The sequence below is a fragment of the Taudactylus pleione genome, unplaced genomic scaffold (genome assembly GCF_031769625.1).
Source record: "Taudactylus pleione unplaced genomic scaffold, aTauple2 ptg000201l, whole genome shotgun sequence".
In the NCBI taxonomy this organism is placed as follows: Eukaryota; Metazoa; Chordata; class Amphibia; order Anura; family Myobatrachidae; genus Taudactylus; species Taudactylus pleione.
Genome location: NW_028284603.1, coordinates 6,158,486 through 6,230,574, shown reverse-complemented (window position 1 = coordinate 6,230,574; position 72,089 = coordinate 6,158,486).

Below are 72,089 nucleotides of genomic sequence, written 5' to 3'. Positions count from 1 at the left end.
GAGGGAGGGATTACTACTGGGGGCGCTACAAAAGGGAGACCACTACTGGGGGCACTACAAGGGGAGGGGACAACTAATAGGGGCTAGGGGCACTGCATAGAGGGGAGGGGACTACTACTGGGGGCACTGCATCTAAGGACCACTGCTGGGGGCTCTATAAAAAGGGCAATACTGGGGGTACTGCATAGGGGGGAGACTACAACTGGGGCCACTATTTAAGAGGCACTGCATGGGGGGTGGACTGCTACTGGGGGCACTATATAAGGGGCACTGCATAGGGGGTACCACTACTGGGGGCACTAGATAAGGGGCTTACTACTGGGGGCATAAGGGGCACTGCACAGGGGGGATCACTACTGGGGGCACTGTTTAAGGGGCACTGCATAGGGGGATCACTACTGGAGGCCTGCATAAGGGGGTCCTCTCGGGCACAGGGGGGCACTGCATATGGGCACCACGACGGGGCTGCCCCTAATCTTTATTTTTACTTTACATTAATCCCATATGGACCCGCCTCCTCCCTGGAACACTTGAGGGGGGGGTCGCCGTAGCACGCACGTTCTTCGGGCACCCTGGCTACACGCTACTCTTCTGCCAGGGCCGCCTGCATGCATTTGCCCCCCAGGCTAAAAGTTGCCAGCCAGCCCCTGATGGTAAGGGTATGAGAGAGAGCATCCGAAGACAAATCTCCACCCCTCCAATGGGCTCTGCAGCTTTTAATCTGTTGTGGGAATACAGTAAGTGTAAATGGTGAAGTCTGGCATACGTGACAAGGCTAGGGAGAGCTGAGTGGGTTGACTACGCGTCAAGGGAAAAGTGTGGTGTATGTACAACTCGGTGGTCAAGACCTCCTTCATCTTTCCCAATCAGGCTGCAGGAGACACTCCTGGACAATTGCATTACATCATACAGTTTGGTTAAAGATTACCGTACATCCTCTTTAAATGTTGCATAAGAAATGTTTGCTCTTTCTTCACTAACTAAAACTTGGACCTTATTTTTCCATGATAATATTTGGCTCCCCAAGCAGGATTCACTGTGTTCTGCTGCGTCAATAATGTTTTCTAAAATGGACCTTCTTCCGCCAACTCTGTAGGATCACTCCTTCTTCTTGTTGCACAGTAGATACATTCCTCTATTACTTCTAAACATTTCTGGTGTTATATACAGCATTGCTAACACTGTGTAACAGGAATAAGTATGCAGATCGGGATGCGGTCTCAAAATGCCAACGGCCGGGAAGCCGTCTGATTAAATCCCGGCGTCTAAATCCTGATGCGGGACTGACGTCCGTCTACATCCTGACGCCGGAATCTACACAGATGGCTTCCCTAACGAAGGTAAGCTGGGTACTGTTAGCGCTTAGAGGTGGGGGGGGCAGTTAGGCTTAGGCACCCCCGGGGGGACTCAGGGTTTGACATCACCCCAGGAGGGTTTGGGTGTGGGGAGGCACCAGTGGGGGGAGGATATGGTTAGGCATCACCCTTGGGAGGGTTAGGTTTAGGGTGCGGAGAGGCTGTATACAATCGGGAAACCGGCTGCCTTAATACCGACAGCCGGCTTCCCGACTGTCATATCCCGGCGAGGGTGAAATGCCGGGCGTCTATATCTAAACGCCTGACATTTTCCCAACGCTGGGAGACGGCGCCCGGCATCCTGATCAAAGGGATGCCCGGCGCCGCGAGCCGCGGAGGGGGAGGGTTAGGTTTAGGGCACCGGGGGGGACTTAGGGTTAGGCACCCCCCCGGGAGGGTTAGGCTAGGGGGATGGAGGGTTAGGGTTAGGCACCCCCGGGGGGGACTTAAGGTTAGGCCCTCCCACCCGGTTTAGGCAGCGGGGAAGGGGGGGGTTAGGGTTAGGCACTTAGAGGAGGGATTAGGGTTAGGCACTTGGGGGGGAGGTTAGGGTTAGGCATCCCTAAGGAGGGTTAGGAGGGTTAGGTTAGTTTATACTTACCTTAGTGACGATCGGGATTTCCAGTGCTGTCGGGCTTCCGCTGCCGGGAACTCTGCTTTTGTCGGCCATGCGCTGCCGGGAATCGAACCGGCGGGATTTCATACCGATTCCGGGGAGGGGGGTTTAGGTTTAGGCACCTCCGGAGGGAGGTTAGGGTTAGGCACCACTAAGGGGGGGGAAAGGGGAGGGTTAGGGTACTTACCAGTCCCAGTCGGGATCTTCAGCATTTGGGCTTGCGAAAGCGGAATTTAGTCAGACGGCTTCCTTGCCGTCGGCATTTCATACCCAACCCCTACAGATCACCCAGCAAATGAAAAGTAAATGGCAAGTTTTCTGCAGCTCGAACAGGCAGCACTCTTAGGGAACATTCCAAAATTCATAAATGTTTTCATCCTTAGGTTCTACCCAGCTAAACTAATTACAAATCCAATGCTGACCAGAATACGTCTTCTAATAAAGATATGAATTCCAAGGTTCAGTTTCCTCTTATAAAACACATATTGATGCGCAGAACAGGTCTTGTTAAAGGAAAGGAATTCACTTTGTTAATACTTTATGAAAAAGCCCCACCATCCATTCATAACAACCAGCAAACTGCATTCAGAAAACTATACAAAATGGATAACTATTTCCAGCTGTTAGTGTTAAATTAGAATTGTCTCAAAATGCTAATAGAAAAAATATAATTCTATTTTTATTTTTTTTTTGGTATCTGTCATATAACCTTTTAAACACTGTTTCATATGGATACATTTCTTCACTCCAGTTTGTAAGGTCTTTAATGTCTCAGCCCTGAAATGTCATTACTAACAACAATGTGTATTTAGTGTGTATATTCTGTACCGAAGGCAGGAGCAATAATTCACTTGGAAAGTGACTGGATTTTTTTTTTATATATAGAGCATATGAGGTTATGCTTTAGGATTAAAGAGCAACCAATCGCAATAGCTTCTAGAAGGCTAGTGTGAACAAACGAATGACTACTGAGATCATATTGGTTGATATAACTTACAACAATGAGGACTGCTTGCAGACATCTATTAAATAAGGCCATTTCCTCCTATGTGCTCTCATTTATCCTCACAGGGCCTGATTCACAGTTGTACTGTATGCAATGTGAATAAAAAATAATAAATAACTAAGTTCACTAGTGATTATTATCCACACTACCTAAGAAAGTATAAAATTAGTGTAAGACTATATAGTAGTATAAATTAATTACCTAGGGAAATTAAGCAGCATAAGCATTATCCTAAGTGGCATACATTATAGAGTAACAGTCTGTTTAAGAATAATAATAATAATATAGTGATACATCATGCCTAATACTTATTAGATTATATAAAACTCTACCACCTATTGAATAGGGGGGCCTAGTAAGAAGAGAATAGGTCATATGATAGTATATACCAGAAATGACCTTTCAGATCGTAGTTTTTATAAGATTACTATATCATAGACAAACACTATAATTTACTTTGCTGGATCTGCCCAATCTCGTCTGATCTTGGAAGCGATACAGCAATAGGCCTGGCCAGAACTTGGATGGGAGACCACCTAGGAATACCAGGTGCCGTAGGTCAGTCTACACTGGAGGAGAATTGGGACAGCACAAGGGATGATAACTAATGGATTGTATACACTTAAATACCATTACTTTATGGAATGGAGACAATAGGATACCCATACCATGTGTGTTGTGTGTAATGCAGAATTGTTGTAATATTTTCGCCGTCTAGCTCGGTAATATATTTAAATCCGAGTATCAACATAGTAGTAAGACTACAATGTTTTAAACATGGTCAATGCTAAATTTCACTTAATTATGCATAAAAGTACCTCATAATTTTATATGAATACAATAAAAGTTACATTTTAAACTCATTTTCTATATGAAATTTTGTCCAAAGTGTGCCCCAGCTAAGAGCCTTTCTTTTTTCTGTGTGTCGTTGTATATTATCTTATAGGCTTTGGGAGCACCACCAACACTATAAATTCTGATATTTTGAGAAATGTATAATGGTTGGTCTATTTGCACTAGTTATTAATATATCATTTTTCACATTCTGGCTCTGTGCGGAATCTTCTCTCCTTCTTGTTCGAAAGTGATATGTATGTGCACTGCACCTACAGGAGAGAGGAGGGCCGGGAACTGGGCTGGTAAGTATGGTATGGTGGGGTGGTAAGTATAATGGGTTGGGAGGAGACGTGTGGGACAGGAGTGGCCGGGAAGAGAGGAAGCGGGACAGAGCTTCTGAGGGGCCGGGCGGCTGAAATGACTCGGCAGATGACAGGTCCATTTATTTACAAGTTTCAAAAAAATGAGCATCCTCCTACTAATAATGGCTCTGTCTACTATAGGACGCAGAGTCTAAGCTGGTAAAATTATTCAGCAGAGCCCGCTGTGAAGCTGGATGGACTTGGCTGCTATAGTGACCAGGTTGTATTTTATATAGTTAGTTAGTCACAAGGGGTAACATAACAATGCAAGATGATAACAGCCATTTTTCAAACACAGCCTGTAAAATTACAGAAGCTGATTGGTTGGTACTTTATCTCTCTCCAAGCTTTGATAAATCTCCCTCAAAGTGCGGTACCCAACAGTTGTGAGGTATCACTTAACCTTTGTCCCAGTGCAGCTGCTGCTATTGCAGGTACGATGGCCACCGCGCCTGTTGGATACTGCGCACCCCAGGGACAAGTGCATAGAGGGGCACATGTGCAGTGTACAGGCAGGAAAAAGGAAGAGAGGAGGAATGATCATGGAATAGTGAGCCAACAGCGGGTGACATGACATAGAAGCTTCTGGAAGCAGCAGCACATGGCTCAGGTGTGACAGTTTTGGTCAGTTACACGGAGTCTGAGGTAACCAACATGAGAGACAGACCTGGAGTGACAAAGAAGTAAAAGCCAGAGAGACAGAGCATTAGGTAAGACAGGAAGGATAGAGTGCCCCTCCATACAGAACCAAAGAAGTCAGAAAGATAAGCCTAAAAACAAATCCAGAGAGTCAAGCTTCAGTTAACAGAGTCTGGGACTTATAGTGCCACAGTCAGTTACAGTATCACAGTGTATTATGTACCTACCTTCCTGGATTGCCATGATCCAAAACAAATGACGTTTTAGTTAGGTTAAATGGACCTTTATTTATTCCAGAATCATACTGAACAGCGGTACTATAGATAGGACTGTAGGATTTTTTTTTTTTACTTAGTAGACTGTGGGGTCTATGTACTAAGCAGTGTTAGGAGACAGAGTGAAAAGTGATAAGGTGCCAGCCAATCAGCTCCCAACTGCCATCTCACAGGCTGTGTTTGAAAAATGACAGTTGGGAGCTGACTGGCTGGCACCTTATCACAGACTTATCACTTTTCACTCTGTCTCTTATCACTGCTTAGTACATAGACACCTGTAAGATTTTGCAGATATAGATTTGTAGAGTAATTGTGAGATCTAGTTATTGTTGTATTTAGTGTAAAGTGTTATTTATATAATTGTAATATTACGTTACTGAATGGAGGTTTGCTGTTTTAGATAGATTGTGCTGGAACAAACTACCCATTGTTTGCTGCATTATAATTTGAATCCCGATAAACCATTTTCAGTACCACTTTAAGTAAGTGACCCATTCTAACGTACCTCTGGGTATAAAAATACTTGTCTACATTTTATCTGACATTGTCTGTGTATGGTTGGAGAACCCTTGCCTCTCTGCCAGGATGTGGACTGAACCTAGAGTTGCCACTGAAGGAAGAAGTGAGTAGATGGCTTAACTCTAGAGCTAACTACAGCTTACACCCATACTGCACCATCTATTTTCTCACCTACTCAGTGTATCACACTAGCAAAACATTGTTTCATATTTCCAACCAAATGTAGTCACCCGCGCATGCAGGGGGGTTTCCGAGTACCTAGAAACCCCCCTGCCCGCCACTCCATCGCAGCCCAGCTTAACAATATATTTTTTTTGTGTAAAGACGTGAGCCGGCAATTGTCCCTGGCTGAGCTGCCTGTAGGGAGAGCTGAAGCGCTTGCGCACAGCTCCTCCCGGGCAGTTCCCATAGGGCACCGCGCACCAGCATTGTGGGAGGCTGAGACATCGGATCCTGCTGCGTGACAGTGACTGACGCTCTCTCCCAGAGCCTCAGCACAGGTGGGTGTAATGTTTTACATGTGGGGGGAGCCGGTGGTGGTGGTGGGGGGAGGGTGATCTTTGTCAGTGTTCCAGTCTGTGTGTGTATAGGCTTTGTCAGTGTGTGTGTGTGTGTGTGAGTAGGCTTTGTCAGTGTGTGTGTCAGTCTCTCTGTGTGTGTATAGGTTTTGTCAGTGTGTGAGTGTGTATAGGCTTTGTCAATTCAATTTAAGGCAAAATCATTAGTCATTTCTGCAGATCACTGTTGCTTGTTTCTTTGTAGTGTGTATGTATTGTATAGGCTTTGTCAGTGTGTGTGTGTATATAGGCTTTGTCAGTGCAGTGTCTGTCTGTCAGTGTGTGTGTGTGTGTATAGGTTTTGTCAGTGTGTGTGTTTATGCTTTTGTCAGTGAAGTGTCTATCAGTGTGTGTGTATGTCAGTCTGTGTGTGTGTGTGTGTGTGTAGGCTTTGTCAGTGTGTGTGTGTATAGGCTTTGTCAGTGCAGTGTCTGTCAGTGTGTGTGTATAGGCTTTGTCAGTGCAGTGTCTGTCAGTGTGTGTGTATAAGCTTTGTCAGTGTGTGTGTGTATAGGCTTTGTCAGTGCAGTGTCTGTCAGTGTGTGTGTTTAGGCTTTGTCAGTGTACGTGTGTATATGCTTTGTTAGTGCAGTGTGTGTGTTAGTGTGTCTGTCAGTGCAGTCTGTGTCAGTGTGTGCGTCTGTGTGCGTGTATATGTCACTGTGTATGTTTGCGGTGCCGCCTTTTTATTTCTTCAAGGAGCTGAAAAGCTCCATATAAATAAAGGGCCTGATTGAGAGCCAGACGCTCTGACAAGAGTGCTCGCTCTGAATCAGGGCCCTCCTACCTAATATTGGAGCGGCCTCCTGGCCGCTCGCATAGCTATGGGTGACCACCCACAGCTTATTCGAGCGGCCAAAAAGATGGTCGCGATGGTCAAGACCATCGCGACCATCGGGCTTGCGACAAGACACTGTGGTAGGGTCTCGCTGCTGCAAGCCCAGGAGTGCTTTTGGCTCTATCAGAGCCAAAAGCACTCCCACTGACATCACTAGTGATGTCAGTGGGGCCGGCCCCAGACGGTAGGTGTTCCCATGGGAACGCCTCTGTCTGGGCAGCAACGCCCCGGCACGCCCACCAAAGGGGGCGTGCTGTCACTCACCATCGACAGCACGCCCCCTTTGGTGCGAGACCCATAGCGACGGCCTGGCCGTCGCTATTCGGGTCTCGCGCATGCGCACGATGGAGCTCCCTCCGTCGTGCGCTTGCACACTAGGGCACCATCGACCCGCTTGTGAACGCTCAGCGCTCGCGAGCGGGTCTGAATCAGGCCCATAGTCAAGTAGACTCCAAATAAAAAAGTTCAACACCCGGGGTGCAGATCCTAAGAACTAAGCAGACCGCTCAGTCTTGAACATACAATTACATACAGGCAGCGCTCCTCAGGTACTCAATAATCCAAGCTTGTTAATCCATTACTGTGCAATGTTTCAGATGCAATTATTACATATTTCTTCAAGGCATTGACGAAATATGTAATAAATTCGTGTGTGAGCATTCTTTGAGCAGCGGCATAATACATTTATCCTCTGGGATAAAGCTGTGAGGTATAGTATATGTATATATATTATGGTATTTTATGGTCCCTTTTATGGTGTATTTATGGTGGTGGCGGTTCAGTAGGCTTTGGGACAGGACACTCAGGTTTTTCACAGCAGACACTTTCTGAACTTTTTCTTGCAAAGCAGGTAAACTGTGTTTGCCATTCACTTCTGTTTGACAATTGTAATTAGATTCAAATAGTTGGCTAATAATAATTACCGGGGCAGCGAGAGATTTGGCGGGTTCATGGCCCAAGCAGTCACCCACCCTTCGCTACATCTCTTTACACCTAAAAATCACAATTGAGCATAGCAGTGCCTCCCTAAGATTTGTCATAGCCTGACACTGCTAATCAAACGTTTTTCATTCTCTGTACAGGAGACTCTATTTATTACATATACTTTATCACTGGTAGGGTTAATGCAGGGCGTAACTAGGTTTGTAAGGGCCCCTACCGATGTGTCCACATACATTTTACCTCCGTCCGTTGCAAGTCGTGTTAAACATAACGCGCGAGTGCCGTGTCAAGGTGCGAGAATCTTTTCGTGCTACTTTTTACTTTCAAATGCATCTTATTCGCAAAGCAATGCAAATAGGAAGCATAATGGTATGCGGCATGCCTATATTCTATGTGCGACTGCGGGTGTATCTGCATGCGAAACACTACATTACAGTGTCAGCGGCTGTGACACTGTAAAGTAGCATTTCGCATGCAGATACACCCGCAGTTGCACACAGAATGCAGGCATGCCACATATCATTTTAATCAGCAGAAGCTGCTTTTGCGTCCTATTTGCAAAGCACATTTGATGGTAAAAAGTAGCACGAAAAGATGTTGACACTACCGAGTCATGGCATGGCGGGACTAGAAGGGCTGTTTAACGCGCAAGGAAGTAAGATGTATGTGGACACATCTATATGTACAGTAAAACCCAATGGTGCAAAATTTATATAACACATGTAACTTTGACAAAGAAGATGGGGCCCCTCTCAGCTCTGGGCCCCAGAGCTGTAACTATCCTGGCACCTATGGTAGTTACGGCCATGGGTTAATTTGGTTATCAATTTGAAATGCGAGCGGACCAGCTAGGAGCAGTAGTTCTCCAGACAGCAAGTTAATACAAGGTATAAGGCACATTGGCCAAGGTACATGTGGTGTTAAATATGTAGCACAATTGTGGGTGCTGGTGGCGGTTAGTCCATACGTGGTGCAGCTTAACCAGTTCTTAGATTTATTGGATCAGGCAGAACACCAAGTAGCATATGCAGGCCCGGCGACAGGGGGGTACAAAGTGCACCCCCATCCATCGAGGTTCAGAGGGGCCGCGACTGCTAAATTTAATTACATGTGCAAACAGACTCCGCCAGCCGTCTGGGCCAGCACAGTGCGGTACAACTGGACACATAAACAAAAAAAGCCGCCCAGGTAATCTCCCTGGTGGTGATGGCTTGGCAGCATCCTTCACCGGCAGATGGAGCGTGGCCAGGTGTGCAGTGCACATATGCTAAGGTAATGGACGCCGCCTCATCATAACGTATGACGTTGCGCCCGCACTGGTACTTCTGTACCTGCCTGCCTCCCTCCTTACCCTGACCGCAGCAGCCAACGAACTGGAGGAGGCAGTCCCAAGCGGACATCATGGCCCAGATGACATTGACTGCAGACACCATCCCCAGCCCAGGGGCAGCCGCAGCCCTGTCAATATAGTTTTGTGGTAAGTGACTTTTTACTTTATTTTCATATAAATCAGTTAATATATATATATATATATATATAGAGCGAGATAGAGATATATATATATATATATATATATATATATATATATGTGGTATGTATATATATATATATATATATATATGTGTGTATGTATATATATAGTAACTGCCCCGGGAGTTTTAAGGCTAGGCATCACCAAGGGAGGGTAGGGTTAGGGGAGGAGAAGGGTAGGGTTAGCCTACTTACCTGCCCCATTGGGCTTCTGCGGCTTCGGGATTCCAGTGTCTACATTTCATATATACAGCCGCCAGGATTTCATACCCAACCCATATATATATATATATATATATATATATATATATATATGTGTAGGGGGGTTTCATGGGCGCATCAGTGTACCGGGCCCCAAGGTTTCTGTTGCCGGCCCTGAGCATATGACACAGGGTTATCACAGGTGTAACAGCGGTATGCAGAATATGTAAGAAACAGCAGCCTGGAGTTTAGGGCGTTGCTGAGCATTGTAGCGTGCCAGGATTGCGGTAAATACATCGTAGGATGGCAGCAGTGGTGTCCTACACACTAGCAGTGGTGATACAGTGCATTTGCTGTTTGATATTGTGGCTTTGTATGCTGCGAGTATCCTGGGTCTAATCATGGAACACCAGGGAGTAAAAATGTGCAGAGACGCCGCCATGCGCATTAGAACACCTCAGACATTGGACCTGTCTGACTCTGGGAGGTCCTAGTGACCGCCAAGTCAACCTATCTTGTCAGGGTACTGGGAGGAGACCGCGCAGGAGCGCACTACTTCCAGCAATGTAGCCATGATTGTATTGTTATTTGTCACTGCCCATTTGTCACATTGTACTGTTGTTTTTTCTGTTGATCCATGTTGTCCATATCCGGGGAACTAGTAACAGGACAGGAAAGTACAGGAACAGTGTTCTCTACTGCATAAGTTAGTCTATATGGATTTTACAACACTGAACATACTTGAAATTCCAGTCTTATTTATCGTTGAAGTTGTGAGCATAGAACAGGAAATTCCTTTCACAGACTTTGTCAGGATGATTAATTTATCTCTGCAAATGATAGCTCTACAGACCCATAACAGTGCATGCTACTGGATACAGCACTTTACACACTGACATCTAAGTTACTTGCCTACTGATTCATGTAATCCTGCTGCCATTTACTACTGAAAGAACGTTATTGTCTCTGAGTACTACAAAGATGCTGAGATTCAATTCCAATAATATGAAACTCAAGTGTCAATATTCTACAGAAAACAATGACAGTATACTGCAGAAAATAGCAGCCCTGGGAATGGTATAGTATTGTATTTGGGATAAAAGGAACTGCTCTCTGTGTTCTATGTACTGTATGTTGTTTATATTATGTCTGTCTGTCTGTCTATCTATGCGATTAACAGCCCCTTTTTTGCACAAGAATGCAGCTTCTCCCGTACTAAGTGCCAGGCGTGCTGCAGTATGGGGCGCCCAGCACATGTGACCAGCCCCGAGGCCCTACTTTGAGCGGATTTCTGTTCCCACCTCAGGAAGGTGTGAACAGAAATCCACGATAAGTGCAGCTTAAACTGAATAACTCCGCGGGACATTAAATGGGAGATAAATTCCCACAAACAATTTAATCACCCCCTATCTATCCATCTATTTATTGCAAAAACATTGAACCTCACTCTTTTTTTGTGAAATAAAAATATAGAATTGTAATTAATATTATTAACTAATAATAATAAATGCCACGTGCCAAAAAGCTGCTCCTAATTTGTGCTTGTTGGAAAATCAGACGAGGAGGAGACTCATCTCCCACTCTCCTTTCAGCTTCATGGGATCCAGGATACTCCAGACTCTGAAGGTGAACATTAAAGCGGTGAGGCAAGAGGTCTAAAAGACATGTTTAGGAGGTTTTGTGCCATCTAAGTGACGTGTGTGGGGCTGAGGCTTGATTTATGATCAGCATTTTATTGGACATATGGAATCTGAGGACATGTAGTGGAATTTGATGGACATATAACAGACATGTGGAGAGACCTGATGGGCATAGAAAATACATGTAGGGATGTCTGAGGGCAAGTTGGAGGATGTGATTGGCATATTAAACATGGGAAGGTCTGAGAGTATGTGAGGGGATCTGATGGCCCTTGAAATGGCAATTGTGTTGTTCAGGTGACATATATGAAGGTCTAAGGGGCATGTGGGATGGTCTGATGGCATATTGGGAGAATGGAAAAACATTTAAGTTGTATGTACTTCCCCTCCTCTAGACTACCTGCCTTCCAGTTCAGTGACTCAGAATTAGGGATGTGCAGGCTCGGATAGGTTCGAGTTTGCACGTGGAGTTCGGATTTTTCCCTCCAAAAAAAAGGAACTCAGAAAGAGGCAAAACGTCATCTTGCACAGACGAACATCATCATTCCTGGACTTTTGTCCAGGAATGATGATGTTCGTCCATGCAAGATGACGTTTTGCCTCTTTCTGAGTTCCGTTTTTTTGGAGGGAAAAATCCGAACTCCACATGCAAACTCGAACCTATCCGAGCCTGCACATCCCTACTCAGAATAAGCTTACATCCGACTGAGTTTCAATCAAGTTTGACTCTGTAGACTTCTTTTATTTATAGAGAGAAGAGTAACATTCTCCTACTCACAGGACAGCAGTATTCATGTAGAGGTTTTTATAAATCGCATTTGAGTGCATTGCTGCTCGGGGTTCTACAGAATTAGGATTCAGATTACTTCTCATTTACCACTCCCCCCTTGAGATGGAAAGATATTTCTACAAGAATTTGCAGTTAATGTTGCTGGACAAGTTCTGGAGCATCAAAAACAGCTGATCCTTGGGGATTTCAATGCATGGGTTAAAGATTAGCTCTCATACCTTGGCCAAGACCTCCTGTGCACAATGAATGCTCTAGGCCTCACACAAGTCATTCCTTCTGCCACACATAAAAGTGGTCACACTCTTGAACTTGTATTCCAGATTGCATTAGAAGTATCTGAACTAAAAATAAATCCAGTCACATGTTCAGACCACCACTCAATTCGGTTCTCAGTCATAACCCCTTGAAATAGAACTTTATCCATGGTGTTGACCAGGTATCGTCCAAGGAGGGGTATGACTCCCCAAACCTGGATCTCTCTGCGGTAATGGGGGCTTGTGAACATCCTTGTTCCCTAGTCCATTACTATAACAGGGATGTGACAGCTGCAATGGATATTATCGCCCCTGTGCATATACGACCCCGCATACCACACCGTCAAGCCCCTTGGTTTGACAACAGTGTTGGTGAACTGAAGAAAAGGGGACGTAGACTTGAAAGGCAATGGGGGAATACGAACCTGGTAGAGGATAAGTTAAAACTAATCAAACATATTGGAGAATATCATTCAACAATCACCCGTAAGAAAACAGAGTTCCTTTCAAATGAGATCATGACAGCAAACAATAGGCCAGCTGAGCTTTTCAAACTAGCATATCTGCAGCCTGATGAATCCCACTCCCAGTCAAGATGCAATGAGTTTTGCAAAATTCTCTGCAGATAAAGTATCTTCCATCTGGGCTGGAATCCCTACAGTGTCATCAGTGGAGTGCCAAACTACCAAGGCCTGCCAAGGCAAGCCATCTTTCTCCGTGGAACAGCTTTGACATAATGGATGTAAAAAGACATCGCTAAAATTACCTGAATGTTGCGTCCCACCACCTGTGATCTGGACCCTGCCTCAACAAAGCTTGTAATAAGGTGTATGGACATGATTGGCCCTGTATTTGCAAAAATAGTTCAATGCACTTTGCAGACAGGCATTTTTCCTGAACCGGGCAATTGTTAGACTACTTCTTAAAAAAACATAATTTAGACCCTGACTGCATGACCAACTATAGACCAGTATCAAACCTTCCTTTTCTAGGAAAGGTTATTGAGAAAGTGGTGGCATCTCAACTAGAAACCCGCCTGTCAACCCATGATATTTATGATCCATTCCAGTCAGGATTCAGTAGAAGACATAGCACTGAAACAGCCCTGGTATGTGTGCTTAATGATATTATTATGGCAAAAGACAGAGGTGACTATTCAATCTTAATCCTTCTGGATCTCTCTGCAGCATTTGGTACCGTGGACCACAGGATTCTAATTGAGCGCCTGAAAATTTACTGTGGACTGAATGGCACAGTCCTTAGCTGGTTCAAATAATTTCTCACTGGCAGGTTGCAGAGATTTTCTTCTGGAGTATACTCAGCATCACCAGTGCCACTGCCCTGTGTTGTCCCACGGGGATCAATACTATCTCCAATGCTTTTTGCAGTATACATGCTACCACAGGGTGAAATAATCAGACATCTTGGCCTGGTCTACCACTGCTATGCAGATGATAATCAACTGTATTTGTCCTTTGCTCCAGGTACTGAGTACCCAATACCAACCCTAAATGGCTGTCTTGCCGAGCTCCAGGAGCGGATGAGTGCCAGTTGGCTGCGACCGAACCCTGATAAAACAGAGGTCCTTATGATAGGCCACAGGACAAGGCTGCAGCATAGCCAAACAACAGGACTTACTCTTGGGGATTCAGAACTAAAAGACACTGAACATGTGCAGAAACTTGGTGTTGTCCTGGATAGTGACTTGAAACTTAAACATCAGGTATCAGCCACAATCAAATCCTCATTCCTTTATGTGAGGAACATAGCCATAATCAAGCACTTAATTCCTCCAGAAGATCTGGATAAAGTCATACATACATTTATATCATCATGCATTGACTACTGCAACATTCTCTACCTGGGTCTCCCAGCAAAAGAATTGCACTGCTTGCAAATGGTACATATTGCAGCTGCCAGGCTGTTAACCAACCAGCCCTGTTCCATCCACATAACACCCATTCTCTACTCCCTTCACTAGTTGCCTGTAAGATGGCGAATTGTTTTCAAGATTGGCTTACTGACTTTCAAACCCTACATGACCAAGGCCCAAGGTACTTGAAACAGCTTTTGATCCCTTACTGTCCCACTCGAATACTGCGTTACGTTTATTAACAGTACCTAGAGTCTCTCGGAGTTCATTTGGTGGTCGAGCTTTCAGCTATGTGGCTCCAACTACTTCCCCGCACAGTTCGAGAAGCCTCCAGTCTAGAATCCTTCAAAAATAAACTCAATACTTTCCTGTTCATCCAGCATTTCACTAATGTCTCTTGTTAAGCTTGTTTTGTATTTTGTGCTGTAAAAGCAAATGTAAAGCACTTTGAGTCCTCTTAGGTGAGAAGTGCTATATAAATAACATTATTATTATTATTATTAATAATAATAATAATAAGTATTACATTTGTATTTGATTTTCCTCACAAAATGATGCAAGTTTTCTGCATTTAAGTATTTTGGCAGAAATTGGGGTTTAGAGTTTAAGTGTACAAGTATTTTCCTAAATTTCTTTTGTTTCCATCTAAAACAAGCAGAATGAAAATTTGTGGACAGACAAGTAAACTAGGGAAGCTGGCAAATAATAGAGAACTGGCACCACAGACTGCCTTTATTTGAAGAGAGAAGATAGTGAGGACAGCATTATTCACATCCAGAAATCCTTAAATCGTGTTTCTAATTCTATTTCTCTCACAAATTATGAAATTCTTCTTCTATTATGTATTTAGGGATACATTGGGGATGATAGGTTATGGGGTGTACAGTGCACACCGACATAGTATTGGGCACAACTCCTTTGCTTTTCACAAAATGCCTTCATCGTTCTAGCTTAGGGATGGCTATCAACCAACAATGGTTAGCAACCATAAATAGTTTTCCACTGATAATCAATAGTTTTGCCATTGATGGTGGAGAGGTCCGATGGTCCTCTGACATCGATGGGTGAGAATGCGGTAACGTTTTTTTTTTACCAGGTACATAGTTCTGACCACTCAATGTGTCACATATGTCTGCATTCCCTGATTGGTCCAATATCTGCAGTGTGCCACCTCCCACTAAGTCAGAACCGCTGCCTGCTACCGTGTGTGTGTGTGAGAGAGTAGTGATGTCCGTTGATGGTGTAAACCATCAATGGTTTCCTATTGATGGTTACCTACCACCGATGTAAACCACCAGTGAACCATTTGATGACCAGCTCTAGGTGCAGGACCATGTGTACATAAATCTGACGATTGGTTAATTCATTAATGGTGTGTGCATACTTCTCTGCAACTTTTATGAAATACATTCGTTATCTAGATTCCATCTGTGCCTTTTGGCCACAAATCTATATAATTTGGCTTGTGAAATTCTGTTGCCCAAAGATATGATTCTAAAGCAGTTTTCTGAATTAAGCTGTATACAATACGGAGATCACAGCAGATGTATGTTGTCTCTCTGGGCAGAGGAAATAAATAACTTTGGCTGGTATATCACTGAGGGGTCTATTTACTAAGCTGTGTTAGGAGATAAAGTGAACAGTGATAAGGTACCAGCCAATCAGCTCCTAACTGCCATTTTTCAAACACAGCCTGTGACATTACAGTTAGGAGCTGATTGGCTGGTACCTTATCACAGTTCACTTTATCTCCTAACACAGCTTAGTAAATAGACCCCTGAATTTCTAAGGAGAAATGTAACAGAGCGCACAGCTGGTGAAGTTTCTCATAGCAACCAATCAGCTTCTGTCTGTCCTTTTATAGATGTACTTGATAAATGATAGCTAAAAGCTGGTCGGTTGCAATTTCTCCACCTGTCCTCTTTAGAAGGTTTGATACATTTCCTCCCCCCCAAAAAAATCACAGACGGAAGCCTGTAAGAAAGCCCTGGATTTGGTAAGGGTTCAAGGAGGGGGCATACTCGATAGCTATCTGAAGATGAAATGCCTTTAGTATCATTAGAGGACTTTGTTTACATCAAAGAAAAGATAATTGTGTGTGCTACCTAGCTCCTAGTTCTAGAGAAGTGTGAAGAGCTTACAATGAGGGTAAAGATTCGAGCTGAGATATATCAAGCCTTGGAGAGAAGTAAAGTGGATAGAGATAAAGGCCCTCATTCAGACCCGGACGCAAGTGCCCGTTTGTACGTTCGGCGTACGTAAAAAATATGTAAATTCAAGCACTCGCTCGTATTTTCGAACGCAGACAAACATCCTCCCCAAACTCTACCGACCCCTCCTCTAACTAACGAGCGTGCCAAATAGCGAGCGTACATCCCCGAAATGGCTTGAAGGGAACGCACGCACTAGTACTACCCGGAAGTGGGCCTGTCAGATTTCGATTAACTGCTCGTTTATTCTGCCTACTTCCCTCAATCGTATCATGCCAATCAATATATCAATTAGCTTAATTGTTTTTTTTTTTTTTTTAACACAATGCAATAAACTTTAAACTTGTCCGTGTTTGTGTTTACCCGCAGAATACGTACGGCTTAAACATTCGCTTTTATTTGTCAAAATACATGTTAGCCCCAATTAAACAATTGTTTTATTTGTTTTTATCCCCGCATATTTCCCGGGGTTCATGTCTTTATTTAAATTTGCTTACGCATGTCACTGCATCAAGCCTATCATAACTCTCAAGAGATTTCTGGCTCTGTCGAACACATGACTCATACACTAACCAATAGAATTGGTCCTGTTAATTACCCAAATACATTAGCCAATCAAAATAATTTTCGGGTCTTTATTAAAAATGATTTTTAACAAATACACCATTGCCATCATGAGAGCCTCGGCATTCACCAGGCGCGAGCTGCTGGTGCTAACGGAGGTGATGGATAGGCGGATCACCAGCCAGCCTCCACCCATCACCAATCGCGAGAAGCGTTCCGCATATGCGGAGGTACGTGGCCGCCTGCGCTCCTTCGGCTCACGCCGCCAGATCGGCCAGCTGGAGCGCAGGTGGTCGGACCTGCAACGGCGGACGCCCGTTGCTGGCATGCTTTCGCATGCAGATCGCTGAAAGTAAGTTTTAGGGACTGTGGTTTTCATGTTTATCTTTGTGGCCCTAACTGCGTGTGCATGTTTTCATGTATGTCCTATTTATTCATTGTACTCATCTCTGCATGGCCATGTTTTCATGTATGTCCTATTTATTCATTGTACTCATATCTGCATGGCCATGTTTTCATGTATGTCCTATTTATTCATTGTACTCATCTTTGCATGGCCATGTTTTCATGTATGTCCTATTTATTCATTGTACTCATATCTGCATGGCCATGTTTTCATGTATGTCCTATTTATTCATTGTATTCATAACTGCATGGCCATGTTTTCCGATTTGTGTTGTCATAACATAGTGTTTTTCTCGGATTTAGGTTGAAAATAACCACAATTTGTTTGACATATTTTAGGGGCACAGCGAAGACTACGGCGTCATCGTCATCCAAGACGGCTCTCTCAGCCACTCTCCCCAACCCCAAGCCAACCCTCCACAACCCCAAATTCTCATATTTCCCCCTCCTCCCCAGCCTGCCAAGACCCTGTGGCGGATATTTCGGGGCTCCTTCCCCTCCATCCCAATTCCCCCTCTCCTCCAACCACCCCTCTTCGAACTACCCCCTCCCCGGAATCAGAAATCACCCCGACAAGATCTTTGGGGAATGGAGGCACCTCCGAGGAGGACGAGGGAGTGCCTTCTGGAGCTGCCGTTTTTTCGAACGGTATGTTTTTTATTTTGTTTTTTTTGCGCCACAAACTGTATGTAATCATGTGTCGTTCCCTTTTTTAGTGTTTTTTGGTAGACTTTTTGGGAATTTTCGGGTTGTCTTTACCTGTTACTGCTGATTTCACCATACACATATCACACCTGTCGGAATCTATTTTTTGGACTTGTATTTTTGGGCTAGACCATTTTTGGGGGCTGGGTTTTATCGGTGTAATTATGCTTTGTGCCCCAATATTTTCATTTTTGGTTTGCTTGTTTTGGCTTGTTTTTTAATGTGGTTTCATTATTGATGTATTAATCCCCACACTTTTCTAACCCACAGAGGAACAGAGGCGTAGGGCTGAATTAGCCGGCTGTGAGGGCCGTATGCGGGAACACATCATCGGTCTGCTGGTGGTCCTTGACCATATGTCGGTCCTCCTTAGGAACTAGTTTTTTGTTTTATTTTTTCAAAATGTAAATAAATTAATATTTTCAACTTAACGTTCTGTCTCATTCCTTGTTTCAAAATCAGAGATTGTTTACACTGACATAAGTAGACTCTTCTAGCAAGGATTTGCAATTATTGTCACTAAGATTGTGTGTTGTATTTTTAAGGAAAACAGGCACAAGAAACACCTAACAGTAACAATCTCATTTCCCTTTTTTGGTGTTGTCAAAATTATATATTACTACATTTTACAGGTTCCTATTTGGGGGGCAAGCTGCTTAGGCCGATATTACGAAGCCAACTGATTGTACAGGATTCCTTTGGGTGTTGGTTTGGACCCAGAAAACATATTACATTTTAGCTCAACTTGCGTCATTACTGGATTACCCCTTAGGCAAATGTAACGTGTGTGAACCTGGTTACACTTGCTTGTAACGTGCAAAAAAAGGAACAAAATTACACTCTCCAGACATTTATTCACAACATAACTAAAAAACAAAGTGGTCACTCAGAAACAAAACACACAGTGATAATCATAAATACAACACATACCAAAAACTATAAAAAAACACACAACAAATCAAGAACTGGTTGACGAAGGACCATGCCAACATGATTCCACAAATGTGGCGTTGCAATATGGGTTCCATAATATATTCCCAAAGTTTCCACATGAAGGTTTTTTAAGGGTAGCAGGAAGTAGTCATCGTTGGAGTGCCAAAGATTATGCAAACAAACAGAAGATGGAGAAAAAAAAACCCAATTAATTAGATGTTCTCAAAGAAACCGTACCACATTGGGTATAAACACTGTTGTTTTGACAATAATTACCTAAAATATCTGGCCACCACATCATCGCGTATGGCCCCCCCACATACTGACCTCCGACCAACCTCGGGGGGGCCATCCTCAGGTAAGGCATCCTCTGGCTGCATTGGGACACCACTCCTTATGGCGATGTTGTGAAATATCCCACACAGGACCACAATTTTCGAAACCATATCCGGCAAATACATGAGCTCGCCACCAGAGCGGTGGAGGCATCTGAATCGGCCTTTTAAAAGGCCGATACAGCGCTCCACCACTTGCCTGGTGGCTGTAAGTGCAGCATTAAACTCACTTTGTGGCCCTGGTGTGGGAGCCAAATAAGGAGTGAGCAGCCAGGGAGTGCAAGGGTAGCCACTGTCTCCTGTGAAAAAGAAGTGACAACATCAGGATCACTGTGTATCAAGCTTAACATTGTTATGTACTAAAGGTCTCCACTTACCCAGATGCCACGCATCACCAGCTTGTAGGTTGTTGAATTTGTGCCATATCCCTGATTGCCGGATGACGAATGAGTCATGTGCACTTCCTGGTAATTTTGCATTCAGGGACAGAATCTGGAAGGAGGCATCACATACCACCATTACATTCAGGGAGTGATAGTGTTTCCTGTTTCGAAATATGGCCTCCAGCCGTGCTGGAGGCTGAAGTGGTATGTGAGTACCATCCACAAACCCTATGATGTGTGGGAAGCCAGCTATTTGGTAAAAATTGGCCTTGGCCACACTAAGGGCACCCATATCCAAAGGCATTTGAATAAAATGATGGAGGTGCTTGAAAAGTGCCTCCATCACTGCCCTCAGGATCCAGGAAAAGGAGGATTGGGAGATGCCTGCCACTATTCCCACCATTGTTGAAACGATCCTGAGGCACAGAAATGTAACACCGCCATAAATTGCGTAAGTGGTGGTATTGCTGTAGGACTGTCAATTTGCCGCTCAAGATCACTCTCTATTAATGAGAGAGTGTCTATGATGATTTTGGGAGGAAGACGGTAGCATCTTAAAACCTCATCATCGGGCATTCCAAAAAGGGTGACACGTGTTCGAAATATCTGGGGCCTTGCACGCCTACGATGCCTACGCCTGGGACGAGATTGAGGTTGGTCGGCTTCCGGGAGCATGGCCAGAACAATCCGACCCAGATCAACCTGAAATGGCAAGATTTGAATGTAAGGCTTTGTAACCGCCCCCCCAAAAAAGAAATTAACTTAGCTTGATGATACCATCCATTGATGCTTACATGCCGGGGTATTGTCATGATACGTGCAAACTGTAAATAATCACAATATAAAAATACATCAATTTATGCTGGGCATTTCTGTTTCAAAATTTTGTGCAAGACAAAACATAAAAGGGGAGAAACACACATTTGCCCAAAGAGCAAAACGACATTGCGCACACTACGTCAAATTGGGGCCAAATGTAAGCAACAAATGCTAAAGGGAAAACACAAACAATTTAACGGGATGAATAAGCATTTAAAAATGTGCTAATTAGTTCGCAAATACAAGTCACAATAGAAACAGATAAAAATGCGCTAATTCGTTCGCAAATACAAGTCACAATAGAAACAGATAAAAATGCGCTAATTAGTTCGCAAATACAAGTTAAAAAATACGCAGCTAGAAAAACACAACATTTTAGAAACATTTCTGAATAAGAAAAACAAAGGTTACAAGTGTAAGGTCCAACAAAGTTGCGTAAAGACAAACATGAACATTTACTAACCAAGTGAAAAAATGAACTTACCAAGAGATAATATATAAGATTCCGGATCAAAAGGTCTTTGGGGCAGAGCCAAAAAAACCTAACAGAGATGAAATTACGCCAAAAAAACGTTAGAAAAATCAGAAAAAGAAGGAGACACAAATTGAACAAAAGTTAGACTGCCAAAACTTACCAAATAAAGAAACGCCAAAAAGAAAATCAACAGAAAAAATGCGAACGGAAAAACAAAAAGCAAATATAGCAAACAAAAACTACTCCCACCAACGCCAACTCCAAAACCCGCCAACAATCAACTCCGACCAACGTAACCTCCAACAATCCAAAAACGCCACCTCGACTCGAGACGCCCCAAGCCATAAATAGTGTTTAGTTTCCTGCACAAATTAAGGAGGGATCATAGGAACGCACAATCAATGATGCGGTCGAAAAATAAGGACGCATGTATAAATACGTCACGAGCCAAACCAAAAAATCTGGTGTATTTCTTGTTTTGAGCTAAGACATGGCTACAGACCAGGGAAACAATGGGCAACAGTCTGGCGGTAAGTATTTCAGGCATTTGTAAACAATGATTAATTTGAAACATAATATAGTGCAAGTTGTGAAGTTTACAATTCTCAACATTTAAAAAAATAGGTGAGGAGGATGACATGGAAGAGGCTGCTGGGCCTAGTATTCCGGCCAAAGCTGGCAAAAAGAAAAGGCAGCCACAATTCACAAGAAAGGAGATGGAGGTTTTGGTTCAGAAGTGTGTGGACATCCTGCCACAGGCAGACAGGAATATGAGTGCAAGCCAGAAGTGGAGAATGTGGGAGGAGGTAGCCGTTGCGGTCAATCGGGTGGGTGATTTTGTCCGTCTAGCCCGGGATGTCAAACGGCGGTAAGTTAAAACTTGACCACCCACAAAAACTGGGGGAAAGAATGCATTAATAATGGCTACTTTTTCACCAACAGATGGCAAGACTTCAATTATCGCCTGAAACAAAAAATGGCTGACAGGGCTAGGCATGCAAGGGGGACAGGTGGGGGTCCCACCCCTGTGTCATTGGAGTTGAATGATTTAGAAGAGCTGGCACAGGGGTGTGTGCAGGCTGTGGAGGTGTTTGGCGTGTCCAACATGGATACGGACATGCCAGACTTTGCGGCTCCTCATGTTGTCCAAGGTAAATATTGTGATGTCACCAACTCTGAAATGTTATTGGGCCAATATGTAGATTCTAATGTGAGTCTTTTCTCATTTTTCCAACAGAGACACAGGCGGATGAGTCTGCTCCAGAGGGGAGCCTTGGCCGCAGAATTTCTGCTGGCTCTGCAGGGGAGGAACCAGTACATCCGGCTGAGGACCCTGCAGAAGCCAGTCCAGGGCAATCCCCCTCGCAGGCAGTGTCCCTCCTCACAGAACTCAATTTTAAATCGGATTTCCATACGGAGATTCTGCAGAGGATGGACGCCAGTCTGGTACGGGTGGCTGAGGCCCTGGAGCAAAATGCTGCGGCCAACGTGACCATTGGTCAGGCCCTGGCGGAAAATACTGTCGAAGCTGAATAATTGAGTGAGACAAGTTCAGTTTAAAATTTAATCGCAGCGTCGCCATCTTGCGAATGGCCGCAAGACTCCATGTTGGAAATGAGATCGCAAGACACCATTTTGTGTGGTCAGCATTAATTCAAGTTATAACCCAGGAGCTAAGAACAGGTGGCAATGTTTTTGTTAACCTACCAAGGGCAACGGGAAAAACCAGCTGTCTGAGTAGAAGTAAATAAGAAGAAACAATGGGTATTTTTACATACAAATTGGGAATCCCTGGATGCAGATAAAGTATAGTTGTGGCAATTGTAATATAATATCTACACAATTGGATTTGCCTGAATATGGCTCCAAATCCCACAGTTTGAGGTGATAATACATTTGCACTTCACACAAGAGTCTGTGAGAACAAAAGAGATTTTGTTTTCCTTTGAACACAGCAGGTGGGGGCCTGCTGACAGAGGGCATGTAGAATTACAACCCTCAGCCATCCACACTGCTGGATGTTCACTTCGTGTATGAGAGATTATGCACTTAAATCTCACCCATTAATAACTAGCGTCCTTACCAAACCCCGAATACCCACACACTACATATTCGCACATAAAGTTCCATTAGCATCAAATTGTATGATTCAAGTTGGTTAAGTTAGTTTAAATGCTAAGAAATAGAGGTTTTTGATATCTAAGGTATTATACATGATAAGCAAGGTATGTTTGATCTCGTTCTGATGCGTACGCTTTTTACAGAATCCCCGTGTTATCGGTGGAGAGATCGCATCATGCAAACTCAAGTTACGGATCGCAGAACTTATAAGCAACAAAATGTTTTAGTTGATGGAATGTTGCAGGAGGCGTTACCAGAAAGACCCCGGCTGTTAGAGGCAGGGAAAGTCTATTTGAAACAACCTGTTAAATGTGTCGTTACATATGCTCCTCCTCTGGGAACCAATGAGATCAGCAGGAAGTTTCCCCTTTGTCCTGTTTCAGTCTGGGGGGGGAATAAATACACGTGTCCAAACACTGGTTTGCCAGTTCATGCTGAATTTTGGGAGAACTGAGGATATCTAGTCAGAAGTCTATCTCTGGGTCCAGAGGCGCAGCGTATGTATAACCATACTTGGTCTGTATTATTTCCTTTTACGCCTAAATTATGTATGTATAGATTGCGTGTAACTGACTGTACTTTTACCTGAATAATACTTGTGCGTTGGAACCACAAGATTCCACTCCTGTCTTTATTTGCGGTCATACTGCGTATGCAATTAGCGTTGTATTTAGAGGTTTATAGTCAGGTTTTGTCTTAGAGGTTCTAGGCAGGTGAATCTTAGAGGTTTATAGGCAGGTTTTGTCTTAGAGGTTCTAGGCAGGTGAATCTTAGAGGTTTATAGGCAGGAATGTATTAAATGGTTTATTTATAAATTTAACAGTGGGGGCTCATCGGTTTATCACACTATCTGATACACGATAACACTCCGTCAGTCCTCTCTCAGCAAAAGGGTGTAAGCGCCTTTTGAAAGATGCATTAGTCTTTCATTACCACAGTGTTGCTGAGAGCGTACTGCCGGTTATTGTGTAGAGGAAGCGCTGATCAGAATTCAGGGACAAGAGAGGAAAAAAAAAGGTTTTTTTTCTCTGTTGATAGAACCTTACGTTTAGAGGGGTGCCGCAGTATTGAGTATGCGGCTGAGATGCATTTTTGCGTACGCAGTTAAAAAGTCATTATACGCTTGTGTGGTAGTCGCATAATTGTGTATGCGGCCGGTCGCACAATAAGCGTATACGCACTTCCGGTTCTGCTGCCACATGTTTGAACAAAGCCATTGAGGTTTACATTTTTTTTCTATCTACCAATATCTGGGTAAACGTTTATTTTCTGCGCAGAGAAAAAGTGTGTAACAGTGAGTATGTGTTGGACAGTTAAGGGTATCGTATGATCCTTAAGGGCTAGGTGCAAGGGTTAGCCTAGCCGCTCGGTAAGCAGCTTACCGTTCAGTACACAGAGCAGGTGTATGGTTTGTTATTTTTGTTAGGGACCGGCTCTCAGTGTGACTGCAGTGTTCAATAAAATTTGAGCATTGTAGTTGAGCCGCACTAGGTGTGATTGTGAGCTGAGAGATAATAGGTGAGCGTGGCGCATCTAGAAATTTCGTCCGTAGGTGAGCGTGGCGCATCTAGAAATTTCGTCCGTAGGTGAGCTGGCGCATCTAGAAATAACGTCTGTAGGTGAGCTGGTGCATCTAGAAATAACGTCCGTAGGTAAGTGAAAGTATCTTGATTGTCTTTCACCAGTTTAAATTTTTATTGAAAAGCGTAGGAGTTGTCTCAGAATGGGAGCCACGCAAACAGTAGAAATGTTAGGCAATGATGTGCTGCTAATGGAGGTGGATCAGCCCGTCGTATTATGCATACTATATATGGTTTAATATGACGAGAAAGAGTGTTAGACCATTTCCCAGAACTGGTAGTTTTGATAAAAATGTGTTAGATAATGTCCAGGATCACATCAGTATGGTGCGATCCCGAGAGAAAAAGATTAAGTATTTTGAATGTTTAAAAAATATGGCAGCATGAAGGGGATGCTTGGCTTAAAAATGTGCAAACGACGCAAACTAGCGTTGCGAACGCATTGCCAGAAAATACATCCACGACGCTGAGATGCAATACGGGCGAGCCGCAAATTGGCGCGTACGTGCGGCAAAGTAGCGTTGTGGAGAGTATTGCCAGCAGTTCACGCTTACCTCCCCCACCTTATGTGGATGGAGGTGCAAGTACGGTTACCAAAAATACCAATAAAAATTTAAAAAGCAACTTGTACCCTCTCTTAAGCAACCATAAAGAAAGTGTTTATGATATGGATGATGAGCCTATTGTAATGTCTGCCATTTCCCATGCTGTGCAAATGATAGATGCTGCATCACCACAATCACGGGTGGCGCCGCCATCTCCATCGGTAACAGCAAGGGAAGTGTTAACACACTCTGCACCCATAGAGGAAGTTGTTAATACCATACGTAGCAGCAGCAGATTAAACCCCCAGCCAGGTAACCAGGTCAGAGGTAGCAACGCTGCCGGTCTGCATCCCATTCGGACAATAACTGTTCCGAATGGAAATGCAGATGCAAACGGTGTAGTGCCCACGAGGGAAGTAGTAATGCATTGTCCATGGACAAGAGCAGAACTGAATTCCATCATAAATGATTTCCCCAATCCCAAAAAGGAACTACCCAAATGTCAAAGATTTTTGAGAAATTTGGGTAGTTCTCATGAGCCCACTAATAAAGATTGGCGTGTAGTGTTAAGGGCCTGCCTGCCACACAATACCGATGTGACAAAATTTATCACGGACTGTGTATTGGATGGAGCCGTTCCCTTAACAGACCAAGTAAACCAAGGTAACATTTCCCGCATTGTGACTCAATTGGGTGTATATTTTCCAGTAGTAGTTAACTGGAACAAAATCTTCACAATTAAGCAAAAGGAGAGTGAAACTGCAGAAGACTATTGCGACCGGGCTCTGCAGGCTATCACCCAGTACACTGGGATAGAAGTTATTAAAGATAGCACTCACCACAGGGGAATGATAGTCACGGTACTCATGGACGGTCTGAAAGACGATTTAAAGATTCAGGTTCAGACCTCACAACCTGGTTGGAGGGGACTTACAATAGATAACCTCATAGAGTCTGCCATAGAACATGATAAAAACATCTCCAAAAAGAGAGAGACCCAGAGCGAAAAACTAATGGCTGTCAGTATACAAGCTCTGGAAGGAATGACAATAACATCACAGCCAACCGACACACCTGCACCCACACACACACCTGCACCTGAACAATTACATGTCCTCACCAATCCCACACCACAGCAAACACATCCTTACCCCACATATCATACACAACCACAGGTCCCATACTCATATCCCCCGCAATATCCTTACCCTCCCTATCCTTACCCATACCCACCACCTTTCCCTCTTGCTCAAATCCCACAACAATCTTTTCATCCACCCCGTTCAAAATTATGTTTTAACTGTCACCAAGTGGGACACGTAAGTAAGTACTGCAAAGCGAAGAACACCACACAGGAACACGAGTTTCCCTTGAGTTCATAGATAACCCCAGTATCTTCTCCCAGGCCTTATATGACTGTTTATAATTTTTTCAACCTATCAATGGATCTGTTCTAATGTAAAATGTGGATGATTTATTGTTGTATTTTGGGTCATGTTTAAATTATATTAAACTGTTGTGCTTTATCTCCCACTCATAGGACACAAGGTTGCTAAGGATAAACGGCAGCCATGCCAGGCTGAGGTCGACTACTCGGAAAACTATCCAACCCAGCGGCACAGGCATTATTTAGAGCAGTAGCTATTAATAACAAGATTTAATTGCAAGAACCTGTATGCAGATACTATATCCCTAGAATTATTAAAAGTGATAGGGGGACTTATTTTACAGGTGACGTTTTCAAGAACATGCGTGATGGGTAACAACACTAAGATTATCCCAGACTGTCTTTTCCTTTATTTACCTCCCCTTTGAGATACTGTCCAAACAGGCAGCCTCATGTGAAAAATTGATAATGAGGTTACTGTGCAGGGTCTCACGAAGATGAATGAGAATAACCGAAATTGGAAGTGTTATTAACTAACACGTCTAATGCAACCTGTCATGATGTCAAATCTGGAAGAATTTGTTATGATCCAAATTTTTTTTAGCTCAGGTTGTTTGACTGATCGGTGGAAAGGTCCGTATCTGATGATACAGCATCCTCAAAGGGTGGCCAGGGAAGATACGTGGATCCATTCCGCTCACTCTAGGGAGGTTAACCAACCGGTGGAGATACAAGGCAGAGACAAGGCCGATAACGTGGACCTGTCGATTGCGAGCTTGTGCCGGAAGGATTAAAAAGGTGACGGTGAGATATCTGAGCTAAAGAAATGTGTAGATCAGTGCTTCATGCAATGGAGTGGTCTGCTGTGGTCATCCTAGTTCTTTTTTTTTTTCCAGAGTTTTATTTTTTTTGTCATGATGATCTGTTTGGGGATGCTCGGTGTCTGTGATGGGGGACCGATAAAGGAGATGTGAGCTGATGGCGGAGCTGATGGAGTGGAGTCAGGAGGAGGAGTGCTATACCAAATCAGGGGAGTGCCGGTCCAATTTCAGTACAGTAAATTGTTGTGAAAATGTGAATAACAATAATAAGGAAGAACTGTAATTCAATCCTGAGTTATGACGTAGTGTATAACAATGTAGCCTGAGTTTGAGTGGTCGTGCATGGATATAATGTTTATGTTGTTTTAAGTCATCTTAGATAATGCAGTCCCAACCCCTTCCAAGGCTCTCCTTATAGGATAGGTGCATCCCCACATCTTTCCCATGATCCCTTAAGGATCCGCGGTGTGCGTATAAGGGCAGTTTTATGTCCCTCCCGGAGACGCATTATCTGAATGGTTCAAATGACCATACTGTGTCATACCATAATAACATTGAACGGTATATTCTCATGCATGGCTAAACAGATTCAAATTAGGTTGTGATAGCATGTTGTTTGCTATCAAAGGGTGGACTGTCGAAGCTGAATAATTGAGTGAGACAAGTTCAGTTTAAAATTTAATCGCAGCGACGCCATCTTGCGAATGGCCGCAAGACTCCATGTTGGAAATGAGATCGCAAGACACCATTTTGTGTGGTCAGCATTAATTCAAGTTATAACCCAGGAGCTAAGAACAGATGGCAATGTTTTTGTTAACCTACCAAGGGCAACGGGAAAAAACAGCTGTCTGAGTAGAAGTAAATAAGAAGAGACAATGGGTATTTTTACATACAAATTGGGAATCCCTGGATGCAGATAAAGTATAGTTGTGGCAATTGTAATATAATATCTACACAATTGGATTTGCCTGAATATGGCTCCAAATCCCACAGTTTGAGGTGATAATACATTTGCACTTCACACAAGAATCTGTGAGAACAAAAGAGATTTTGTTTTCCTTTGAACACAGCAGGTGGGGGCCTGCTGACAGGGCATGTAGAATTACAACCCTCAGCCATCCACACTGCTGGATGTTCACTTCGTGTATGAGAGATTATGCACTTAAATCTCACCCATTAATAACTAGCGTCCTTACCAAACCCTGAATACCCACACACTACATATTCGCACATAAAGTTCCATTAGCATCAAATTGTATGATTCAAGTTGGTTAAGTTAGTTTAAATGCTAAGAAATAGAGATTTTTGATATCTAAGGTATTATACATGATAAGCAAGGTATGTTTGGTCTCGTTCTGATGCGTACGCTTTTTACAGAATCCCGGTGTTATCGGTGGAGAGATCGCATCATGCAAACTCAAGTTACGGATCGCAGAACTTATAAGCAACAAAATGTTTTAGTTGATGGAATGTTACAGGAGGCGTTACCAGAAAGACCCCGGCTGTTAGAGGCAGGGAAAGTCTATTTGAAACAACCTGTTAAATGTGTCGTTACATATGCTCCTCCTCTGGGAACCAATGAGATCAGCAGGAAGTTTCCCCTTTGTCCTGTTTCAGTCTGGGGGGGAATAAATACACGTGTCCAAACACTGGTTTGCCAGTTCATGCTGAATTTTGGGTGAACTGAGGATATCTAGTCAGAAGTCTATCTCTGGGTCCAGAGGCGCAGCGTATGTATAACCGTACTTGGTCTGTATTATTTCCTTTTACGCCTAAATTATGTATGTATAGATTGCGTGTAACTGACTGTACTTTTACCTGAATAATACTTGTGCGTTGGAACCACAAGATTCCACTCCTGTCTTTATTTGTGGTCATACTGCGTACGCAATTAGCGTTGTGTTTAGAGGTTTATAGTCAGGTTTTGTCTTAGACGTTCTAGGCAGGTGAATCTTAGAGGTTTATAGGCAGGTTTTGTCTTAGAGGTTCTAGGCAGGTGAATCTTAGAGGTTTATAGGCAGGAATGTATTAAATGGTTTATTTATAAATTTAACAATACCAGGGCCAACATCCGCATCGCCAATGCCCTGGAGAAGCTCATTCGCCAGCACATGCTGGAGCCGACCTCCCTTCCTGCCGGAACATCAGGATCCTCCACCTCTGGCACAACATCAGCCAATCCTCCAAATGTGCCTAGCCCTGTGCCTACTCCAGAGGCCACAACATCTGTCTCTGGACAGGCCAGCCCGATGACATCCCAGACATGGTCTGGCTCCCTCCCTCCCCCAGCCAAACGGTTGGAAAAAATGTTGACAGCACTGGCTACTTTTCCAACACTCCTTCTGTGCTTGCCTCATATTCCTTTCTGGCCAAAACTTCCCTCTCCTTTCTTGTGAATTGTTTTTAATTTTTAGCTTTACGTTTCCCAAAACTTTTATGTTTGCACAATTATTAAATATTTTGGAATGAACACTGCAAAAAATGTTTGTGTAAAATATGTGCATGAAATTGTTCTTTTATAGCAATAAATTTTCCAAAAATGTACGACTTTGTATTCTGACATTATTGTAAAAATGGGTTACATTTAATCCTGGCCCACAAGGCAACAACGTGCAACAACAACATTTTACATGAAAAAAAAAGGGCTCTTTAAGGAACGTTTAAAAATTTACATAAGGATGCAAATTCACCAGGCAAAAACAAAATGGCCAAAAAAACACAAACATGATGACATTATTGTTACAATAGGCCAAAAAACAAAAAGTGAGGCCAAAATAAACCCCCACAAATGCACAAATGTACGCAAATTGATTGTGTAATCCTGACATTAGCAGCTATGAGTTCCACCTGCGTACGGTTTTGTGCTAACCAAAAAAACTGATTTCCAAACACATACCAAGCCGGTTTTCAATCCAACACTAATTGATTTTCTGACAAGCCGTGATTAATCGATGCTACATCGTGGAGTGCCGGGACGGAGGAGAAGGCCATCGCCAATGTGGTCGAGTAATCCAGACCCTAAGCTGTGCGAGCATTTTGAAGGGAAAGAGGATCATCCAGTGATGTATGAGTTGGTACGAACACATTTGACGTTCGCATTTGATAATGTATGTACGCCCCAAAAACGCCTCGCCACGCCTGCGTTTTTCCATCTCCACCCCCGTCAACACCCAAAAATGCCCTGTTCTGTCAATCACATTTGACATGTCACTTCCTGTACGCTATTTTACAAACGAGACAAAAAAAACTCGCAATCTGCTGTACGCACATGCGCAGTGTAACACCGACGCATGCACGGTTAGTCAACATCAGAACGCAACGGGCGTACTGCTGTTAACGAACGGCTCTGAATCAGGGCCAAAGTACCGACCAATCAGCTTCTACCTGTAATTTTTGAAACACAGCCTATAAAATGGCAGTTAGATGCTGATTGGTTGGTACTCTATCTCTTGATACATCTCCCCTTCAGAGCCCTGTTGTGCCTGTGCAGGTTGGGATAGAAGATGACTAGTCCACCTGTAACAGTGGTAGGGAACCTATAGATCTTCAACAATTCTAGAGCTGCAAATTATAGTGGGAGATTTATTGCAGCTTGGAGAGAGATAAAGTGGAGTGAGATAAAGTACCAACCAATCAGCTCCTAACTGTCATTTTACAGGCTGCGTTTCAAAAATGACAGAAACTGATTTGTTGCCATCTCTCTCCACCTTATCTCCCTCCAAGCTTTGATAAACTTTCCTCCCAATGACTTGTCTTCCACAGGCTGTCCCTGTCTTATAGTCATATTATAAGTTAAAACATCGGTTCCCAAATTATTTCGAATCATGGTGCCCTAGAGTATCAGCATTTTTTCCACGGCACCCCTGGGCCAAAAGTTTCTTATTGAGACATTCTGCAAAATTTAAATGAAATAAATTGTGCTTATAGGTCACCCTTAGGTTCAGTTATGTGGTAGTTGACAGGGTTGAGCTTCTTTTTGTCCACATATTGCTTGATTGGCAGCCATTAGCACTGGTTTTGACCATCAGACTGACTAAAAATAATTTTATTTGGTACAGGACTACCACCACCCCATCCACCCCCTAAGGCACCTCAGGGTGCCACAGCGCCCAGTTTGGGAACCACTGAGTTAAGAGGATTCAGTTACGTTATCACCAGTGACCTGTTTTTTTTTTTTAGTAGTAGTAGATGCAACTACTAGAAGATTGTTGTCTTTAGTGAGATTATAACAAAGCTGTGTCTCCAGCATAACATAGTAACCACATATTTCTATCTTATTCAACGTACTTCATGCTTTGCAGAACTTAGGAGAGTCATGTACGTACTTGCACTGAGAATGTAACTGTGGAGCTGCGAATTCCATCCCATGTACTGTACTGTATTCGTACCAGACTCAGAAATGAAACAGTCATGTAGGCTGAGCCAGATACTTAGAACTTGTGCAATTGTACAGATAAAAAGGCTACAAATATTCCAGAAATGTGATTAAGTCGTTGCTGTAAAACCCATCATCACTAAAAATTGATATATAGAGTATAACTTTAGCTTAGCTATGGGTACAGTAATGTCTTGTGTAAAGGGCCATTATTACATAATGTAAACATGGAGATAAATCTATTTAAAGTTCACATCTATAAATCCATATTCCCCTAACAACATACCATAAGTAAACCAAAACTCAATCAATCTAAAGGTGGTACTCCCACTGATCTACAAACTACAGTAGATTGATTTAGGTGCATACTGTTTGCTGCCCTTTTGGTTTTTGAAAATTTATCATGCACCAAGTTATGTCTCCAAAATATTGTGCCTGTTGGTGCAGAACGGGAAGAAAGAAACAGCACCAGGTAACTCCTCAGAGTAATGTTGTCACCTAGTTAATAATATAGAGGTTGGCTAATCTTCTCAAGCATTCAACTCCAAAATTGTTGCACCCACTTGCCTAACAACTTGCTGCTATATCTAATAGCAAAAAGTCCCTTTTGGTGCAGGTTCTATATATGTCAGACCCACTTTTCAAAATAATTTCAAATTTATTAAGAGTTCTTTGGATATAAAAACAAATGGTCTGATATTACAATAGTGTACAGAAATACTTGATAACCTGATATTGGCACGCGGAAAAGCTGCATAAACGTGTTTCGCAGGTGCGCTCACTGCTTCCTCACACTTGATTAGGCATTTTTTGCTTAATCGTGAGTGAAACTTACTTGTCCAGGCTGGTGTTTAAATCACTGTGTGGTCAGAGTTAAGCTGGCCATCCACTATACAATTTTCTATCAGATATCTGTCCAATCTGGCTTGTTGGAATGAAAACCTGGTAATGTATGGGAGCAAATGACAATCGTCCATTTGCTGACAAACACTGGAAAATAGGCAAAAATGGTTGTTCAGACAAATTGGTTAAAACACACAAATTTACAATTTTTTTTGTCCTTTTTTCAGTGTTTAAAACCATACGATCGACTGTCATTTGCTCCCATACATTACCAGGTTTTCATTCCAGCTAGCCAGATTGGACAGATATCTGACAGAAAATTGTATAGTGAATGCCCAGCTTTAGTAGGAGTGTCTTCCAAGTGCTCCGACCAAAGACCCTATGAGGAAGGGCCAGTCACTGTAAAACACATTGCAGAAATACAGTGAGACCTTTTGATTTATTTTATGTTTTATTTTTTATGTTTTATCTGTATTATGCCAATATTTCTTAGCATGTGATACTGTGATTCAAAAATATTTTTTTATTAATTTTATGTTTCATTTGATTTTATTTAATTTAATTGGGTTTATTTGCATTACCATGTCAATAATCGTGAAAGGAGTTTTAGACCTTTTAATCTTTTTCTCCATTATATCATGTTTATGTATCTTTGAAAGTGCATTTTATTTCTAATAAATCATTTATTTAACATCAATTAATGTTAAACATTTCCAGTTTGTATAAAGCTCACCTTACTGGTGAGTAACAGGATTGATTCCACCACACATTCATCTATAGACTATTTATTGGTTAGTGTCGAACAGTCCTCATTTATATAGTTTGTCAAATTGGTAAGAGATCTGTTCTGCCATTCACATATAATATGTGTCATAGGCACAGTTTCCCTTACTAAGCTGTAAAATACTTTCCCAACACTAGAGAAAACCTTGTTCTCCTATTATCTTCCCTCAAGGGTCAAGTGAGGATACTACTGTTCTCCTTTGGCTGCAGGTTTGGGTATTTCTTTGGCACCGTCTAAAAGTTCTGATTTGATTAGTTTATTTTCTGTTTTATATCTTTTAAGCATTGTTAAGTATTTTCTCATATCAAATTTAGTATATTAAGCTTGGCCTCTGTGGTTCTTATCAAATCCATTTTGCTTTTGGATTTGGCTACAAATGCTACATATCTGTATTGCATGTGTCAAATGATACTTCACTCACTAACTGCCAATGTTCCAGTTTTCTTAAGACCAACTTTATAAGGTTAGGTTTTAACTCATCGTAATTGACACACATTTTTTTTTGAGGCTAGAAACCAATTGATAAATTAGGGGGCAGGTAATGAGTTTGTGGCCTGCATACATGTTAGCAACTCACAAAGTGGAGTGGAGTGTGTCATATGAGAATTGAGAGAACTCTTTAGCATCTGCGTTCAAAAAGATTCTCCTTCCAATGGGGTGTTAACTCCTTTGTTTACCACGTGGACTTAACATTGGAGGTTGATTAAGGCATACCCTTTCCTAACTTAAAAATGTTGCAAAATAAGGGTAGTGGCCATTTTCTTCTTATATCAATATGTTATGTAGTCATTGACGTGGGATGATGGCCCTCATGTGGTTTGCGTCAGCTGAAAATATCTAAGAGCATGCACAACCCGTAGTCATCAATATGTACTAGTGTTCTAACTCTACTTTTATTGTGTAACATCGCTAGTCATAATTTTGTTAAAATTCATGGTATAAAATATAATACAGAATATTATACAAATTGTCTAACAGCAAACCATACTTCACCAACTCAATGGAAATCATTGAATGTCTGGCCTCTTTCCTACAGCTCTCATTACAGTAATCTGTTGTACAATCTTTACTGAAACTGTGTACTGTGAAACAATTGTCTGTTAACATATTTAGAAGCTGTAAAACTTTTAATACTAAGACATGTAGAAGTGGCTGACACAATGTGGCTTTGTGTTTTTGGCTAGAGAGAAAGTGCATTTTTTGGAATGCTGCCTTGTTTTGTGCTGTGACCCGCACACTATTTTAGGATACATTAGAGTCAGTGTCATAACCTAAAGCCTTAAAGCAGGGTGTCTGTATGAAGCAAATGGTTTAAAATCTTGCATATTGAATGAATGGTGTCAAGTAAAATAGAAATGCAACCAAGGGCGTAACTAAGTATTTGAAGGCACCATAGCAAAAAGTTTGTAAGGACCTCTATGTATCATCCAGCCTACACCTTGGGAATTGGATCTGTTTCCCCTAGTATAGACAAAGTTTATTCAGGGACTGCCCCCTCACCGTATATAATCCAGCCCCTTCCTCTGGTCTCTTGTCTTTTTGTGTGTCTCCCTCTAATTGGTTCCTAGAAAAACTCTAAAGGGAGTGCCATGGAGTCTCTCGAAGAAACAGAATTATCGGTAAGTATAATCTGATGTTTTCTTCTTCATTCCTCCATGGTAGCCTACACCTTGGAACATACCAAAGCTTAAAATACGGGGAAGGGGAAGGCAATAGCCAAACCTCATGATTTCTGCATATCAAAAATGTATTGAAGTGCTTCCTGAAGCACCTTATTTCCAAAACAAGAATTTGACAGATCTAGTGCATAGTGAGAGGTGAGTGTATGTACTGATGACCATGTTGCCAGTTTGCAAGTTTCTTCCACCGAAGCATTCGCCTTCCTTGCCCAAGAAGAGATCATTCATGTGTGGGGTTGCTTCTCAGCCAAGGGAGTGGGCTCACTTACAATTTTGCCTAAGAACACAACCATGAATAAAGAACGGTACCAAAACATCCTCCAAGATCAACTTCTCCCAACTATCCAAGAACAGTTTGGTGATGAACAATGCCTTTTCCAGCATGATGGAGCACCTTCCCATGAGGCAAAAGTGATAACTAAGTGGCTCGGGGAACAAAACTTCAAAATTTTTGGTCCATGGTCAGGAAACTCCCCAGACCTTAATCCCATTGAGAACTTGTGGTCAATCCTCAAGAGGCAGGTTGACAAACAAAAACCCACAAATTCTGACAAACTCCAAGCATTTATTAGGCAAGAATGGGGGGCCATCAGTCAGTATGTGGCCCAGAAGTTGATTGACAGCATTCCAGGGTGAATTGCAGAGGTCTTGAAAAAGAAGGGTCAACACTGCAAATATTGACTTTGCATAAACTTAATGTAATTGTCAGTATAAGCCTTTGACACCTATGAAATGATTGTAATTTTACTTCAGTATACCATAATAACATCTCACAAAAAGGTCTAAAAACACTGAAGCAGAAAACTTTGTGAAAACCAATACTTGTGTCATACTCAAAACTTTTGGCCATGGCTGCACATCTATGGTTGACGAGACCCTACCAAGCAGTCTTAATCCTGTATGGGGTTGAAACCTGCTGTGCTTCTGTATGAGATTGACCATATTCTTTATCTTTATACATCTGTCTTCTGAGAAACTGACTGTGTACCTCTGGGTATTTATTATGACCCCTAGAAATTGGATTGTCTGGACTCGATTCTGACAACTCTTGTCCCAATTCATAACTCAGCCCAACATCTGCAGACATTGTAGAACTTGTCTTATGGGGCACATCCACTAGCAGAATGTGAAATGACTGCACGATTATGACATTGTAATCATGCAGTCATTTCAGTCTATGCTGTGCCTACACTGAACGATCAGTCTTTCAGTGCAGGCACCCTCCCTCATCCCCGAATATGGCCAATCTGTTGTTTGACCAGCATGTTCGGGCGATGATAGATGTCAAAAACGACCAGCGGGAGAGCGCATCGCTGGTCGTTTTTGACATTATTTCTATTTCTCATTTATGTAGACAAATGTTGACAGGAATTATTATCAGAAACATTATTGCGGTTGCAACCAAGGAAACACTAAAGAACTGACGGTTGTAACTTTCATATGATACATAATCATCGACACTCAGTCTGACTGATCTAGTGCTTGGGTATTCTTTGCATACTGTGCAATGTGTATTGGTCCTACATTATGCATGATTATGTATAAATCTTTATGATTTTTTTACTTTTTTATCATATATATTCACTATTTTGTATTGATCGGTTTATTAAATTATTAACAGCACATTTGCATTTTTATATTAATTTTTACTGATTCATTTATTTATTCATTTATTGTAGTGATGTGTACATTGGATTAGTTCCACACCCACAAATAAGGTATTAAGAGATGCTTCCCAGCGCTGTGTTTTTTGGATATTGATTTGGGTCTTTTGCTGGCAACTTTTATCACAGCAGCTAGATGTATCTGTCCCTCTATTTTGTACTTGTAATTTAAACCTAATTTTTACATATTGGTTTCCATAGCGCCATAGGTTATTTTCTTTCTTTAGCAATTTGTAACCATGCTTCCACCCATTTTCATGTACCCCAAATTTGCTGGGACAAAAAAACGCAAAATGCTATTCTTCACCACTTGTGCAAAGACGCAAAATAGCACCAATTGAGAGCATATAACCACCCCAAATACCTCCAGCAGGGCTAATCCGGAGTATCCATAGTGATCCCCCATGTCAGTGCATCTTTTGGGGGGTGTCAGGGTGATTTCCCCAAATCTGCCAGCACTTTTCGCCTGTTTAAGTTTCGCCAGGACACGTTTTCGCGTCCTTTTCAATTGAATACGGGGATAAGCGGGGACACGCGCAACACTTTTTCGCATGCAAAACCAGCGATGTCGGCGAAAAGTCCAGCATGTGAAAAGTACGGGACTTTTCGCTTCTAATTGAATCTTAGAAATTTCGGATACTTAATTTGACATCCCAGTGAACAAAAAATATCTTTTAAACCTATCAATGCCTGCTAGAATAGACTTTAACGTTTCTATACAAAACTTTCTTGTTTGAATATATTCATTTAGTTTTCTTGGTCCTGAATTCTAATGTGTTTTTTTTTTTTTTAACCTGAAAGAGAGGTGAATAGAAACCTGTTTTACTTTATACAATTAGCCTGGTTTACTGCTTGAAGGCTGATTCATTTTGTTAAACTGGCTTTGATAGCTGTCTTTCCCACTTTGTAATTGGCACTTTTGATAGATAATTGTCTATTTCTGGGTCCCTTTTGAACTCTGGGCCTAATTCAGACCCGCTCGCGAGCGCCGAGCACTCGCAAGCGGGTCGATGTTGGGCAAGTGTGCATGCGCACGACGGAGGCAGCTCCGTCGTGCGCATGCGCGAGACCCGGATAGCGACGGGCAAGCCATCGCTCCGGGTCTCGCTACAAAGGGGGCGTGCTGTCGATGGTGAGTGACAGTACGCCCCCTTTGGTGGGCGTGCCAGGGGCGTGGCTGCCCAGATGGAGGTGTTCCCATGGGAACGCCTACCGTCTGGGGCCGGCCCCACTGACATCACAAGTGATGTCAGTGGGAGTGCTCTTGGCTCTGATAGAGCCGAAATCACTCCAGGGCTTGCGGCAACGAGACCCTACCACAAGGGTCTCATCGCAAGCCCGATGGTCGCAATGGTCTTGACCATCGCGACCATCTTCCTGGCCACTCGCTATAGCTGTGGGTGGTCACCCACAGCTTTACCAGCGACCAGGAGGCCGCTCTAAAAATTAAGAAGGACGGCCCTGATTCAGAGCGAATGTTGTGGTATCCAATGGATATTCGATATCCGTTGGATACCATATCCAATACCCATCTGTACTGAATACAGTGAATCAATTGATTGGCGAACAGTATTAATCTTCTTTGTACTGCTATTTCTAACAGGCCTTGTACAGTGGTCATTGCTGTTTAGGATTGAATCCTCCGAATTCTGCCGAAAGGATTATCTGATAACTCCTGAAAAAACCTTCAATTGTATCGACGACCAGGTCTGTATGTCTTGGGGGCATCTATTCCGCTTAACCTGAGGTAATCAACCTGATTTACCTCCCATCACTTTATGTATTAGTGAATCTAATTTATTTCCCAATAGAAAGGAACCTTCATAAGTTCAGTGTAACCAACTTTTTTTTGGGGGGGTGGGGGGTGAGGAGAACAGATAAACCCCACACAGCTAAAATGGTCAGGAATTGAACTCATGACCTCAGGGATGTGAGACAGTAACTACACCAACTGCGGTCACTTTTAGTTCATATCAGCCATCCAGGATCGTAAACCCTAGATCTCTTTGCTACTATCCCTGTAGCCATAGATCTTGCTGCATACATCACAGTATCCAAGGACGCTTCACACAATATACAGTTGCTTTCTGCAGTATCTCTAGGTTTCTCAAAGATATATTTTTGGTATCCTTTCTTCAATATCTGTATGCAAATTCACACTCTAGAGTCTTATTGCCCCAGAAACTGAGTCATAGGTACACCAGACTTCAGGGATACCACTGTGTAAAATATGTTATTTTTTTTAAAACAAAATTTCCATCCTTATCCATGGTATCTTTAACTGCTGTCCCATCCCCCAATGTAATGGTAATTCTTGTCATTAGCTCTGCAACTGCAGCAACCACTTAGGTAATGTGTACCAATTAAGCAAATCACCCTCCTAAATAGGATACATACTTTCAACACGATTAAAAATACTTTGCCTTTTATTTAGATTCTGCCATTCTTTGTCTTAATTGGAAACCTACACGGGTTAATAACCAGGGTCTCCACTAACATTACCATTAGTGCAGCAGGGTATTAGTGCACTGAATTACACAGCTCTTAGGCCCTCATACAGTGGCGGTTGGAGGATGCAAGCGGTCCCTCAGAAACTGGGCGGCCGCTTGCATCCTGACCAGCCGCCTCTGTTTCGGTCGTTAGGCTGTGGGTTTACACCCACAGCTCTAACGACCGCTAGGGTGATGGTCGCGATGGTCAAGGACCATCGCGACCATCGGGGCTTATGACGAGACCCTAGGGTAGGGTCTCACTTGTTGTAAGCCCCGGAGAGCTTCTGGCTCTGTCAGAGCCGGAAGCTCTCCACTGACATCACTAGTGATGTCAGTGGGGCCTCCCCCAAATGGTTTGGGCTGCCACCCCCCCGGCCCGCCTTACAAACGGGGCGAGCTGTCAATCAACATCGACAGCTCGCCCCCTTTGGAAAGAGAGTCTCACGCATGCGCACGAAGGAGCCGGCTCCCTCGTGCGCATGCGCACTGGACAAACATCGAGGCGGCCGTGCGGTCGTAGACCATACGGCCGCCTCTGAATGAAGCCCTTAGACCCTTATAATTCATGGTTTATATATGTTTTCAACCAGTAACAAAGTTCTCACATCCTTATGAATCTCTCCAGACTTTATTCAGAAGAAACAACATCATGTTACAGATCCAGATCTTTCAGACATATGCATAGACAGAAACTCTTCTTTAAATACAAAAGATTTTTTTATCCAGTCCACTAACACCTGAACTGGTTAGGCTGCTGGACAATCACAGGTGTAAGATTCTTCTGAGCACAATCCTCACAGAATACCATCCGTTTAAAAGCTGGCCACACATCTAAAGATCATCTGTCCAACCAGCCAACTAGTTGATTGGTTGGAACGAAAATCTGGTAAGGTATGAAAGCAAATGACAATCAGCAATCAGCTCCCAAACGCCGGAAAATGGAAAAAACTGCAGACCCTCCAACAGGACCCCTTCCATCCGGTACAAAAAGCTTCTTACTTGATGATTGCAGACACCTGTGTTGAAAGACCTGTCTCATCTATTAACTAGTACAACACAGGTGTCTACAATCATCAGTGGCGGAACTCCCGGAGACAAGGGAGTCATTTGCCGCCGGGCGCCAGCCCTGAAGGGGGCACCCAGCTCCATTGTCACCCGGCCGTTCCATGTCCACCTGCTGGCTGCTGCTGGCGAGCAGAGGAGCCGCATGGAGGAGGAATGCTGATTTCCCGCTCAACCTCCATGACCTGCTGCTGCCGGAGTGCTCCATGGTCGCGGACGTCATGTAGCATGTGACCTCCGCGACCCGGCTGAGCCCATTTGCACACGCAGGAACAAACACGTCGCCGCCGGCGATGTGTTTGTTTTAGCAGCCAATGAGAGTCAGACTCTGCTGTATCATGAGCTCCGCTTTCCAGCTCCCGCAGTGGTGATGGGAGAGACGTCATGACGTTTCTCCCATAATTCCGAGCGGGAAGACAGAGGAGCGGATGATGGCGGGCGCAGGAACGGGGATCGAGGTAAGTAATCTGAGTGTGTCTTGTCTGTAAAGGGCACTGCATAGGGGGACCACTACTGGGGGCACTGTATAAGGGCCACTTCATAGGGGGGACCCACTACTGGGGGCACTACATAAGGGTGCACTGTATAGGGGGGACCCGCTACTGGGGGCACTACATATGGGGGCACTACTGGGGGCACTGTATAAGGGGCACTATTGGGGCCAATACTGAGGGCACTGTATAAAGGGCACTACTGGGGGCACTGCATAGGGGGACCACTACTGGTGGCAATGTATAAGGGGTCCTACTGGAGGCACTGCATAGGGGGACCATTACTGGGGGCACTACATAGGGGGGCACTGTAAATGGGGCCACTGTATAAGAGGCACTACTGGGGGCACTGCATAGGGGGACCACTACTGGGGGCACTGTATAAGGGGCACTACTGGGAGCACTGTATAAGAGGCACTACTGGGGGCACTGTATATGGGGCACTACTGGGGGCACTGTATAAGAGGAACTGCATAGTGCGGCTGCTGGGGCTGGCATGGGTGCTGGGGGGTGGTAAATTTTAAATTGTGGGGGGACACCAATATTTATCTTGCCTCCGGGCAATTGGGATCAAGTTATGTCACTGACAATCATTAATTAGGTGGGAAGTCCAGGAGGAGAGCAATTTGTACCGGGTGGTTTTTGTTTAGATCAAACATTTAACAAACTTGTCTGAACGACCATTTTCATGTGTTTTCTAGCATTTAGGACCAAATTGCTGATCATCATTTACTCCCATACGTTACCAGATTTTCATTCCAACCAATCAACTAGTTGGCTGGTTGGACAGATAATCTTTAGGTGTGTGCTGCCAGCTTAAGAATGGTTATCGCAGGCAGCACACATACATCTTAAATGCTTTGTTTTTAGCTTCCTTCTTAGGTCCAACAGTCTTCAAAGGCACACTAAACAATACCCTATCACTAACATGATAGTTAGCTAGCATAATCCATATAAATGCCCACTAAAGGGAATTACCTCGGCTGGGCACTATTTGGTTGTTGGGGAGAAGCAGTGGCGTAACTATAAATTTTTCTCCCCCCTGCTAAAAATTTTTTGGCACCCCCCCACCGCTTGTGGTGGTGGTGGCGAGGTGGAAAGGAGTATTGTGTGTATATTGTGACTAAATATATATTTTGGTACTTGTATACTTTACGGACTCATTACTGACAGACAGGGGAAGAGATAGATCCCCTTCTGTTTCTGTACAATGACGTCATCAGCCAGTGTCCAACGTCATTCCCTACCAACCAAGTGGGCACAGAGGGGGAATATATTCTTGTGGCGAGCGAAGCGAGCCACCGAGCCCGCAGCATTTCAAGCGAAGCGAGCACGCAAGGGGCCAACTTTCTTATTTTAGTGGAAAGTGTGGGCAGAAGCCTCCACTTCCGCCCTCATTCACGTCACTTCCAGGTACGGTTAGTGAAGGGGATTTATACTCTTCCTGACAGTCACCGACAGTTCTATATAATAAGGTAATGAGTCCGTAAAGAACACAAGTACCTGTATTTTTATATATATATATATATATATATATATAGTTTAATGTAAAATTGAAAATTACATGATGCATATACATTGATGAGTTGATGATCCCAGTGAGATGATATATATTAAATATCATCTCACACAGATCATCATCTCATCAATATACATGTACATAGCTTGTACACTGTATATAATATATATATATATATATATATATTCATCTGACAGTGTACATGTAACTTTTATTAGCACAATGTTCCTGTGTGACACAGGCAGTTTTGTCATTGCCAGCTTTAGTTGTCCCTTACCTCCACTTCCTCCGTCTCTTCTGTTGCTGACACTGATAGGAGCGAGAAGGGCATCTAGACACCGCCATAGGCACCAGGCACGGGATGCCAGCTGGATCCGGAGCCGTGAGGAGGTGGTCCATGGGAGGAACGACTGTAGCCCCTGCCAGGCATACACAGCAGCTCCCCCTTGGACAGTTTCCTTTGGTTTATTAGAGAGTGTCTGCACATGAGCAGAAGCTTCCCCTGGAGAGCCTGAATGGGAATTGCTGTTGATGAGAGCTGAGCTCCGATCACACGGCCGCTGACCCTGCAGCCAAATCAGCCCAGCTGCAAGCCACTTGAGGACAGAGCCGGCCCAGCGGGAATGCTACTGAGTTCCTGGCGGCCCAATCCGCCCCTCTGCCAGCATCCATCATCCGTTGGTAGTCCTGGATTAGTGTTTTACTTATGCTGCTGCCTCTGCGCCTACCCTTTGCCGTCGCCTCCAAGCCACTGCGGGGGAAGTTGTTACGCCACTGGGGAGAAGGTTCTGCATCCATTTTATGGCACGCCTGCAACTGTCAATACCAGAATCCTCAAATCGGCTGTAACAGATATTATTCCTGTCTTTGGTGTGCAGCACCATTATGGCCCTATGACCTACTGTGTGAGAGGTCGGGCGCATGCGCTGTGCATCTCCGCACAGGCTTCTGATCCGGCGCTATTTTGGTCATGACACACGCCTGTGCACAAACAATGTATGAGCGCCAACCTCTGCAGACTTCCCTGGGCAAAAGCGCGGGTGTCACCATTCCTCTGGTCTCCTGTTGGCCTCGCTGCACACCAACCTTTATGCTGTCACTCTGGGGAACCACCCTGCCTCAGGCTGTAGCGCTAAGGGCACACTGGGCAAATATAGAGGTAAGTCCCATACTAATAGAAACTAACAAACTTCCCTATCCTGCTCTATACTGCTCGGAGACAGGAAAAAAAGACAAGGGACCAGAGGAAGGGGCTAGATTATATACGGTGAGGGGGCGGTCCCTGACAAAACTTCCTGTCTATATTAGGAGAAACAGGTCCTATTCCCAAGGTGTAGGCTGCCATGGAGGAACGAAGAAGAAATGTATATAACACAAGTAACTTTGACATGGAAGATGGGCCCTTCCTCAGCTCTGGGCCTCATAACATCTGCACCCCTTGCACTTATCGTGCAACGTTTATGGTGCTTAAACGTTTAGATTTTGGCAAAACCACCCTCAAGTCGGTTTTGGTTCATATTTGGATTCCTTTAAAATGTATTAAAAAAATAGCTAAAATCATGTAATTTGGACCTGTTTACATGCAATTTAAAAACAGAGTTTGGGTTCTAAATCTGAGTTCCAAACTGACAGCAGACCCGAGCCAGGACTCGGTTCTACTCGTATCCCCAAAGTGATTCTGAACTGGGACTTGATTCGACTCAGAACCTCTAAGTTTGGGTGTGCTCGTATTTCAGGAAAATCATTAGTTAAAACATCCCTTTTGTGTTGTTGAAAACTAGTATTTATTTATGTCCATTCTAAAGCGTATTTATCCTATATTGGTGTTTATCCATTTTGTGTTCAAACAAAATTTGAAAATCACATTTATCTTGTAATGTAATTAAGTACAAACATTTACACATCCATTGCTTACCCCCCTCTAAAATCCATTGCAGTAGCTCAAATGGAAATAACTATTGATATAGCCTATTGGGATGGTGGTCACAGTAGGTGCACAGCAGATGTGAAAGTAACTGTTAGGCCACACAGATAGTCCATAACCAAAATGATGGGTTTATTGGTAAACAGCAATAACAGGATATGCAGGAAAACAGTGGTAATGCAGGGGTTTACCAGATGCAATGCAGCAATTGTCATCGCAGGTATTAGGTGTGTCACCTTAAGGAGCTACTGTAAGTGCTGTGCATCTGCACAGCATTGGGTCACTCTACACAGTAAAATGGCTGCAGACTAGGGATGGTCATCGACCATCAGCAGTTAGCAAACATCGATGGCTAACGGTTGATGGTTGGCAGTCAGCCAATGGTTCTCCACCATTGATGGACGAGTGGGAGCCTATAGTTACTTTTTTTTTTTACGGGACAGAGTTTAGCCCCGCCTCCGGTGGGCACTAAGCCCCACCCCCATTATTTTGTTGGCCTGTGGCCCGCCGTGCCTCCTGCAGCGGTGGCTATCAAGGGGTGCAAACCATTGATCATTCACCATAGATGATTGTTGTGCCATTAATGGTAATCATTGATGGACCCTTCGATGGTAACCATTGATGGACACCCAACCGATGGCCATCCCTACTGCAGTTTGCACATGTGCAGTAGCACACCAGGTTGGAGGTCGCACCTCTCTGCGGAACCTGGGTCCTAGTAGAGAGGAGACCGTGCCAGAGCACTCTGGGCCTGATTCAGACTTGGGAATAGAGAGATATCTCTCTCAGCTGATCATCTTGGTGAAACCATGCTGCACTGCAGGTGGGGCAGATTTAAAATGTTCAGAGAGATTTAGATTTGGGAGGAGTGTTTCCAAACTGACATCCAAATTGTAGAGTAATAATAAACCTGTGCCATATTTGTGGGCTACATGCAAAAGCAGCCAGTATTTACCCCACATGTAAAAAAATTTATGTATTTACACCCCTTGCATTGCAATATGGTTTGTTCAGGTTCACAGTTGAGAGAGATATCTCTCTCTATTTCCATGTCTGAATCAGGCCCTCTGCTCTCTAACAAAAAGAAGTATGCATATCACTTAATGTAATATAGCTGTAATGCTAATGAATTTAATACTATCAGATGGAGATGTCAATATGCTGCTGATGGTGACCATCACTGTGTATCTTTGCTCCAGCTTTCCAGTGACTGAAAGAGCTATTTTTTAAGAGGCATAACTTGTGACTGTCCACTGCATTGGAGGTTCCTGAGCGGTGACTGGAAGGTGGATTCAGTGGCATGGAGATGTTTTGTCCTATGGGCGTGCTATGGGAGTGTTGTGAGTCTGTTGCAGGAGTGGTTGCAGACTCATATGCTTAATCACATACTTTGGAGGCCATATTCTTGTAGTATGGTGTTGGCGCAACTTCCAGTGGGGCTTCCGGCGGTTGCGACTGAAGGTGCACAAATGGGGGATCTCAGTCCTTGCACACTCAGACGCACACCAGGAAAGGGCTTATCCTAGTATTACTATAACGTCACAGACGTGATTACGGCAAAACATGCAAATACGGCACAACCAGTGGCGGCTGCAGAAGTGGGGTTGCAGCGCAGTCCAAAATTCAAATAGGGGAGTCACCAACTGTTACCCCAAACGCTGCCAAACATCGCCGGACGGGACTCACTGGCAGTTGGTGTGTCTCCCCTATTTGAATTTTGGACTGTACTGCAGCCTCACCTCTGGAACCTCCACTGTGCCTGAATCAAGCCCAAATAGTGGAAAAAAATCTTTCCAGGACACAACCAGAGCGGCAGAATGTATAACATAACCAAAGCAGTAAAGCACCAAAGGTAAATATCCATGTGCTGTTTTTCTGTACCTTTATTACTTTGGTTGCTAATGACGTTGGGAGAATTTTAAAATCACAAGATATTGCTATATCTGTTGTGTTTTAACTGAATTTGAGATGTTGTTCCATGCAATTATATATTGTGGAGTATTTGTATGTAACCCTGCATATCAGTTACAGCTGAGATTAATTGTTCCAGTTATGACTCTTTCTCTACTTAAAAGCGCATTTGATTTGTTTGGAAAGCTGCACATAAACAGCATCTTGTAGTGGTGACAGGATCTTAAGTTTGAATAAGCAGAACACATATTTCACTAGTCAAGATGGACTTTATAAGCAATCTCCTTTGTAAATGTACTGTATTAGGCTTTTATCAGCGACAACTAGGTGTTTCAACACTTAAACAAGCCCCGCAGCAAGATTCTTTTGAAGAACATTGATAGAGATACAACACTGTGTTGTTCTGTCCTAAATCAACACTTGAAAATGTCAGTCCCACTCATTCCCGATCACATGACATTCTGTATGCAAGAGAGCTTCTTGTCTGACTTTTCTGTGGTCCTTTATTTCTGTCTGTCCAGCACTGGTCTTGCCTATCGCATTGACCATGAGTAATTTGATTCAGTACTGGACCACCTACCCATGGCACTCCTGCAAGTGCTCTGCGGCACCCCAAGGTACCACGACACCCAGTTTGGGAACCCCTGCACTGAAGTATTTCACATATATTTAGGTTATGAAAATGGAGAAAAACAAATCAACTTTTATATTTAAAAGTATAAGACATAATCAGAACCTGATAAAGACTCCATGGTACCCTAGGCAGGATACTGGTTTGGGCCCTCATCTCTCACCTCCTGTTATAATAAACCCACATAAAAACATATTACGCTAACCCAGGACCCTCAGCACACACTGGTCCCTAGACAAGGACTGCCCAATAGATGACCTGGCTCTGAACATAACCAACTCTGGGCCTGATTCAGAGCCGCTCGTAATCGGCCGCTCGTTCGCTATGAGCGATGTTCGCACAACTGCGCATGCATATGGGTCGTAATGCGCATGCGCAAACCAGTCATTGCGGTCGGAAATCGTGCGCTCGCAAAACAGCGAGGGGCTGCTAATTTGATTGACAGAATGTACCGTTTGTGGGTGGTAATAGGGGAAGGTGCTTGAAAATGGGGGAGTGGAGATCCGAACGCAGGCGTGCCTAACGGTAAAAAGGGCGGTTAATGGGAGTGCATAATTAGTAAAGGAGCGTCATCGACCACGTGATTTGGTTGTCTTTTAGCCTGAACTGCTCGCAGTGATTGCAGAAGGAAAAACCTACCACAAGCACTGCGAGCAGTTCAGATGCCTTTCGATGTACTCGATTAATCAAATAAATACCAGAGATGACGTGTGATGCGAACGGCGTCTTTACAAAATAGCGAGCGCATTTTTCGTTCGCTCGCTCAGACATAGAGGCTTCCACAACCCTCAATTTAAATAGCGCCCCCTTTTTTGGAACGGCCGTCCGCAAATAGCGTCCGGCTCTGAATCAGGCCCTCTGTTTAATATAACTTATGGACCAACCAAATTATTTCCCCAGTAAACAAAAACATTGGGCCTGATTCAGAGCCACTCGTAAGCGGCCGCTCGTTCGCTCCGAGCGATGTTTGCTCAACTGCACATGCATACGGATCATTATACGCATGCGCGAACCAGTCAGTGAAATTCATGTACTCGCAAAATAGCGAATGCCTGATAATTTGAGGGACAGAAAGAGGCGTATGTGGGTGGTAACAGGGGAAGGTGCTTGAAAACGGGGAGTGGAGATCCGATCGCAGGCATGCTTAAAGGTCAAAACGGGCGTTTTATGGGTGTGCATAATTAAAACAGCAGCGTCATTGACCAAGTCACTGGGTTATTTTATAGCCAAAACTGCTCGCAAAATTGTGGTAGCAAAAACCAACCACAAGAATAGCGAGCAGCTCATACCCTGGTCGATGTACTTGATTAATCTAATAAATAGCGGACATGACGTAGGATGCGAGCGGCCAGGGGGCGTAGTTTCCCTAAAAACGACCGCAAGTTTAGTTCGCTCGTTCAGACCTAGAGGCGTGAACAGACCGCAAACAGCGAACGGTTAATTTGAATAGCCACCCCTATTTTCAGGACGAGCGAGCGCTAATTGCATCCGGCTCTGAATCAGGCCCATGGAGCGCTGAATAAGTACCAGCTGGATGTCAAATGTTCCCAATAGCACACAAACTGACTAATATAATAAATCATAAAAAATAAAAAAAAAACAAAGACTGTGCTATTTCTAAATAAATGACAATTAAAATAACAATAACCCCAATATAAAAATTATAAAGTAAAATGGAAATGAAATATCGATGTGCTAAATAATATGATATTGGTTACATATACAGTATTTGCTCAAACATTTGTCTGGTTCATGAATAAAGTTGTTAAAGCAAAGTGTATATAGTTGATAGGAAAAAATTATATTCTCCAAATATGCAGCTACTAGCCGCAAATTCAGAGCTGTTCATCCAGATTGTACCTTTCTGGTATCATTAATTACCACATAAGGAATGATTTCTCCAAGGACATCTTTATTTTTATTATTTTTTTATTACCAGTTATTTATATAGCGCACACATATTCCGCAGCGCTTTACAGAGAATATTTGGCCATTCACATCAGTCCCTGCCCCAGTGGAGCTTACAGTCTATGGGCCTGATTTAGAGCCGCTCGTTAGCGGCAGTACGCTCGTTCCCCGAACGAGCGAGAAAATGTTAATTCCTGTGCTCGCTCGAAAGTTTGCTCGTAGCTATTCTTCCGCCCCAAAGTCTTCCAACCCCTCCTCTAGCTAACGAGCGAGCAAAATTGCGACCGGCCATCTCCCAATTTGGTTGCAGGGAACGCTCGCACAAGTACAAACCGGAAGTGGGCCTGTCAGATTTCGATTACCTGCTCGTTCATTCTGCATACATACTTTAATCGTATCATGCCAATCAATATATTAATTAACTTAATTGCTCTTCACATGTTTGCAATCCGTTTTTTTTTCATTTTTCAATCAACTTTATTGTTGTCCGTGTGTGGCATTTTACCCGCAGAATACGTACGGTTTCCACAATGGTTTACTTTTTCATAAAAACATGTTGTAACCAATTATTATTTTGTTTTCGTGTGTTTAGGATATTCCTATTTTCAGATATAAAATGTATTTATTTAAATTAGCTTACGCATGTCACTGCATGAAGCCTATCATAATTCACATTAGATTTTGGAGCCTGAAGGACACATGACTCATACAAGAACCAATACAATGGTTCCTGTTAATTTCCAAAGTACATTAGCCAATCAAAAGTTTTCTCTGCCCTTTATTAAAACTGTTTTTGGCAAAAAAAATCATTGCCATCATGAGAGCCTCCGCATTTACAAGACGGGAGCTGTTCGTCCTCACAGAGGTTATGGACCAGAGGATCACCAGCCAGCCTCCCCCCATCACCAACCGGGCCAAGCGATCGGCCTATGCGGAGGTTCGCCACCACCTGCGCTCCTTCGGCTCACGCCGTAATATAGGCCAATTAGAGCGCAGGTGGTCTGATCTGCGGTGCCGCACCCCCCGCTTGCTGGCATGTTTTCGGCAGCAGATCGCTGCAAGTAAGTTTTTTTTTTTGTTTGGTGGATTTGTTTTATGCCCTATCTGCGTGTGCTTGTTTACAGTATAGCCCTGTTTGTTTGTTGCGGCCCTATCTGCGTGTGCATGTTTGTTTTCAGTATAGCCCTGTTTTTGCTTTTTTGACATGTCTGTGTGTGCATGTTTGTTTTCAGTATAGCCCTGTTTTTACGTTTTTGACATGTCTGTGTGTGCATGTTTGTTTTCAGTATAGCCCTGTTTTTGCTTTTTTGACATGTCTGTGTGTGCATGTTTGCCTGTTTTAGAATGTTTCTTTTTTTGGGGTGTGGGAAATTTGGCTTCCACACCCCCCCTTCCCTAAAAATATTTAAACATTTTTCATTAATCATTTAGGGGCTGAACGCAGAATCCTGGCTCGCCGCAGAGTTCAGCGCCGGGCTCGGCCCCAGCCGCCGCCGACCAGCCCGAGCCCATCTCCCCAACCTTCCCCCAATTCCCCCTCCACCCCTGCCCGGCCAATAGGTGAGGCCCCTCCCTCTCCCAATTTGCCCCACCCCCAAAATTCATCCTCCCCTCCAACCCCCCCTCTCTTTTCTTCACCCTCCCCTCCAACCCCCCCTCTCTTTTCTTCACCCTCCCCTCCACCACCCCCTCGATTTTCTGGACCCTCCACAATTTCAGCCCTCTCCCCTCCCTCAACCCACCAGCACAGGCCCACCTCCGAGGAGGAGGAGGATGGAGTTCAACCCAGACCATCCAGCCCAATGACCGGTATGTTTACCTTTCTTTTGTTGTAATAAATCCTTTTGAATTGTATATACAATGTCTGGGATATTTTCCACTGATACATCTCACCCATGTGAAAACACTCATTCTTGGTGTTTTGTGCTTTACCCTAACAAGGCTACTGTGTCCTTTTTGGTTCGCCTTTTTGTGTGTTCATTTCAAATTTATTATTGATACCATCTTAGCATTTGCCTTGTTTTTTTTTTGGATCACCAAACTGGATCTTGTTTGCAACTAGATTTATTTGTTTATTTTGTTGTTTACACTTATAATGTAAGGTGTCATTTTCTTAAGGATCCCTTTTTTTTATACCAACAGCGGACCAGAGGCGGATGCATGCTATGCAGGAGGGCTTGGCCGCCTTGCGAGGCCACATTATTTCGATGCTCGTGGTCCTTGACCACATGTCGGCACTCCTTCGGAGCTGATTTGTTTTTTTGTTTTGTTTTTATTGTGTTTGTTTCGCAAAATAAAATAGCGTTGGATGTTAACGAGTCTCATTTCTTGTCTGAAAATATTTCATTGTTTAACCTTCCCTAAGTCCACTATTTGGTCATGTTATTTAAAGTAAGGTAAATTAGATTGTACAAAGCGCTAGAAAGTATGTAAGCTGCCACATTAAACACCTCACCATACCAATAGGTTTGTGGCTAAACCAACAGTTTGTGGTTTTTCGTGTGGTGGGTAATGTAAATAGAAACTGAAACCTGCTTAGGCCTCTTTTTTATCAGACTACTGATTCACCCTAAGACCTTTGTTGTTTTTTCTAAGCCACAAAGCACGTTCAAAGACTTTACAATTTCACACATTACAGGATACAGCATTCTGAAAGGTGGCATTTTGGGAGACAGGTTACACGTGCTTGTAATGTGTAAATAAACAGTCTTTTGAATGGAAAACAAAACTTTAATACACAGCAAACACAAACAGAAAGTGAATTGTGACAAGCAATTCACACAGTGAAAACACACTACAAAAATCAACCTACACCAAACTCAAAAAAAACAAGCAACACCAAGAACTGTTGAAATAAGTAGCAGGCCAACAGGAATCCACAAATGAGGCGATGAAAAAATATGGCAACAAGTTAGTTCCAATGTGGCCACATGTATACAATTTAGTGGATCAGGTAGTAGGCATCGTTTTTACATGGTTTGAAAAGGAAGACAAGAATAAAAAATGAAAACCAAGATTAAAAAGGCACATTCCAATCGTACATGTAGACATTGGGACAATTAAGTAAAGGTTTGACAATAATTGCCTGAAAAAGCGGGCCACCACATCATCGCGTATGGCCCCCCCACATACTGGCCTCCGACCAACCTTGGGGGGGCCATCCTGAGGTAAGGCATCCTCTGGCTGCATTGGGACACCACTCCTTATGGCGATGTTGTGAAAGATCCCACACAGGACCACAATTTTCGAAACCATAGCCGGCAAATACATGAGTTCGCCACCAGAGCGGTGGAGGCATCTAAATCGGCCTTTTAAATGGCCGATACAGCGCTCCACCACCTGCCTGGTGGCTGTAAGTGCGGAATTATACTCACTTTGTGGCCCTGGTGTGGGAGCCAAATAAGGAGTGAGCAGCCAGGGCATGCAAGGGTAGCCACTGTCTCCTGTGAAATAAAAAATAAACAGTCAGGATCACTGTGTATCAAGCTTGGCAATGGTTACAACTAAAGGTCTCCACTTACCCAGAAGCCACGCATCACCAGCTTTTAGGTTGTTTAATTTATGCCAAATCCCTGATTGCCGGATGACGAATGAGTCATGTGCACTCCCGGGTAATTTTGCATTCAGGGACAGGATCTGGAGGGAGGCATCACATACCACCATTACATTAAGGGAGTGATAGTGCTTTCGGTTTCGAAAAATGGCCTCCAGCCGTGCTGGAGGCTGCAGTGGTATATGAGTACCATCCACAACCCCTATGATGTGTGGGAAGCCAGCTATTTGGTAAAAATTGGCCTTCGCCACACTAAGGGAACCCATATCCAATGGCATGTTAATAAAATGATGGAGGTGCTTGAAAAGGGCCTCCATCACTGCCCTCAGGATCCTTGAAAATGAGGATTGCGAGATTCCAGCCACTATTCCCACCGTGGTTTGAAAGGATCCTGAGGCACAGAAATGTAACACCGCCATTAATTGTGTAAGTGGTGGTATTGCTGTAGGACTGTCAATTTGCCGCTCAAGATCACTCTCTATTAATGAGAGAGTGTATATGATGATTTTTGGAGGAAGACGGTATCGTCGTAAAACCTCATCATCGGGCATTCCAAAAAGGGTGACACGTGTTCTAAATATCTTGGGCCTTGCACGCCTACGATGCCTACGCCTGGGACGAGATTGAGGTTGGTCGGGTTCTGGAAGCATGGCCAAAACAATACGACCAACATCAACCTGAAATGGGAAGCCAGGTAGTTATTTTTGGAGAAAAAGGTAAAGACAAAAATATACTTATCTTATGTTAAAATTCCAAAGATGCTTACATGCCGGGGTATGGTCATGAGTGCAACAACCTACATTTCCAAATTTGAAATTCCGGTTAGTATTTTTGGTGGACATATTTGATTCTTTAACAAAAAACAAAATGCGTTAAAAGATAGGGGGGAGCACACATTATTTTGAACATCAAACCTACTTTGAGAGGCCAAAAAAGAATGTGCAAATTTCTACCCAAAAAAACATTAGTGTGCTAAATATTTCGCAATTTGGTGAAGGAGAATAAGGAAACATTAGTGCGCTAAATAGTTCGCATTTGGCGAAGGAGAATAAGGAAACATTAGTTTGCTAAATAGTTCACATTTGTCCCTTGAAAAATCCCGAAACAAAAAATGCAAATAACTGACGCTATATTTAGTGTTAAGACATGATATGCCCTAAAAAACAGAAGACATGAATGTTCCAAATATATGCGAAGACCCACACATCAAATTCGTCAAATAATGTTAAAAACAAACTTACCAAAAGTCGAACAATAAGTCACAGTCCAAAAACTTCTCTTGGGCCAAGCAAAAATAACTGTTAAAAAAAACAACAATTATTAAAATGCAGAAATTCGGATTGTAGAACCCTTATTTTTTAAAGGACATGAAAAAAATACTTACACACAAAAAAACTAACAGAAAATATCCGCACTTAAAAAAACCGAACGCAAAATATCCCCCCCAAAAAAAGCACCAACTACACCTCCCAAAAAACGCCTCACAACCACTAATCCCGCCAACAATCCACGACTACACACGATACCTCCAACAGTCAACACCAGCCACCTCGACTCGAGTCGCCCATATCCATAAATAGTTTTTTTTTTCCCGCTCAAATTAAGGACGGATCATAGAAGCACACAATCAATGATGCGAACCAAAATAAAGGACGCATGTATAAATATGTCACGGAAAAGCCAAAACGGTCTGGTGTAGTTCAAGTGGTTTTGAACAAAATGTCTACAGACCAGCAAAACGATGGCCAAGAGGCGCCCGGTAAGTACTTCTCTCTTTCTGTTTCAAGGATTTGTTAGACCCCAAATTTATAGATAGTTGGACATGTAAATGATATTTTTTTTTTAATTGAAAGGTGTGGAGGATGCCATGGAAGAGGCTGCTGGGCCGAGTATGCCAACCAAAGAAAGCAAAAAAAAAAGGCAGCCACAATTCACAATAAAGGAGATGGAGGTTTTGGTTCAAAGGTGTGTTGACACCCTGCCACAGGCAGATCGGAATATGGGTTCAAGCCAGAAGTGGAAAATGTGGGAGGAGATAGCCAGTGCTGTCAATAGGGTTGGTGAGTTTGAACGTCTAGCCCGGGATGTCAAATCACGGTACGGCAAGGGGACAGGTGGGGGTCCCACCCCTGTGTCATTGGAGCTGAATGACTTGGAAGAGCTGGCACAGGTGTGTGTGCAGTATGAGGAGGTGTTTGGCGTGTCCAACATGGATACGGACATGCCAGACTTTGCGGCTCCTCATGTTGTCCCAGGTAAATGTTGTTCTGTTACAAAGTAAAAAATGTGTTTGTGACAATATGTAGATTGTAATGTTCCTCTTTTCTCTTTTTCCTCACAGAGACACAGGCGGATGAGTCTGCTCCAGAGGGGAGCCGTGGCCGCAGAATTTCTGCTGGCTCTGCAGGAGAGGAAGCAGTAGATCCGGCTGGGGACCCTGCAGAAGCCAGTCCAGGGCAATCCCCCTCGCAGGCAGTGGCCCTCCTCACGGATCTCAATTTTAAATCGGATCACCACACGGAGATTCTGCTGAGGATGGACGCCAGTCTGCTATGGGTGGCGGAGGCCATGGAGCAAAAAGCTGCGGCCAACGTGACCATTGGTCAGGCCCTGGCGGAAAATACCAGGGCCAACATCCGAATTGCCAATGCCCTGGAGCAGCTCGTTCGCCAGCACATGGTGGAGCCGGCCTCCCTTTCTGCCAGAACATCAGGATCCTCCACCTCTGGCACAACAACAGCCATCCCTCAAAATGTGCCTAGCCCTCTGCCTAGTCCAGAGGCCACAACATCTGCCTCTGGAGAGGCCAGCCAAAGGACATCCCGGACCCGGTCAGACTCCCACCCTACCCCAGCCAAACGGGGCAAAAAGCGATGACAGCACTGGCTAATTTTCCCACAATCCTTCTGTGCTTGACCCATATTCCTTAAGGGCCAAAACTTCCCTCTCCTTTCTTGTGAATTGATTTTAATGTGTGTTATTTTATTTTGGCCAAATGCCATTCTTGTTTTTTATTTAATTATGTCATTTTTTGTGACGTTATCCAGACCTGCAAAGTGGCCAATGGCCTGGAAAAACAAAAAATGTGTTTTCCAAAAATAAAACAATCAAATTATTCAGCATTGTATTGTGACATTATTCCAAAAATTTATTTTAGGTAATCCCGGCACCCCAAATTTTTTATTTTTTAAAAAAACTAAAAAAAAAGGGTTAAAAACCATTTGGGAGTTTAAAGGCACACTTTTCCATTTAAAAATGTTGGTGAAATTTCTGTGAACATTAAAAATGTAGCAAAAACACAAACATGATGACAATATTGTTGCAATAACAGAAACCCCTAAACCAAAATAATGAAAAATTTTTGACACCAAAAATGGTACGCTAATTGATTGTCTAATCCTGAAATTAGCAGCTGAGTATTTCACCTGCATACGGTTTTGGGCTTCCACCCAAAAAATAGTGGCTAAACACATTACAAGCAAGTTTGGTAATCAAAGCTGATTGTTTATCTGTTTAAATTTAAAACATCGATGAAACATTGAGGAGGCTCGGGGAGGGGGACGAGACCATCGCCATTGTGGTAGAGTATACCAGACCCCAAGCTGTGCGAGCAGTTTGAACGGAAAGTGGATCAGACAGTGACGTATGACTCGTTCCGATCACATTTGACGTTAGCATGAGATAATTTAAGGACGCCCACAAAATGCCTCGACACGCCTGCGTTTTCCCATCTCCACCCCCGTCACCGCCCAAAAACGGCCTGTTCTGTCAATCACATTTGACAGGTCACTTCCTGTTCGCTATTTGACGAACGACTAAAAAAAAGATCGCAATCAGCCGTACACACATGCGCTGTGTAACACCGGCGCATGCGTGGTTTCACAACATCGGGACGCTACGAGCGTACTGCTGCTAATGAGCGGCTCTGAATGAGGGCCTATGTTCCCTATCACATGCGCGCACACACACACACACACTAGGGCTAATTTGTGTTGGGAGCCAATTAACCTATCAGTATATTTTTGGAGTGTGGGAGGAAACGGAGTACCCGGAGAAACCCACGCAAGCACAGGGAGCATATACAAACTCCACACAGGTAGGGCCGTGGTGGGAATTTAACCCATGACCTTAGTGCTGTGAGGTAGTAATGCTAACCATTACACCGTCTGTGCTGCCCAATATTCTTTATATATACTCCGTACTTAGGGCCTGATTCAGCAGTGCACGTAAATGCCCTGCTGATCGTAGATTCCTGATTATCAGGTATCTGTGCGTACGCAGGATCTATTCTACGCATGTGCAGAATGGGTCCTGCGTGATCGCACGCAGGCCCCCATATGCCTCTGCCCGATTGACAGGCAGAGGCGTTTACAGGGCGGTGTGGGGCGGGGAATGCTTGTGTTCCTGGAAATGGGGGCGTGTCACCCCCATGGATGCAGATTACTGGCTTTGCAAGCCGGCCAGCCTGCGTAAACTGAGGGTTACTCAGCTGGCCGGTGCCGTCCAACAATGCGACCAATTGTCGCGATGGCGATCCTAGGCTGCGATTTAATTTGCCTCGTTAGACACCTCCTGCTGCATTCGCATTTTAGCAAGGACGGAATTGTGAAGCTGCTTGTGTGCGGCTTTGCAATTCCGTCCTCTGCTGAATCAGCCCTTTATAATTATGATAATAGTCATCTTTCTGTTGAAAATTTCAGTGCAGACATCAATAGACAAATTAATTAGTTCTTAGTATGTCTATAAATCATTTCTGCTTGTTTATAGGATGTAAATCAATTCACAAATAGGTCCTTATATGTTACCTGTTTAGTGCTTTTATTGTGGTTTGTCTTTTTCTGATTGTTCAGGATTTGTATTTGTGATGACGGGTTTACAAACGTTTCGTTAGTGTGCACACTCCCCTTTAATAAAAACCAAATTGATGTACAGAACACCCACCTAATATGCAATGTGTTCTATTTGTGTAGTTATAGGGGCCTATTCATCATTACATAATAATCAATAGTGATAATTATGTTTTAAACTGGCTGCGTGTTCAAAGTATCTTGCTTAGGCATTAATCATTCATCATTATCTAAAGTATCACTTCCAAAAAGCTGCTCTTTCTGCAGAGTCAGCTTTTCGGAAGTGAGAGACTTTTCTCCTGCTGCTCCAGTCTTCGTAGACTATTCACAGTCTGTCTTCAAACTTTGCATGCGGAGCATGAAGACAGGATGCAAAGGAGAAAAGTGAGAGAAGAGAGATGGGAGAGAGGGGATCGGTATGAAATACCGCCGGACGGTTCCAATACCGACGCTGGAAGACCGGCAGTGAAGATTCCGACAGGTATTTTCTATATTCACTAACCTAATCCCCCCCCTAACCCTCCCTTAGGGGTGCCTAACCCTAACCTCCCCACCAAGTGCTTAACCCGAACCCCCCCCTGTAAGTGCCTAAACCTAACCCCCCCTTACCCGCAGCCTAAAAACCTATGTTTCCCGGGGGGGGGTGCCTAACCCTAACCCCCCCTTTCAGTAGCCTAACCCTAACCCTCTCGGGGGGGTGCCTAACCCTAAGTCCCCCCCTGGGAGCCCCTAACTTAACCTTCCCCCCCTTTGGCTATCCGCGTCCGCTGCCCAGCTTACCTTCGATCGGTATGCCAGGCATCGGGCTCCTGGAGTAGGTAAAATGACAGGCGTCAGGATTTCGACGCCTGTCATTAGAAACCTGCCGGGATTAGACAGTCGGGAAGCTGGCAGTCGGCATTTCGACCGTCGGCTTTCTGACTGCATCCCGGAGAGAGAGGGACCGGCCAGAGTGCTGACACCCACCTCCGGCATGAAGACTCCTCTCATGCAGCGGTGAATGCAGTGCAGCCAGAAGGAGGGACGGGGGTGGAGATGGCAGCTGTAGAACACAGCTGGGGGGGGGGGGGGGGGAAATCTTTGCTGCACAAGCTGCTGTGTAAATGGCGGCTTGTGAAGATATTCGGGGGGCTGCACGCCATCTCAGGGAGGAGCACAGTTTCACTGTCAACTTTCGAAGGAAAAGCATTTTCGGAACTTGATGAATTGCATAATACTACATCCTCATACCAAAATATGGGAACTGTGGAAATTATCGGGGTAGAATTGTAACCAAGAGATATGAGTGATATCTCCTGCTTTACAGGAATGATAAATGGCCCTTACACTAAATATATACAAAGGTATATAACTATATATACTCCTTGAGAAAGGCCAACGGGCCGCAACGCGTTGGAGACTTCCACACCTGCACCAAGATTACTTACCTCTGAACTCTTGAACTTCATCCAACGCTTCACCCGTCCGCTCGCACTTCACCAGTGGAACCCAGAACCACGTCCCGGGTCCCGCAGACCCGCGAGCAGCTGCACACCCCTACGGACACCAGCACCTCTCACACACGGCTGCACCCCCACCAGCTTGCAACACACGCAGCCGTGCCAGCATCAACGTGTGCAACTCCCCAACAGCGTTGGGTCGAGTTCACCACACACAGCCGCCACCCACCACGCCGCAGCTACCGTCGTGGCATGCTCCACTGCCTCGCACAGGGCGAACGCAGACAGCCAGCGGGTGCCCCCTGCCCTGCACCCAAGGGCACGTGGATGGCCCACGGCAGCCCAGCAGAACATCTGCCCCCAACTGGACTTTGAGAAAGCCGCTCTCTGCCACAGAAGTAGAGCATCTACCGGTAGGAACCAACCAGTGACAGTGTGGGACGCCGCCACTGGGGACACCCCCCAACCCCCACAACTAAAGACTGTAGACCATAGGTCCAGCAGGGGAACATGCAGGAGTAAGTACCGCATGTAAAGGAGCCCCCTCAAAGGGTCCACTCACCCTCCATACTCTGGATTGCACCAGATCATCCCCATCGGGCAGCACGCCCCCACGAACTATCCAGAGACAATGAATTCCTGAGGAGCACTGTGCCTCCAACCAAAGTAAGGAACTTGTGTCTACACAACTAAACACTCATTGAATAAATATATCACTTCTACTCACTCACCCAGCAATCTGTGGTTCTTCGCACCCCACCACAAAACACCCACCATAATACACACTGACTACCCAACCCACCACAAAACACCCACCACAATACACACTGACCACCCAACCCTTTCCCTACCACTCCCCTCTCCCCATCCCCACCTCCCCCCCCTCTACACACTACCCAGGAGCGCACGTCAACCCATCCTTATCTAACTAACTTTTAGTAGAAGCAGGTACCCCCACTCACACGCTGCAGCACCAGCCCCCATCCCTCTACTTCCCACCCCAGACGTTCCTTACCATACACCCCCTTACCCCACTCCACCACGAAGCGCATCCTAACCAATCAACTTCCCACATCTTAATATATACAAAAGTAGGTGAAAATTTTACTATTCACAAGCTTTTGTATAAATTAAGAGATGATAAATAGATCTTCAGTATGCAGGGACGTATTTATAATGGGTGCAGGGTGTGCGGTACACACGGACCCCTGGGTCCAGGGGGGGCTGCACCGCACCCTCTGCACCCAAACTTTTTTTTCAAACTTACCTCTCCAATGTCCCACGGAGTAGCGCTGCTGAAAATGCCTGGAAAACGGCCACCGCGGCCATTTTCCCGGCATTTTTGTGCATCTGCAGTAGGAAATCACAGGGAAAGTAGCTGCCACGTCATTTTATCAGTGAACTGTGCATGCGCAGTAGTTTCCGGGCACACTCTAGTGCCCGGAGTCTACTGTTGCTGTCAGTTCGCTGACAGGAGCCGGGGAGAGAGGAGGGGGCCTCGGATGGTGAGTGAACTCGTCCCATGATCTATATCTTTGTCAGATTACTTTTTCGTATTATGGAAGCGCTAAGCAGGGAAGGTTACATATGGGGCCTTAGGGTTGTATTGCATTAAAGTTAATTTCTATAAAGATTAAAACTGGGCTGGTACCTCTTGCATTTCAGAACTTAATTACATTATATATTGCTTTGCTTGCTTCAACATGGGACATTTAATTATCTCCCATGACTGACCTCCTCTGGATTCAGGACACAGGGCTGGGTTTGGCCACATTCTTTTGAAGATGTGGAAGTATGATCATGCCATGGTGGCCTGATATACCCCCTGGGGTATGCCTTGCTATACCCACCCCCACTACCCTTCTCCAAAACACCTTTGAATTGCCAGTAGGACAGTCCTCTACTATACTGGACAGTTGTGATGTATGCATTTGTGATAATTGTTCTCATCATGACTAAAGTATGTATTACCCATAGCAAGTAGCACCCATTTCGCTTTTGGTGGCCCCCTAACCTTCAAAAGGGCCTCACTACTGTTATTTTAATGTAGTAAGTTAAATTAATACATTTAATCAGAGCTATTTTTCTGGAAAAAAAGGTTCTAGGTTCTACAACTGTGGGTGGAGCTACAGGGGGTGGAGCAATAGAAAAACAATTGTATATATATAATATATAAATATATATTGTATGCACACACATATATAATATTTAGGGATCAAAGAAAGGGGTACCAAAACAAGCTTGGATGATTGCGCTCAAACCCTGTATGTTAGGCTACTTGTGGTAGTGATGGAATGAGACCCAAAACATATTTAGTGATCAGTAAGGCTTCATAGCAGGTGGCTGCATTAGTCCGTGTTAGATTCAAAGTGTTAGATTATAAGTGTAATTACAATTTGATAATTAAGACAGAGTTAGGCCGGAGTTAAACTGGAGGAAAACTCAGGGAAAACATCCTCAAAACCAGAACACTTTATGAACGCCATCAAGCAACATACTTTTGTGAGTTACCGAATTCACCATCTGCTGCTGTATGTATATCCAGGAAACTTCTTACTGCACTTGCTGCTTGGACATTGCAAGTACTTCCCTATCTGCATGCTGCTCTTGTTGATTGATCTTTGTTGTTCAAAACACCTCTGACTGGATCGGGTCTGTATATTGTAATTTTTTCCTTCATACTACAGAAAATCCTGTTTGTATTGCCTTTTTCCATTGCATCACATCAATCCACTTTAATCATTCTTTATTTTAATAACTAATTCCTTCTCCCACTACCCACATACGTCTCTTTATATATCACTTTCGGAGCTGCGCTCATACATTAGCAGCACTGTTCTTTTACATGTATTTCTGAACATTTAAGAACTTTTATCCACACTGTCTCTATCACACAGCCTCCACTCTAGTTTTCATCTTATTACCTCGTCCACAGCATGAATGCCCTTTCTTCAAACACCCCCCATATTCAGTGTCCACATAATCCTCTACTTTATCCACCCCCATCCTCCCCCTCAGGTCTTCTCCACTTGCTGTTGCCCCTTTTTTCTCTCATCAGTCTGCTTTCCAACCCCTGCTTCTCTCCCCCACCTTTCCTGTTCCTCCACTCAACCACCTCCCTCCCTCCCTCCATGGCTTTGCTACCCCACCGCTAAGATCCATTCCGTCCTGGTTCTGTCTGTCACCTTCAGGGCTGCCAAGAAAAATTCTGGGCCTGGATATAGCAACATCCTGTGGGACCACAGCATGTTGGGCATGGCTGCACCCATTTGTGGGTGGGTCTTGAATGTGAGATGCACCCACTCAGAGGACCATGGCATAGCACCCAGCAGCTGGGACTAAAGTATTCACTACTGTATTAGGATGGCAGGAGCTGCATTTTTAGAAGGATGTTTTTAGATGCTAAAATGCAACACAAAAAAATTAAAGTGCTACAACTTTATTTTGTACAACTCTCAAGTAAATAACACATAAACAAAATCTATATTCTGTCATAGAGATACTGTAGATGAATGAAGGACTTAAGTTTGACATAACATCAGGTCAACTTAAACACACACATTCCGCTGCAAATATCCTAACCCACTGCTCCATGCTCCTTCCTCACTATCTACCCCATCTGTGTCGCCCCTATCTGTCTGCCCCTCTCCTTTAGAATGTAAGCTCACACAAGCAGGGCCCTCATCCCTCACATGCTTCTCCTACCTCTATTTATAGTATAATTTACTCCTAACTCCCCAATTGGCACCCAACATTTGGTTGCTGAGGCCCTGCTGCTTGTGTTATACAGCTAAGCTATGTTTATAAACCTTGTCCTTGTCCTGCATTGTTTTGTATTACTATTAACTGTTTTTCTTGTGTGCTCATTTATGTACTGTGTAAGGCGATGCTGAACCTTTGTGGCGCCATATAAATAAAGAATAATAATAATAATAATAATAATAATAATAATAAATATGTATAATACTCAGATTCACTTTACTCAATGTGGTCAGAGCTGGTGCAAAAAGAATATATATAAAGTATTAAAAATCAGTACCAAGTATCAATTCAGTGTATACGCAAAGTAAATATATAAATAAATGGCAGGATCATAGGCAAAAACATGAGCAACAACTTAATGTATACCCAAAAATAAATCAAGATCACAGAATCATAAATATGAAAACACACAAATAATGAGTTCAATCTGTAGGCGTTAATGCTATAACTATTGGATATGACTAATGAGACGCTCTTGTGCAGTCTCTGGTGTGGATAACCAGTACAGGCTGGGGCAATTACATTTTGTCTCCGATCTACATGATGGTCTATCTGTAATAGTCCCAAAGTTTTTCCCTTGGGTGTACCTGATACTGTCATTCTTGCTTATATTACAGTATCTGCGATGGCAGTTCTTATGGAGTCTAAAGTTCTGGATTGCTAAAAAAGGTGTCTTCATAATTTTGAAAGATGTTTTCTCTGAACCAGGGGCATAGTAATGCCTGGGGGAGGGCTGCCCAGTGCAGAGGACCCCTCCTCCAGTGTACGTTCTGTGGCTAGCATCATCTTCCCAGATAGCAAAGGTTCTTCAGTGCCAGTCTTTGCTTTCAATGCATGAAGCCATCTTACAGAACGTATCACTAGGAAGATGGTACCAAGTGCTGAACGACCCACATAACCTTCACCCACTGTAGTATCTGCCATTGTTTCACACCTATACTTTTTTTTTTTTTTTATATATATTCATACTTTATACTAATTCTCAAGTCTTGCAACTTGAACACCTCTAGACTCCTTTTTTGGTTATAATATACTATTGTAGTTGTGCCTTTACATCTTCCAGCACTGTTCTTCCTTTTATCTGATTTTGACCTTTGACCTGTACTACTTTCTCATCTCACACTCATTACTACTACTGACTTTCCCCCCCAACTGCCTCATCTACACAATGTCTCTTTTCTTCTACTCCTCCCTCACTCAGCTGCTACATTATTTTCTCCTCTACCACCAGTTTTCACCTCATTTCTCCATCCATAGTCCCCTCTACGTTCTTCCCCTCCCCTGTCTCTCTTCATCATATATAAGTCTCTCCACTGCATCTCCCACAACTCCAGTATTATTAACTTCTCTTCCACCATGGTGATGCTGCACCACCACTAAACTCTGCACCCTCTCTTTTCTCCAAGTTACCTATCCTTCCCCCCCCACACCACACTAAACCTCCACCTTACCCACCACCTGCTGTCACCCTTCCTCATTCAGAAGCCAGCCACATAACCCCACACTCCTTATCCTCCTTCTCTAGATCAATATCACCTCCACACTACATTAACCCTAATAATCTCATTCTCTTCTCGCCTCTTAACTTTGTCCCTCTCTCCTGTTCCCTCTGGAAAGCTAGTTTTGTCTATAATAAACTGGTCTCCGTTCATGAGCACTTCATCTGCAATGCCTTGATTCTCCTTACCATCACCAAACCCTGGCTATACCCCTCTGACACCACTGCTCCTGCAAAATTCCTCCATCACTTGGCTTCCTGTCTCTTAATCTTCAAATGGGCCCTCAAGACCCATTTCTTCCTCAATGCTCTCCAGCGCTCATCCTAACCCACTACTCTATGCTCCTATCTAGCCCATCTGTGTCACCCCTGTTTGTCTGACACTCCCCTCAGAATGTAAGCTCTCACGAGCAGGGCCCTCTTTCCTCACGTGCTTCTTCTTGCCTTACTTTTACTTTCATTTACAATGGCACCTAAAACTGATTACTGACACCCTGCTGCTTATTTAGGTGTTATGCAGCATTGTTTATAAATCATGTACTTGTCCTGCATTGTCTGTACTGTTAATAATTGTTGTCTTGTGTGCTCATTTGTTTCTGTACTTTGTAAGGCGCTGCGGAACCCTTGTGGCGCCATATAAATAAAGGATAATAATAATAATAATAATAATAATATGCTTATGGTGTGCACTAAAGCCAGTAGGGTTATTAAAACTGTGTATTTATGGATTAGTGATTGTTAACTTGCGTGAAGTCATAGATATAAATGTACGTACCTACCTTGGCAGGAAATAAGTAGGGGGATATGTCTTAAACTGATTTGCAGTACAGTGCATCTCCTTCTGGGAACACGGAGATACAGGGCCCACTCTTTGCTCTTGCAATAATCCCAGAGGAAATTGCACAATGAAGCAAATAGTGGGCCAGTAAGATTCAACTCTCTCACATCTGTATTCCAGATCACTGACACTTTGCAAGCTTTATTAAATGATAGTGGCTCCCAATCCAACGCTATACACTCATAACTCCTATTAAGGCCAAATTAACACCAGTTACAATTTATCTATCAGAAGTGTCTATGGGGTACATTTACCAAAGACCGGTTTTGGATCATTTTTAAAACTGATGGGTATTAACGATTTATTGATGTCGGATTGCAGTAAAAAACACTACCATTTACTAAGCATTGGTTTTGGCTGTGTTTGAAACTCCGACATCGATACCCATCTGATTTCAAACCCCTATACCGCAGCAGATCTGACAGCAAACCCGCCGTCAATCCAGAGGTGACACTACCATTAGGCAGCTTCAGGCAGCTGCCTAGGGCACTGGCTCCTGGGAAGGAGGGGGGGCGCTTCTGAGTTTGCCAACTAAAATGAAGGATGTCTCTGAAAGAGACATCCTTCATCTACATGATATTGATGGCGGCTGCGAATCTTACCAGCCGCAGCCCCCACTAACACTGCACTTTGCTCCTGCTTCCTAGTCCAGGGCAGACTGGCCACAGCACTGACAGTCACAAGGCTGACATGCCATGCCCCTCCCCCCTCTGCTGCCCATTTAGGCTTTCACCCTCCATGATGGACTGCAGGGAAATCAGAATGGGGATGCAATGGGGCAGCTTGTACCAGCTCTACCAATCAAGAGGGGGACCAGTCTGCTGTGTAGTGGAGCAGGGGAGGTGGGGTTATTATGAGGGTGATAGGGTTAATGTAATATAGATAAGATGAATTGTATAATGTTTTTATTGGGGGTTGAGAAGGGGTTCTTTTGATTAGATTGGGCAGATGAATAAATATACAGTACATTTACTTGACTGATGTTTTATGAGTTTATTATTGGTGGGTATGGGTGGGTTCATGATAGTAAAGGGGCTAATTATGTTGAATGGGGCTGCTACAATGGTGCTGAATGTATTAATGATTTTTGAGGAGGATTATTTAATAGTGAGATTGTATGGCAGTCACAGGGTTTTATGGTGTTCATGAAAATACTCCCAGTGTTATATAGTGGGCACAAAAATGCTTTTGCTGTTGTACGGTGGTCACAAATATGTTCTAGGTTAGACGTGGGCAATAAGGGCACCCCAGCTGTAGAACTCCACATCCCAGCATACCCTGCCACAGTTTTGCTATTTGGCCATGCTAAAACTGTTGCAAGGCATGCTGGGATTTGTAGTTCAACAACAGCTGGAGGGATGCTCTTTGCACACTCCTGCTCTAGGTATTGTATGGCAGTCACAAAAATGCTTTCAGTATTTATCGTATGGCGGCCCCAAAATTCTCTTACTTGGTCATAAAAATACTCTCAGTATTTATTGTGTAGTGATCAGAAATTTTTTCTCAGTATTGTATGCGTGTTACAAAAATGCTCTCAGTATTTATTGTCTGGCGGTCACAAAAAAAGCTTGAGTATTGTCTGACAATCACAAATATATTGTATGGTGGTTACAAAAATGCTCTCTGTATACAGTGGTATGGAGGTCACAAAAAGTTCCCTGTATTGTATGGTGTTTACAAAAATACTCTCAGTATTTACTGTATGGCAGTTCCAAAAATGTTCTCAGTACTGTATGGTGGTCACAAAATTGCTCTCAGTATTTATTGTATGATGGTAACAAAAATGGTCTCAGTAGTTTATGGCGGTAACAAAAATGCTCTTTGTATTGTATGATGGTCGTAAAATTGTTAATATTTTTGCAATATTGCTATAGCGTTATTTATTTGTAATTATTTTACTGCCTGTGGTACTAAGGGCCTGATTCAGAGCCGCTCGTAAGCGGCAGTACGCTCGTTCCGAACGATGTTCGCCCATCTACGCATGCGTATGGTTTTTAATACGCATGCGCGAACCAGTCAGTGCGGCCGAAAATCGTTTGTTCCCTATATAGCGAATGCCTGCAATTTTGAGTGACAGAATGAGGCGTATGTGGGTGGTAACAGGGGAAGGTGCTTGAAAACGAGGAGTGGAGATCAGAACGCAGGTGTGCTTAAAGGTCAAAACGGGCGTTTTATGGGTGTGCATTAAAACAGCAGCGTCATTGACCACGTCACTTGGTTGTTTTATAGTCAGAACTGCTCGCAATATAGTGGTAGGAAAAACCAACCACAAGAATAGCGAGCAGTTCATACACTGTTCGATGTACTCGATTAATCTAATAAATAGCGGACATGACATATGATGCGAGCGGCCAGGGGGCGTATTTTTCAAATAAACGTCTGCATGTTTTGTTCGCTCGTTCAAACATAGAGGCGTCAACAGACCGCAAGGAGCGAACGGTTCATTTGAATAGCCACCCCCTTTTTCTGAACGAGGGAGCGCTAATTGCGTCCGGCTCTGAATCAGGCCCTAAGTCCTGCAGATGCGGCATTGTACAATGAAAGTCCTTTACAGGACTGATACTAATAAAAATGTATAACATTTAAGTGTGTCATAGCATGGGGCTAATCCTAGCAACTGCAGCAATCAGTGCTCACTTGACACTACGAAAGTCTCAGGGCTGTACTAAGGGGGCCCAGTGCTGAGCAACGGGCACTGTATGTGATAAACTAAGCTGGGGACCAGGAGGGTAGATCCTAGTACCAACATAGCAGAAAGGGTTAAAGTTCTGGTGCTAGGTGCCAGGAGTAGTGTAACATATGAAATATATATATGTTAAAGTATAAAAATAGATTATTATTGTTTAAATGTACTGCTAATAACATGCAAATATGTGTAAAATATATTTAAATGTGTGTGTGGAGCACTGCAGCCTAGAAAGCTACATCCCGGCTACAGTGCAAGGGTCAACAAAGACTGGTGCTGAACACCAGAAACTTTGGGCCAAATGTAATAGGGTGTCAGTTTTGGTAAATTACGAGTTTTGTGCTAAACTCACAATTTTTCACAACTCTCCAATGTAATAGGGTGTCAGTTCAATAGAACTCGCATTTTTCAGAGTTACAAAAAGTCTCCATTCTCAAACTCGCATCCAGATGTTTTCACATTGAAAACAATCAACTCGCCCAATGTAATAGATTGTCTGTTTTAGACTCGCAAAAAAAAGATTACCAAAAGTCCCCAAATAATAGACCTGCTTCAGGCTAGCGAGTACATCCTGAGCAGGTCAGATTAACACAGAAACATGCACATATCCATGAGATACGTGCATGTTTCTGTGTGTACTTACGTAAAAGGTTATTAAATAAAATAAAAAATGACGTGCACCCCTTCCTAAAAAGCATAACCAGCCCCGAGCTTTATAAAGCCTGTCCTGGTTCTAAAAATACAGGGGCCAAAATGCGTAGGCAGCCCCTGTATATTAAGAACCAGCACAGGGCTTTGTTGAGCTGGTCCTGGTTTGGGAAAATCAGGGGACAAAACGAGTAGGGGTCCCCTGAAAATTCCAAAACCAGCACTGAACTCTTTCTAGCGGGAGGATAATGAAACAGCCAGGGAAAACCTTTCACCGGTTTCCCCGGCCAAAGCATTACCCATGACCGATAGTCAGCCCAGGCCGGGGATCCCTGGGGAGTTGGGAACCCCCCAAATAAAGGGGTCCCCCTTGCCAGGGCACCCAATGCCTAGACTGATAGCCCGGGGCTATCCCCGGTACCCTAGGGCGGTGGGTGCTGGGTTGATAGTGTTAGTATTTTGTGTAAATTAAAGGGTTAAATATTGTCTTTAGTTGTGGAACCACACGTACCAGCAAGCCTCCCCCGCATGCTGGTATTTGGAGAACCACAAATACCAGCATGCAGGGCATTACAGGCCCGCTGGCACTTGTAGTTCCACAACTAAAAAAATACGTAAAAAAACAAACACACACTCTGAAAGTAAAATTTTAATAAATTATGCTTTGCGATTGGGTTTGAGTGTCTCGTGAGCATGTCATGGGAGTGTTGTGGGGTCAACAGTGAAAGCTGCTGCATTCTCAGACACCACTTTAGACAAAGAAACTGTGCCTAACGTAGGGCTGGTGCAAGTGTCAATAGTACGCCGATGGTGGCATGTCAAGAATCACCGGCGGTGTTACAGCTTGCAGAAATACTAAAAGTGGGCGTCTTAGTGATTGCACAGTCAGGCAAAGGCTACTACACCAGGGGAAGGGCTGATACTGGCATTTGCATATTATTGCTCAAGCAATAGACGCACGAGCGGAAACAGCAGCATCCACCACTGAATCAGGCCCTAAATATTTTAATTGTTATTGTCGGCCAGAGAGGTGGTAATAATAGCAGTGGGGGCATATGACAGATGGGTGGGTGTAGTCATAGGGACACATGACAGGTGGGTTGGATTGTAGAAGTGACAAATATGAGGTTGGTTATAGTAGCAGTGGTAGGAGCATGTCAGGTGGATGTAGGTAGTACAAGAATATACAGATGACAGCTGGGACTTAGTATTAGTAGTAGAGACACAGATGACGCTGGGGAAGTAGTAGCAGGGACACAGATTATAGTTGGGGTGGCGGAAGTAGTAGTAGTAGAGACTGGGTGGGAATGAGAACACACATGGCCAGTGGGAATAGTTGAAGTAGTAGTGGGGACTGGGTAGAGGTAGTAGTAGCAGGGACATGATAGCTGGGGTGGTGGAAGTAGTAGTGGGGATTGGGTGGGGGTAGTAGTAGTGGGGACACAGTAAAAGTAGAAGGAACACATAGGGTGACAGGAGCGTATACTGGGGCTGGGGCAGTCAGTACCTGCAGTTCTCGTGTAAACTGGGATATGCTGGCGCAGCTGCAGAGGGTGAGCCAGCTCCTCACATGGCTTCTCTGGATTGAAAATGCTTTGCTGGTGGCTGGCTCCAGTGGTATCAGGTGCGGGCAGTCACACTCCTGTGCCTCCCCACCCCCGTGTCCCAATGCCTGATCTCTAGCCAGAGAGAGAGGCCAGTACAATCAAAGTCTGTCACTGTAATTCCCTGCCCCTTTGATACAATAGGCTCCGCCTTCTCCAGGCTACGGAGCCCTGGCCTGGCTCCCATCCCCAGTGTGATACGGCAGCCTAGGCGTGGCAGGACGGCTGCATCACAGATTGCCTTGTTGTTAATTGTGGACCTACAGCAGTGATTTTCAACCTTTATAAGCCCGTGGCACACCAAACAAGATTTTTAAAATTGCTAAGGCACACCATCAGTCCCCCACAGAAAAAAAAACACTAACATTGGCCCCCATGGGAAAATACACTCACAAATTGGCCCTGCACAGGAAAAAGAACAGACATTGGCCCCCTCAGAAAAACAAACACATAAATTGCCCCCCACAGAAAAAAATAAAATACAATGGCCCCCACAGGACAAAAAAAACACATTGGGCCCCACGAAAAAAAATATAAACCAAATTGGTTCCCACGGAAAGAAAACAAACACACACATTGGCCCCAACAGGGAAAAATAACAATCACATTGCTCCCCACAGGAAACAATAAAATAACCAGCTGAGAAGGGTCACTGTACTGTCCCTCATCGGCTGGGGTTGCTTAGTCACACTCAGTGACAGAGCACACAATGCAGAGCTGGGAGCAGTGTGCAGGTGGGCATGCAACGCGACATGCGTGACCTATGTCATACCACCACGTCTCCATAGGACATGGCCCAGGCATCCCCCAGAAGAGCCCAGCACTGCCCAGGCCAGCAGTACAAGTAAAGTCAGCTCTGACCTCGTGGCACACTTGACAACCGCTCGCGGCACACTAGTGTGCCACGGCACAGTGGTTAAAAAACACTTACCTACAGGGACACACAGTAAGAGCCTGGTGGGGAATCATGTGACCGCAGCTGCCGCCGAAAGACAAATTTGGAGCTCAGCTGCGGCTGCATAACACCCTGGACCACAAGGGCCCCTTTGCTGTCTGAGGAGGCAGCCGATATGCTCAGCGATAGAGCGGCACGGGGGGGCACATGGCACCCTGCCCCCTGGCCCCGCCCGCCACTGGATAATGTTAAACCTTACAACTAAGTGCACATGCACAGCACATACACATAGCTTTATCCCATTCTGTATTGTATGTTTGAATGGAATATATGGATCTCTGTGAGACCCTTTTTATCTAACTACTTGACTTGCTTGATGCGTATTATCTTGTATGCAGTGCAGAGTTCCTTGTACCTTTAGCTACAGGAAAGACTTAATTGGAGCTGAAATAAACATCTACCTGCTTCAAGACGCCTGCATGTACACTACTACATTCTCCGGCTATTCTCTGGTTGAATCCAGTGTCTACAAGCTCTGCGCTGTCTACTGCCATGCACAGTACTGGCATATAGTCAATGGTCATTAGGATTTGACACCAACCAGGAGCTGTTGCAGGTGAAGGAGGAAGGAAATGGATAACCTGTTCAATGCTGCACTGAATAGGTTGTGCAACTTGAGACAACTCTACTCTTTAGAAAGTATTTATCCGACTCCCTTTTGGATCCTGAAGGGAGATTTTTATTATTGGATGTAGAAATTGAAAGACATAAGTACACTCATTTTAATTTATACGCACCTAATATATATCCCCGGGTCGATTTTTATCTAAATTGACACAAATTTTAGACCGTCACACATTATATACTTTAATTATGGCAGGAGATTATAATGTAGTGGATGACCCGACCATAGATAGATCGCCTCCTACTACAAGGCCTCCTAATTCATCCTGGTATCATATTCAGACTTTAAAGAATACCTTACAACTGAGTGACCCTTGGAGGTTGCTGAGTGATAATGACCACTCATACACACATCTTTCTAAGGCACATCGCTCATTGTTAAGAATTGCCTATTTCCTGATAGCAAATTCTTTAATGACACAGGTACGAGCAGTAGACATCAAAGAAATGATAATTTCAGATCATGCCCCTGTGACTTTGGTGCTATGGTGCCCCTCTTTTTCCCCAACTGACCACTTTTGGCACTTTCCAGACTACCTCTCCAAATCAGAGGATTTTAAACATTTCTTAACCAGATGCTGGGCAAAATATCTGGATGATCATCTGGAACATTGGGAGGACCCGGTCCTCTTCTGGGGGCATCGAAGGCGGTCATGAGGGGTTATGTCATTCGGTATATTTCGAAGCTTAAAAAGGATTCTAGCAAACAATATAAGATGCTCCAGTCATCGGTAGCTGAGGCCTTTCGCAATTATAGCTCCCATTAATCTGATGAAACTTTGAGTTTCTACTTACAAAATAAAAAACTTTTGGAATCTTTTTTGACGTCACAGGC